Source organism: Porites lutea, chromosome 3 (assembly GCF_958299795.1).
Source record: "Porites lutea chromosome 3, jaPorLute2.1, whole genome shotgun sequence".
In the NCBI taxonomy this organism is placed as follows: domain Eukaryota; kingdom Metazoa; phylum Cnidaria; class Anthozoa; order Scleractinia; family Poritidae; genus Porites; species Porites lutea.
Genome location: NC_133203.1, coordinates 13561557 through 13633645, shown reverse-complemented (window position 1 = coordinate 13633645; position 72089 = coordinate 13561557). Strand labels below are relative to the sequence as shown.

At 38.8% G+C, this 72089-nt stretch overlaps 2 protein-coding genes and 1 long non-coding RNA gene across 3 annotated transcripts; 1 reads left to right on the top strand and 2 right to left on the bottom strand.

Moving 5' to 3' along the window:
- Positions 1 to 23396: 23396 nt before the first annotated feature.
- LOC140930545 (uncharacterized) lies at positions 23397 to 28583 on the bottom strand. Its single transcript, XR_012164861.1, has 3 exons — positions 28244 to 28583; positions 24974 to 25064; positions 23397 to 23546 (listed from the first exon to the last, which is right to left on the bottom strand). It is a non-coding gene; the product is annotated as an uncharacterized lncRNA (long non-coding RNA).
- Positions 28584 to 32045: 3462 nt separating this feature from the next.
- Positions 32046 to 61891, bottom strand: LOC140931592 (proprotein convertase subtilisin/kexin type 6-like). Its single transcript, XM_073381393.1, has 14 exons — positions 61664 to 61891; positions 59293 to 59391; positions 58794 to 58901; positions 57257 to 57388; positions 55482 to 55558; positions 55102 to 55190; positions 54403 to 54578; positions 51893 to 52111; positions 50726 to 50826; positions 41413 to 41522; positions 37046 to 37163; positions 35238 to 35560; positions 33795 to 33929; positions 32046 to 32173 (listed from the first exon to the last, which is right to left on the bottom strand). The coding sequence occupies exons 1-14, from the start codon at positions 61820 to 61822 to the stop codon at positions 32046 to 32048; spliced, it is 1974 nt and encodes a 657-aa protein (XP_073237494.1). The 5' UTR covers positions 61823 to 61891.
- A 3082-nt stretch (positions 61892 to 64973) lies between these two features.
- Positions 64974 to 69616, top strand: LOC140931590 (uncharacterized). The gene is made up of 5 exons (XM_073381392.1): positions 64974 to 65067; positions 65657 to 65728; positions 66091 to 66228; positions 68346 to 68447; positions 69356 to 69616. The coding sequence occupies exons 1-5, from the start codon at positions 65035 to 65037 to the stop codon at positions 69614 to 69616; spliced, it is 606 nt and encodes a 201-aa protein (XP_073237493.1). The 5' UTR covers positions 64974 to 65034.
- The last annotated feature ends 2473 nt before the right edge of the window (positions 69617 to 72089 follow it).

The following is a 72089-nucleotide window of genomic DNA, read 5'->3' as shown; positions in this document are numbered from 1 at the left end:
CGTTAACAGACCCGAAAATAGTTTGGAACAGTTTTATCAATTTTTTACCCTTTAACAAATACAGGGACGATTTACTTTCCCCCATACAAATGGGGGAATGGGCAAAAAACAGGGTCAAATAGGAAAAATGTCGGCGAGCGAAGCAAGCCGAGCGGTTGCCACCGGCACCCTTTTCCCACTCCAGACTACCTCTCGGCTCACTTCGCTCGCCGATTTTTTTCTCCCAAGCTGACTTTTTTTTCTCCTTTTTCCCCCATGCAGAGCCTGGTCCCAGGCTATCGTCGTTGTTGTTTTTATGCTATTGATAGAGCTTAAAATGTGCTTGTTAAAGTGAATCGCTTTTTGATCTCTGAGAACAGGAGCCCATCAAATGGAGCCTCCATCTCCATTAATTTCTTGAGTCAACCCTTTCCCGAGTAGATTTATAAATAGAACGGCTAGTTTCCCGCGAAAAGTGTCATATTTCCGTGAGTCTCGTGTGTCACCGTAAAAAAATAAAATTGGATGAAGTAGAACTCAGAAGCCAGTCCTTCGACCGTTTTCCTTTTTTCCTTTTCGTCCATTTTTACAATTGTACAGCCGCTGGGATCTGGGTGTCATGAAATAAAAGTTAATGAATTACCCGACAGAGACTGAGCATGAAGCGATGGGACAAAGGCAGCGAACTCAGGATCACGGAAAGGTTATCTTTGCGAGTGTTTATATTGCTGTCATAAATCCCACATTTAAGCATGCACCTTGAAAGGAGTCGACGATTAAGTGTTTTGTGGACGATTTGGAACTTTTCGATGATTAGCGCCGAAGAAGTGCCAGGATCATTTGATTTTTGTCATGACCGTGGAGTGGATTTCGCCAGTTAAGAACCGCGTGCAAAAGCGATGACCTAAGTAGCAACTAACGAGGAATGCTTCAGTTCCGAAATTTGAGAAATTGCAGTCTTCCTTTACAACTGACTTGTATCACCATGAGAGTTGCCTGATAAAACTGGCACTTGATGGGCTCCTGCTGAGAAATAATAATCGTTGACATTTTGTTGAATTGCTAATGGTCCCCGGATGACCCACCGCATGTAGATTGTTAGAGTATTATTTTTAATAAAGGTTGAAAATCGCTCCGATTTATTGTAAATTCATTTTTATGAAATTTTTTATTATTTTATCCTCTAACACAGCCGCTGCCAAAACACTTTATAGAGTAGAGAGCACCTACAAAATATTTCGCGGATTTTTTACGATACTCTCTCCTTTTCTTTCCTGTTATCCTTGCTGGCATACAGGAGATTCCGTATTGTTTCAATTTTTTTAGTATGACAATATGTTTATTTTCTTTACTAAACTCTAATAAATGTTCTTGTTATTCAGTGAAATGCAGTGCGTTGATTCAGTCATTCTTATCAAATATGGAAAAATGGATTCCAATCTTAACAGTTTGGTTGAGGTCAAGGAGACCAAAGAGTCGTAACACACACTATCACACAGTAAACGGCTAATTATAACGGTGGCGCACTCGGCCGGAGAAAAGTAAAGCCCTTGAATATACGGCAGAAAATGTAGCAGGCGCAGATGAAAGAGTGTATAACTGAGAGGATTTAAAAGAAGAAGAAAAAAACGCGAGGGAGGGTAGAGGGTCTCAATGGGGTGGTGTCTTTTACGGTTATCGGCTAAAATTTTGGCTCTTTTACGGCTATCGGTTAATTTTTTGCAGTTACGGTTAACAAAAAAGTTAAAAATTAATTTCTTTTGTTTCAAAAAGTTAAATATTAATTAACCTGTATTTTTTGTATCTTTAAAGCAAAATAAAGGCCTTCGGATCATCTCGGGATAAAATAAGCTATTCTATTGAAAAATTTTCACATTTGATAGCTCAATATACTTTTATAAAGTATTCCACTTCTAATATCATTTTACACATAGAAATGCCAATAGTGAGCAGACACGCGAACGCCCAACTCAAGACCGGGGCGCGACATTCCACACTGGAGACGGCTCATTCGTTTGAGACGGGTTATCCGTTTGATGATTCGCGTCAGATAGGTAACACGTCTCAATTTGAAAATGGAATAGTTTTAATTTTGAAATGAACAACCCCCCTGACTTTATCCGTCAATTTTGAAGTACGGAAGATGGATTATCCGTTACAGACTGAGCCTGTGTACAGCCGCAACCTCCCCACAGAAAAAATCGGAGAAGGGGTGTCTAACGCTGTGGAGGGGGGGGCGACTGTAGACAGGCGAGTCTGGATAATCCCTTTCTAGTTGTCCTGTGAAAACGGCCAATAACAAAATTCCCGTGTCCAGTGTTTTTAATCATAGCGAAGGACTGTACAAAACGACTGCCTGTTGTTGCCTTGTCCGTAGACCTCATTATTCCGCGCGGCTAATGCGTTTCGGGTCACGTGGTCAGTGCGAGTTCGCCACCGAAATGCCTTGACCGAGATTGCATGGCAATGTCTACCGTAGCGTCAGAGAAAAACAGGAAAATATTGTTTATCGGCAACGTGTTTTACAAACAGCTCTGCGTGTTGTTTCACTAGTGTTTCGAAGGCACGACATTCTGAAAATCGCATTAATTCCCAGTGAGAAGCCCTCTTTCGCTATAGGAAAAATTAGTTCCCCGAGATACACCTAAAAGGCTTTTCGCCTAACGTGCGTACGGAGTCAAAGTAGCCGGAAAATAAAAAACGCAACCTGTTACCATAAGCGAGTTAAACACCTTCCATAAAATTAACAAATCTAGGGGACAATTTCTTTTACGGTTAACTCTTTTTTACCCAATTTACGGCTAACGGTTAAAATTTTTCAATTTTTACGGCTATCGACTAAATTTTTGGCCGTTTTACGCCTATCGGTTAACCCCATTGAGACCCTCAGGGTAGTATTTAACAATTATTCCTCGAGCCCGAATAATGGAATCTGAGTCAATAGCCCATGAGGCCGAAGGCCGAATGGGCTATTGACTCATATTATCAATGTTGCGTTCTGATTGGCTGAGCTACTACTAAGCTATATGTTACAGGTTATAGACTACTAGTAGCACAAAGCGCGCGCTTTTTGGCGGCAAAAAAGGATTAAAGTCTAGCTTTAACCACCTAAATTTTTTTTATTCTCGATATTTTTGACCAACTAGTTGGATTTTACTAAAAGCGGTTATTAATATTTTCGGGTATATCCCGTTTAGTACCCGGGCGTTCGATCCACGCTTTCCAGTCACTGGGTGTTAAGCGAAGTCAGCATTCATCATTCCTTCGTCGCGACAGAAGAAACGTTTGATGCCCAAAGGTAGCCCAAGCTCGAAATATGAGCATCGGCGAACATCGGCATTGTTGCGTAACATTCGAAATATAAGGATTTGTATGGGAAAAAAACCTGTCGTTGCTGTAACCTACGAAAACGAAAGGATTTCAATAAAAAAACAGCTCACCTTACTTAAAATGTGTGTTACGTCCCTCCTATGGGGTCCACGGGCCGATTTATGGTTTATTTACGCGCGTACGTGCCTACATCATGGAACTACGCCACAGTAACTTGCGGATTAACCTCGTTAGTTCATGAGTGTGTCCGTGTTGCTGAGTGTTTATCTGTAACTGTACATGCTAGCTGATCTTAGAGAAGTAAACAAGGACGAAGGTTGACGTTTAACGTTACTTATTTTAGCTCAGACTACATGCAAAACAGTCCGTATCGATTTCAAGAAAATCTCGCGCCCTTTGATTCACGCCTGAAAATAACTGCGACTGATTTGGCCAGTCGGGTTATTCCGTTTGAAACCCAGCCGAGTTCTAGGTTAAAAGTGAGGTAAGCGAGCCTTCTCAAAGCTTAAGACAACTTTTTGCCGAGATATTACCACAACCTTACAATTACTTTCAAATGCGAAAGAGAAAGAAATGATTTCAATTGAGCGTTGGACTTATTTTTCCGGCGTTTCAGCTGAAGATGTGGCTTGATCAGCAAACTGTCCATTTGTTTTCGTTTACAGGCAGAAAGAACATCACGTATCTGGTTTGGGCAAATAACATCCTCTTTTGCTGATGGAGGAAAGTTCAGTATGGAAGAAAGTCGAGTACTGCGTGATTTTTTTAAGTCAGTGGTTAAGTCGATATGCAATATATTTTATCATTTTCTCTGGGTAAAAAAATGCAGTAACACTTTTTTACCATTAAATAATCATGATTCCGGGTTGTCCAACTTGAAGCAACTGATTTCTTTTCTTTTCTCTCTCAATGAAAGAAACACCCGACAACGACTTCTTCTTTGGGTTGTGACACTGCAGTTGTTACTCTGCTTTGCTGCATTCCAAACACGTTCAGTATTTTGTAATATTTGCCACGTTATGTATAAGGGAACAAAAATTTACTTCTGGCACCGGAACTGAAAGCCACTATCTCTTCCTAGAGCTGGCACAAATACTATATTATAAGTAAAAACTCTTTCGATTTATGGTTCCCATAAACAGTCCGTTGAAGGAACATCTGCCGATAAACGCGAATTTCAAAAATTCACGTTAATTTCCGCGCCATCAATTGCCACCATTTTCGAACCGATTTCTCGATAAACTTTCTTTCACTTTACACTTAAGGAAAAGGAGAAATTTATCAGGGTGGAGATCAGCCATGCAGTAACAGCCTAAAGCCTGAAACTGTAAAGAACACTTGAAGAGCCCAGATTTCTTCGCTTGACCTCCTTCGTATGTTTTTTTGGCACAACCTCGGAGCTGTGTTAGCTTGTATCACGACATTTATCGATACTCTAATTTTTGGAATCGCCACCAAATTTAATTTAGTGAAACATAAAAAAATCACTCAAAACATCATAAGAAGGTCTTAAAAACACCGGAAAGAAGAACGCACAGATGGAAAAACTTTAAGGAAGTTATAGTTTGAAATTGTGTTTTTGAAAACTTGTTAGCCTAACAGTTTTTTTTGACGCTTGATATAATGCATGTGGGGTATATTTGTTGCTGTCATTTTGTTATGGTGTATATGTTTAAATCCCTGGACCCAAAATTAACTCTAAAAAATTTCATGCCGAATTTAGGAGCCTTAAAAATTTCCAGAAAGCAGAAATAATGTAGCACTAAATTATCATGTCATTCCATGCCCCTTCGTTGTCATTCTCATTGCAGATCTTACACTGACTGACACAATCGTCAGATTGTTTTGATAACCCCAAAATATCCCCGCTTAAATCAAACCACCCAAAAAATACTTCCCAAATTTTCCTACCCAAAAAATCCCGCAATCGAAAATTTCAAACCCAAAACAACAATCTTGTGACGTTATTTTTTCACCAAAAACAATTAAAATCGAAAACCAAAAACGTAGGATTTTTTGGAATACAAAGTTCTACCATCGTACTGTGTCGCAAATATATGGACTTTACACTAAAGTGAGTATGGTGACATGACTGCCAAACACATTCCAAAATATCTTACAACTTGATACGAGTGTACCATTCCAGTTCTTTTAGTGTTTAAACTCGTATGATTCAACTCATGTAAAGTAATCCGGATTCCAGCGTCCAAAAATTTCTGCTTGTGGAATCCGGAATGCTGGGCTTTGGAATCCGGAATACAGCTCAAGGATTCCAGAATCCCGCTTGTGATTGGAATCCGGAATCCAGGTTCCACTGACAAAGAATTCGGATTCAACAGCGTAGAGTTGAGAATCCAAGACTGTCTTGGATTACTTTACACTGGGCGATATGATAAGAAGAGATTTCCAGTAATACTACAACCTAGTACAACTTGACTCTCCTCTAACCGAAATGAGTGTCAATAGCACTAACTGGGGACACTATTTTTTACGTCTCCTACTGGAGACGGGACCGCCATTTTACGTGGCCATTCGAGCCACGCGAAGGTCTAGCCATTTCCAGGGCAAAGGAAGTACCTTCATTTCTCAGTTATTTTTTAAGACCCTGAGTATTGGTCCGGCCCCGGGAATAATGAACCGCGACCTCCCGCTCTGTAGTCAAGCGCTCTACCGACTGAGCTAACCTTGCCGCGGTTAACTGGAGTGTTATAGATAGTGCTTCCTGTTTAAAATTTGTTTAATATCTTCTTCATAATTCTTCAGGAGCATTTTGTCTATGGGTAAGGGCAATATCATCGTGACATAGCCCCTTTAACTAAGCATGCCGCTACAGGCGATAATTATTGTATAGTAGTGTTTATCATATTTCACGGAAACTCAACGACAGTTTCGTTAACGGTACAATCAACACGTAATTAATGAACAGTGGATGTACCAAAGGGGTCTTTTTCGGCCAGTTAACTCGTCTCTTATTGTTTTTGCGTTGGGTATGCTGTTACTTGCGATGGACAGTACACCATACAGTGTTCATGGCCGCTAATCTTCGTTAAATTACTACTGTTAAAATTATTAAAGCTCGTAAACGATGAGTGTGGATAGAAAATACGGAAAGCCTCTTTCGCCAGGAGTTGGACATAAACGGGCTCCTTTCTCAGAACTGTTCTGGAAAAAGGATATCTTTTAATCTCTACTGCTGATTGATCTTTCAGGCTGCAAAAATTGATAAAGTACCGTATACAGCAACAGCTTAATTCTGATATCGGTAACTAGTAACCGCTCACCGGTAATCATGACCCGGCGGAGCTCGGCGGGGGCACTCATGAGAAGATTGGGTCCCCGAAGGTCTACCGCCAAGGCCTTCCCTGGTTAAGACAAAACAACTCATTTTATTCATTTCGTTCTGAAATTAGAGTTTTTTTGCAAAAAATGATGGTGCCACAAACTGCCAACCTCCGGCCCAAAAAGACACTCTGTTCAAGACGCTAAATATGATTGATTGTATACCCTGTTTAAGACTCAAGACCTTGAAAACCATACTTGTTCAGTGGCACGCAGTTCTGAAGCCAAATAAGGGAGTACCCCCGGACCGGTAACCAACTTTTAATTAGTCTCAGTTTCACTTGCTCGTAAGAGAGATTGTCGCTCAATCTGAAATGGCAAAAAAGAACAAACATAATGCAATAGCTGAAACCGAGAGCACGCACGTGTGTGCCCTTGAAATGGATTAGTTCCATAAGTGCTTTAAAAAGATCAGCTGTCAGTGAATAAAGACATTGATATCCAAGTGAGGAGCAACACGGAAGCACAAAAGACACAGAAGAGAAAGCCTTCATGAGTAGAGGAACTGATTTCGAGAGATAGTTGACTGCAACTCCGCTGCCTCAGCTTAGGCTTTGGACTAAACTGACTAATTGACATAAAAAGTCTACCGCAAACGTACCGCATCAGGTTGACAGTGATATGTCACGATGGCATTCTTTTGTCCTTTTCTTTTTGACACACGACTATAACAGAATATCAAAGATAAGGAAACACTCGTATATGAGTACATGGCTTCCTTTTAAAAAAAACGCTCCCAAATCGTTTTGTTCAAACATTTTGAATATAAACCGATATAACACCGGCCAAAGATATGATTAGCTAGGAACCATTTGCGTATTGTTTCCTCCAATATTGTAAACACCAAATCACGTAATTGAAATAGCATATCAGCGGAATAACGCTAGAATACTGGGGTTTGTCCCATACTTTTGTTGCATGAACAAGGCTTGCCAACCGTCTTCTTCATGTATGCATATAAAAATAAATCCTTCCTTAAATCAATTCTTGTCTCCTTTTTATCTCTTTTCAAGGCTTATGCTTAATAAGCCTTGATAGGGTTAACTATCTCAGCCTTTTTAATCTGCTCAGAGATCCATTATTGTATCATTACTAACAGTCCAAAACTGACAGCTTAGATAAAAGTAAACCCAATGTAGGGTTGATTCATGTGTACCTATTATAGGTCAGCGCTAAGAGGATCTGCAGGTTCCTTACGTATCTATTTGCAGTTTTTTGGAAAAGGTCACTGGACATGGAAAAAGGAAACTACAGGGGCACCCAACGACTGTTTTCTGTAAAATATCTGCCGTTCGGAGAAGCAAATATTGCCTAGAATTTTCTATTTCTTGAGGACGGCAAAAAGTTTCTAGATGACCGTTCCACCCGTGCACAATTTTCGAAGCTTATCTGATAAATTCCCTAACGATTTTTTTTAAGTCTAATTTTTCACATTCCACTCACCAGGTTAGGCAAAAAAGGAAAAAAGGAAACTAAAAACTTTCAGATTCTCAAAGTGTGATAGAGAGGATATCAGAAAAATTCTTTTTTTATACATTAATACGTTATAAATTGCATCTAAAATTTTCAGAAAAATAGCATTGAAGCCCTTGTAATTTCGAAACGACTCAAGTTCCCCTAGAATTTCTAAATAGATACAAATTTTATAGCGCCGCTTAGAATGCATTTCTAGAGATCTAAAAGTACTCTGGATAGCCTAAAAAGGGTTTTCAATATATTTAGGAGGAAACCGTCGTTGGGTGTCCCTTTAAGGGTGCCCCTGAAACTAAAAAGGCGAGAATTAATAGAAACCTGTGTAATGAGACACGCGGAAATGATCGAGGACCTCGTACATGTCGTTCCAAAAGTTTAACGTGCTCAACAAACATAAAGCATAGAGTGAGCTAAAGATATTATATTTATTTTAAGACATTTGAAGAGGTTTTGCATGACTTGATCACGTGATCAATTTTCGGTAAACACGTAAGAGATGAGTTCACTATTGAAAAATTTCGTTAGCGCATTAAAATTAAGTAACCTGAGAATTTTCAACTGTGTATCTCAAAAGTTGCGATTGTAACGGCCGCCGAAAGTTAGAAGCATTTGTATGAGAAAAACATTTTTTGCCATCCAGTTACGCTTGCACTGTTTTCCATATACAAATCCTTGTAAATTCTAAAATTTTTCATCTGTCGTTCAATATTTTTCTTACGCATTTAAGGGCCCAGATTGCCTGTTATGAGCTAAAAGGAGATTTGAGCCCTGTAATGCTGAAGGAAATATTTCATGAAAGTTTTAAAAATTTCGAAACTACAAGGATTTTTGTGGAAAACCATACACGAGCGTGACTGGATGGCAAAAGTTGTTTTTCTCATCATGTACAAAATGCTTCTAACTTTCGCCGGCCTTTGCAATCGCTACTTTTGAGACATACGGCTGAAAATGGTCAGGTTACCTAATTTTAATATGCTCTTTCAGCTTGTGCTAAGAAAATTTTTCAAAAGTGAACTATCTTCGTATTTACCGAAAGTTGATCACGTGATCAAGTCATGCAAAGAGCCTAGTTGTTAAGGAATTGAACAGAACATGACATCACTGTGTGCTTTAGAATAAGCCATTCTGTGAAGCTTGTTTATAACCTTCTTCTAGTCAGGCCCAGTGAACCGACCCTAGCGAAGCTATTAAAAAAACAGTGAGGTATCAAAAACTTCCTGCTGATTGTCAGTGAGAAAACAGCGATGGTAGTGGCTAGATAACAGTTCTTTATTGGCTTTGAAGCAGTTACGAAAAAGAAGAATGACCAGAATAAATTAAAATGACAATGATAAGAAATAGAAGTAGTACTAAAGGAAGCGGTAAACGCTCTAAACATAACAAGTTAGTTTCCTTATGAGCTAAAACACGTTCAGTTACGTGATCAGCTGAAGTATCATCGAGCACTCATCCGGTTACCTTCTCTATAAAAGCAGCAGTGCATCCTCAAATTCATCAGTTGTGCGTTGAAAGCTTCACAGCTAAGTTCAGAGATGTCAGGATTTTTCGCTTTTCGAATTTCCGCCGTGGCTTGCCTGCTTGTTTTCCTTTACAGCAGGCAGAGCTCGGCATGGCACGTTTTTTACAGACCAACAGCGCCAAATTTGCCCGATAACCCGAACGACCCTTATTATAACAGTAAGTAATTTTTTCCAGCCGTTAATTATAAATGTTTGTGACTGTTGTACAAATATGCTGAAAGCAGTATCTTTCTACTACACTATTTGACTTAAAATTGAACCACGAGCCATTTTCTGTCAGTAACTCGATAGGCAGTTCTTCTGTGAAGTGATTTCTCTGCACATTAATTACTCCATATGAAACTCATGACCATTTATATAAAGCCTTCTTTTATTATTGTTGCACTATAAGAGCTAGTTTTGTTTATTCACCGTCCACGGTGTAACCAACCGATGACGACAATAGCCAGTGAGCAGGCACACCATGTGCGAGTTTGGGGAATTTTTGGCGGTGGAGCCCCTAGGGCGCGAGGAATGAGCCTTATCACAGGCTATGACGACAAGTACACTACTAATACTAGGCTATCACAGTAAAGACTGGACAAAATTCCGTAATCTTCCAGTTATTGGCTGATCTACCTGTAAAACAAGAAAATACGTACGTCCTTTTGTAAGCCCCGCTTCAAATGAATTCGTTTTTTAATGACGTTTTCCTCCTCAAGTCCCTTTCGAAGATACATAAGCCCAGGGCTTTTAAGCAGTAATTTTACGGTATTGCCTTATTTAGATGCGATTTATATTTATAGCACGGCTAAAGTATTAAATAACTCGGAATTACTGAGTTTTAACCTCAGTGGACGTAGCTCAGATCGATTGGGACTCGTATGCAAAACTCCATTGCGTGTCTGACGAGCCAAGGGACAGACCATGCCTTTAGAATTTAAAGGCCTCTTTGTATGCAGGAATTGTTCAATGCGGTCACTCTGTCTTCGAGATAATTCGTGATAATTTAGGCTTTTCAAATTCATTTAAAATACAAGAGCTGCAACTAAATGCAGCTACGGCGGATGGAGTGGCTCTGATTTTTAATTACATTTGCAGGATTTCAGACAGTCCCCACCCCGGAAGTCACTGCAACTCAGTTAATGACTAAATTTTTGGGCATTAATCCGACGAATACACGCGGCAAGAGATCAGCGTCTGTTTTTGATGTTGTGATCGTCATGGATGGCTCCGGATCGATTGGTAGATGCGAATTTGAAAGAGGAAAAGCAGCAATGAAGAACTTGATACTGTCAGCATCTGAAGACACGGGGGCTGACGAAAAGTTTGCTGCAGTTACCTTCTCAAACTCAGCCAGCGTCAACTTTAAGTTTCTACCACACTCTGCAGCGCAGCAACGGTTAATGATGATTTCTTATCCAGGTGGCGGGACCAATACTCAAGCAGGACTGGAAATGGCCAAGACACTGTTCCAGGATTCTTCAGCAGGTGAGATGAAACAACATAAAGCAAGCAATAATTAAACTGGAAGGAAATAATCGGAGATCAAATCACACACTCAAAAACATTTATGAAACTAACTGTCCAATTGGAAGTACTTAAGCGTTATTACTATTATTCTAATAATTATTATTATTATCATTATTATTATAATAATTATTATTATTATTGGCTGGTCTAAGGGAAATATAAAGGTTTAATTTTGACATAAACAATTTCAGTATCAGAGAGAACAGATAAAAGGTCGAAATTGCTCTTTCGGGAGAAATGCCAACCTAGCTACATTTTTTACTTTTGACGCCAATTGGCACATTACCTGACTGTAAAGCTGGACATTGTCACATATTACAAACTCCCGGTCCCGCAATTACCCAGGTATGCTATTTGTCTGAGTAGAGGAACTGCTTAATTCTTCCATCCTGTGTCCCCACCCCTTTTCTCCACTCTCGAGAGAGAAGTGGCCAAATTTAATACAGTCTCTCTTTTGGTTTTGTGAGTTGTTATGCAGGCGGATAACGGTATCATTCAAATTCGTTGACTGGAAGTAACGTCGTTGATCAAACAGAGAATTTTCTCACTTTCATGGTCGCAGAAACAAAGCGGCTCTGTCAGATCGCACTACTTTTTTAGCATTGGAGGGAATCTAAAAAACGTTCCCTCCGCGCGCTGCCAGTTAAAGATAATATATGATTAGCGAAGGGTCTATTTATAAACTTTTAATTACTTAAAACCAAAAAATTAAAACGAATAAACTTCAACCTAACTATGCAAAGAAATCCAGAAATTGATACTTAACTGACTTAAAAAACAAAAAGAGAAAATTATAAATTAAATTCGATCACAGCAGGAGCTATAATTGGGGAAGGAGACTGTAACTGGATCCCTCGTCCAGTAATGGGGTTGGTTCCATCGAAATAGCCAAATGTGCTATTTTTAGCACAAATTGTGCCATCTCGTGTTCTCGCGAGGTTTTTGAAATAAACGAATTTCTAGAAATGTTTGTTGAACAATTTTGCTGACTTTTCAAGTGTGCATGCATTGCCTGTCGAGATATGAAGCACTTGGAAAGTTCAGAGCGCACTCAAACAAAGTCGCAAAACGATCGCCCATCTCCTGAAATTCCACACAGGAGCCTCACAAATTAGCGGGTCCCCGCGCGAGTTTGTGACGTTGAAGGTTGCCCAGTTTATTCTAAAAATAGCACATTTGGCTATTTCGATGGAACCGCGTGGACCTAGCCTCCCACGCAGGCGTTTTTAGGGGAGCTCGTATTTCGTCCCTCCCCACCCAGATTTTAGAATTCTCCGTGCACTGCATAACCTTAGCGAAGGAAAGAAAAGAAGGAAAAAGGTAACTCTAGGGTCACGTTCTGGGTCACGTTTTTTCACTATCACGAGCTTATGAGTCATGTTTAGCCTGTCAACACTTTATTTAAAAACCGTTGATTGGTCACTTACCACGGGAATGTAACAGTGGGAAAGGAATGTTGTGCTCTTTTGAGTAGGCGTTTGTGGGAAGGGAAGAAATACGAGCTCCCCTAAAAAGCCTGCGTGGGAGGCTAGCGTGGACCCCGCGCTTCCGGTCTCCAACCCCGATTATGGCTTCTGGTCACAGTAATGATAGTCTTGGAAAAGAATTCTTACCCAAACGTATCACTGAGTCGAGAAGTCAATAGCCCAGGAAATTTAATGTTTAGCAAAGGCTAGTTGTCAGTCTCCAAACTCCTTGGCTGCGACCAGTTTACAAGACAGCAAGTAGAGTGACTGAAATGTTTCCGAAAACCTTGTGTTTGTTTGTCTGTTTGTTTTTTTTTTTAGCCGGCGAGGCATAAATAGATGAACGAGCCTTGAAGCAAGATTGCTCTTTCATTTACTATTCTTGCTTTTTACCAGCAATCACTAGAACTGGATAGTCTCTAAAAAATCTTTCTCTCTCCACTTGCAACCAGAAAATTAATTTAAGCTTCGGTTAAACGCGAGGCCATTGGCATCGTAAAAATTACTCTGGCTCACCTTGGATGCAGCTCCTGAAAGCGAGTAAGTGAAGTCAGAAAATTTTCCTGCACTGTAAAAGCGTGGCCTGCATGTTCAACTTTCACTTTCGTTGAATCCCATGGCGACGATTTCCTCAACCCAAACATGAACCAGCTTCGAAATAACAGAGGAATCTTGATAGCAACTGTATTTCATTTTCTGGCGGCAGTGCAAGAACACGAATAGTTAAAAATTTGAATTTTTCCTGTAGACCGCCGTAGAGCCTGGCATGAACTGTTACATACGCATCCATCGATGAATCCCGTTGCGACACTTTCCGCGACCAAAAACCAAGTAAACAATTCGGTTTTGAAAAACAGAAAAAGAGTCTTGGTAGCGGTTGTATTTCTTTGTGTGGACGGAAGTACAGGAACACGATAATTTCAAAACTTAGGTGAAATGAAGAAAAGGCTTTAGTTGTCAGCAAGTAGTCTGTTGGCAAACAAATTGCTAGATCATGCGTACGTTTTCAAGCATGAATTCACCTGTCAAAATCTTGACCAAGCGGCGGGAGTGAGGCCGGAGGGGCAGTAGGTTGTTCCTGGAGTGTGACCAAAAGCGTGATCAACCAAAAATTAAAGCCTTAGAAATATATTTCCGAAAATGTTGTTGTAAGCCAAACACAAGAAACTTCAATCTAGATTTCTACTCGAGCAACTCCGTTGGTCGCCCCTGAAATGGTTAACTTTGAGCCAAATCGAAACGGAATGTCTGGGACTCCCTTCCCTACCCTTCTGAATTTTTACCCCTAACCCCAGACAGTGTACGGACGGACGGACGGGCGTACGCTGACGCTAAAACCAAATTTTCTAGCGTCGATAGGTTTCCATTTTCTTTTAGCTATGGGGCTTCGCTGATAGTCCGTAATCTTTTTATAGGCCACGTCTACACGAATCCGGATGGGCAACCTCTTTCGCAGCGGAGCCTCCATTGCTACAGAAATTGGAAAACCTATCGATGCAAGAAAATTTGGTTATGATGTCAGCATGCGTGCGCCCGTCCGTACAGACTTTGGGAGTAAGGGTGGGGAATAATTGTCATGGCGTGGAATTAACAGTTTAGAGGCAGCAAATGGACTTACTCCAGTAAAAATCTAGATTGAAGTTTCTTGTGTTTGACGTACGTTAAAAACTATTAAAAATAAATCTTTTTAAGGATTTTCTTTTGGTTTTCACGCTTTTGTTTACGCTCCAGGACCTATCTAATCTGGGATTGCTAAAAAAGTTTTTCTAAATCGTAGTTAATTGATCAGAGCTTGCTCAGCAAAACAGGTGAAGCAGCAATGTGTTTACAAACTCTCATGCAAACACACTTTTCGTCCAATCAGAGTGCGCGTATTATTGCTAACGAGCCATCAGACAGTGATCAGAGCGAAGACGCTCGGTTGGCGAGGTGGCAGCAGAATAGAGCCGCGCAAGACTGGGTTGCAATAGGCAGAAAAATTCTCGATCAAGCTGAAAAAAGTGTAACCCGTAATTCGTAACCCGTAACCTAATGTAATGTAGATTCCTCTGAGACCAAGTGGTCAGTTGTTAACCAATCAAAAGGCAGTACCTGGCGCACGCCTTCTGAGCGAAATCCCTGCGGGGGCAATAAAAAAAATACAGTCGCATCTGTTGGAAAATCTGGTGTTGGGGAAAAAATCTAACCAGCAAACAACAAAATGAGAATGAAAAAGAATTACAAGCCTAAAGCGATCGACAAAGGAAAAGAAAACAACGCCATTTGTTTTGAAACCTGGCCGAGTTTATAACAAAATGAAATAAAATATCGACGTGCCGTACATCACATGTCCTAGGAAACATTTCAGATAGCGCAGCGAATCATTCTAAGTTTCAATCGGGTAACAAGCCTCGGGGAAGCCAGTTTGAAAGGAAGTTTAAATGATTAAACTGTGCAAATATTTATCTACACTATGAAACCGAACCGATAGTAGATTTGTTGCTGGACTCAATAATATTACCGATCGCTTTCTTTGCAAAGCTGATTTTACTGTTTCAAAAAAGATCCCTCATCACACTTCACACGTTTACATAGCAGATTCGTGAAGCCACCAGACTGAATTTGAGAACTGACTCTTCTCCGGAACCTCGTTAAGTGTTACATGCATAACACCTTTTCAGAAAATAATCCTTGCAACAGCCTGAAGGGACCAAGAAACGGTCAAATGGGGAAAAAAAGAATTTTATTCCTATGCAAAATAAGCTCAATTTGCTCGTTGGCACTCTATCGATAGGTATACCTAGTCTTAGATTGGGAAACGCTGACGTTTACGTATACGTTGGAAGCTAAGCGATGTTTAATCCGAAACATGTACGGCATTTAAGCATTTGTGTATATAGTATTGTGATGTTTCTTAGACGTTCTGGTTACCTAGTACCTGCTTGAAGAAAATTTGAAACCTTTCTTTTTTGCTTTATCGAAAGCATCCGTTTCTCTCCAAGATTGATGACTTTTTTGTCACTGATGGCCAAATCAATGTGGATCGTCCCTATCTGATCTTAGCTAATGCTGTAGGTTAAATAGTTTTGGCGGGGACATAAAAACCAGTAAATGCAGAACGTATCTTGATCAGCACTGCTATAGCTTTGTTTCCTAGCGCTTTTTCTAAGTCCATTTAAAAGCCCCTCGGATATAAGCCCTCCCCCTCGTTTATATGCCCTCTTAAAATCCCTTATGAAGATCTATATAGCACAGCACTCATAAGCAGTAGTTTACGGTACTCCAAGGACTGGTTCTCTAATAAATGGCATATTTTACTTGTTCTAGGTGGCCGTGTTTCCTCGACGAAAAGGGTTCTACTTGTCACTGATGGCCAACCAACTATCCAGAAGCAACTGACCAAACCCAAAGCCAACAACCTGAAAAATATGGGAGTCGAGATTTACGTGATTGCTGTGGGATCATACATTACAGGCATAGGCGAGATGGTAAAGGTTGCCGGTTCTAGTAATCCTTTTAAGCTGCCAGAAGACTACCTTTTCAGAGTCCACAACTACAAAGGATTTTGGGAAGTCACTAATCTGATTGTAAAGAAAATGGTCAACACTGGGAGATACACCAGTTTAAGCCCGTATCCCTCTCCCTGTTAGACAAAAATCTTGTTACCTTATGGTAAAAATTTGTTTCTATGAGTTAGCAATGTTTTTGTATAATCACGCAGGTTAGACTTTAATTGGCGCTAAACAAAATCATGCTAGCCACTCATGTTGTCAAATTCATAAGTCTGTCAAGGGTAACTTGCCTTGAGTTTATCTTTTACGTAATCTATTTACGTAAATGTCTTTGAAACATAATACCTTCTACGACTTCTACAATCTTGGACAAAATAAATGAAAAACCTAGGTCCCCCCTCCCCCCAAATCAAGGATGGGAAGATGGTGCGCTTTTATTGCTCTTCGCGCGGCTTCATCCTTGATTTGGGAGGGATGGGGGTTTTCTGTTCCATTTTATTTTGTCCAAGATTGTAGCTTCTACCACTGTTTTTAACTTTAATTGGTCCGTTTAAATTTTTTAAAATTAATGTTCGCTTCGGAGTTTTTCCTATATTGAATGATCCTATAGTAAAACGTCATAAAGGGCTCAGAAAGCCTGTGTTTCATGTATGTTAAGCGAAGAAAAAGAAAACTCACAGTCAGGATACTTTTTTTAATTTATAGTTTGTTAAATTAAAGAAGCTCGCGGAAATAGAGGAGAGAAAAGCTAGCTCAAGCCCAGGCCAGTGTTTCTTACACTTGTGTAGTGTTTTTAACTTCTCCTTGACGCTTAGCTTTGTACGCTGACTAAATTATGATGAAACCTTTTGTTTTATTTTCCCTTTCTTTTGGCATTACGGCCGTAACGTCCAAAACTTAATGGCCACTTGAGATCGTAATTCGCCTGGCATCCGGATTTTGCGTAAAATTTAGAGATCGTAAAGGGAATTAAGGCAAGCAATGTTTTTAATGTTTACCTTTAGTCTTGTGTAAGGAATAAATTGAGCGTCGCTTTTAACTATAAATCTACAGTGCATAAAAAGTTTTTTTGGTACTAAGCACATCTTACATAACGAAATAAAGTATGTCAACCATGCTCTTATTTTCGTGTTCTCTATCTCAGTAATCTCTTTCCAACGAGAACTTGGTAGGCGAAAAACTGACAGGGGTACCTTTTTCAGGCTTCAGGTATATGAAAGGGGTAACGGTTTCACCAGTTTAAGTATATAAAAGGCTAGGGAAATCTGTCATTGCAGTTTGTAAGGGACCGGTCATTATTTATCACCTCGGGGGGGGGGGGGGGGGAAGAATTTCAGGGGGGATCACTTGGTTTTTAGGAGAATAAAAGGGGGGATCAGTCGTAACTGAGAACCCAAAATGGGGGGGGGGGTCAATGAGAACTTTGGAAGGATTCAGAGGGGAGACCGCTCAAATTTTCTTGGAAAATAAAGACATGGGAGGTGGGGGGGGAGGGGGGGTCGCGAAAGTCATCAAAAATTATTAGGGGGGATCACTTCAGTGAAGAAACACTCAAAGGGGGGATCGGCTAAATTTCACCTTGTTTAGCCCCAAATCCTCTGCCCCCACCCTCCTCCCAGGCGATAAATAATGATCGGTCCCAAGAGAGAACAAGAAAACCTCCTGGTTTAGTCATTTATTTAAGATCGATGGGGTATTTACAGACTTAAAGGGATGCAGCGCTTTAAACCAGTATGTGAGAGGGGTACCATTTGTCAACAAAATGTAACGAAAGGGATACCTTTTGTCAAAAATAGAAGGGTGAGAGGTTAGACCTCGGAGCGGAGCCTCCCCGTATATAAGTTTGTTTCGTACCCCTAGGGACTTAACCTAACAAACCCGAGGCTCATCTGTGCTCCGTTTTACGCGTATTTAAAGCTACTTAAAGCTACATGGAAAGGAACGAAGTTACACTTGGGAATCGATATCTTTGAATCTTTCGTTCCCGTCTATACGTATCCGGACATTTTTAAATCCGCAAATTATAATGGGCTACAATCGCATCTTCCGTAAGTGGACCTTGGAAATCATAAAAAGCGGGGTTTCCGCAACTGGGGCTGGCTGCAAACGGAAACACCGCCTCGTAGCGCGCAAACAATGTACTGCCGTGGACTCTCTGGTTTTGGTTTTTTTTTTGTCTTATATAGCACGTATATGTGACCACTAATCTCAGAGTTACAAATTACACTAGTGTTGCTGCGTACCGATTACATATTATACTATAATTAGAGAAGAACACCCTGCGAGTATAGTTTCACAAAGTCGCATAATTTTACAGATGTTTCCGTGGCAGGGGGTAAGAACTTGCAGCCCACCATGCAAAGGACTGTAAAATTTCATGATTTTGCGGAGTTAAGTTTGCAACACTGATTTTAAAGCGTTCTTTCTAGCGGTGTTGAAGGATTTTCGCTGACTTCCCAGTAAAAATAAGAAAAAAAAAAGCCGAATGTTCTGTATTTCGGGGGAGTTTATAGTACGATTGCGGAAGCCCCACATGCTCTTTCACGCTAAGTGCATAATTTACGTCACTCTTCATCATTTCCTTAATTATTTTTAACTATATTTTTAAACTTTTTTGCAGTGTTTGACATTAAATAAATATATTTTGTCCACATTATAGGCCTTAAAAACGGCTCTTAGAAGACTTGGGAGGGGTGTTCACCTCGGCGGTCAGGTGGAAGGGATCTCAATCGAAAATACAAAAACTGAAAGAACCTGGGAAGACTAGGACCAATTGTTTGTTGGCTAGTTTAAAAAAACGAGTACAGATAGCAGTGGGCTAAACCTCTAAGTAAAGACAGACTGTAAAGAACATGTAAGTGACAACAGGTCAAACACTATGATCCTCAGGATTTTCTTTTGCACTGTAGGATGGTCGATAAAATTGGGCAAAAATTGGGCTACAGAAAATTAAAGCCATCTGAAAAGTTTATTGATTGAGATGTCAAAGCGTCGCGTATCACTTTAAACTCTTGTTGCGTGACACTAGGTTAGCTAACACGACTCGCCTACTGAGCACTGTTTTCCGAACACAACGCACCCGGAATTAGTGAGATGAAAAGATCAACGTTTCACTGTTCAACTTCTGGTATATTTTTCAAAAATGGTGACAAAAAAAGTGAATGCAACGCTGTAAACAGCTTTCAAAAGCGAAAAGATGTAAATACAGTGTGAAGAACAAATTAATAACTTGATATCTACAAATCCGATTATCTTAGAAAGGAGTTTTTCCTATATGGAAAAAACTTATTGAAAATTGCGAGAAAAACGATAAACAAACCTGAACTAAACAGAAAATGGCCAACGCTTCATCTGCGAAGATTTAACAAATAGTTTTCATGCTGCCGTGCGTCTGTAATGTTCCGTAATGGAGAGTTTAAGCTTCACGTATGCGGCAAATTACAAACGTCAGATTCAAGCTGAGAAGTTCTCAAAATAGAAAATGAGCAGGTAAAAACAGCTCAAAACAATTCTTATGGATAAAGAATTGCGTGAAACTACTAATTTATGTGTAGAAATAATGAAGAGTAACCGATAAGTAAAGGGGAAACTAGGACCCGTGGTACAAATTCACGTTTGCTGTTTGACGTAAACGTGATGCTTAACCTCTCATATGTATTACTAAACAGATGACGTCAAATGTGGTATAATGTACAAATACCTATTATAAATTTACTGTTAAGTAGCTTTGCCAATGATTTCACTTGTCTACTTCTGTTAACATTTCGATAAAATAATTAACTGAGGGACCTTATTACTTTTAAGCCCAGTAGTTTCCCTCGGACGTCCTCACCATTAGCTATTTATATCTAAGTACTTCATGTTTTGTACCGAGGCAAAACAATAAACTTGAAACTTGAAATATAACCGAAGCTGAAAAACAATAAAAAATTCCACGGCAAAATGCAACAGCTATAAGCGTATGCTGCAAATTAAACCACCTCTTAGATCAAAGTAAAATCATCACACGTAATAAAATAGCGATAAAATGTTATTTATAATAAAACATATTAAAATACTCTCAATACACCTATTTTCCTTCATATTATTAAACTAGGGTATCTAAAAGATAGTAATGCTGCGGCACATTCTGTTGATACTGGTATTAGTTAGGCAGTGGGACTTAAAAGAACCGAAAATGATATTGAATGTTCTATTTACATGTTGGAAAGTACTAGAATAATTACTATCAGTCTACAGAAAGAACTCGTGGGAACGTTGTTTAGAAAATAATCAAGTGGTTATCAACTCTGGTTTTCCCACTGTAAATTGTAGGAAATGATAGAAATTCAGATTGTTTATATTTATCCATATATTTAATATATGGTGTACTATCGTTTCTATGGAAACACAATACTGTTCTTGCTGTTTATTGCACTTTATTAAGTAACAGCTAATTACCTATATATTTATAGAAAACAACAACACAAAAAAACGGAAAGAAAAAAGAAAAAAGGAAAAAAAAGAGTTTGGTAGGATTCGAACCCGGCACCGTCGGCTCGACGCGACTACACCTCACCACTACACCACAGAAACTGACTACGTAAGTTTGGGAAAACTCTTTAATTTAATGCCTTTTTCATTAAACGTCCGCCGGCAAGATGATCGCCAGCCGCATTAATCGAGCTATTAACGGTAAAAAAAAAACAATTTAAACGCATATTCCATGGCAATGAATGAACGAACATAATTATGCTTTTCAAAACGCCGATACACGTCCTCGTCTGCAACGTAGGACACAAAACATATGTTTTGTTGTCTCGATTTCCGCTGTTATTTTGAAGCGAACGGTCAAAATCACATCCATTTTCGGCTCATACAGTTTCTTAAGAATAGCATGGCATGACATTTTCTCACTTACACATAACCTTCTAGCAAGCTGGAATTTGTATATCCCCCGTGTTGTGGAGTCGAAGAGCAAATGCTCATCTTCTCGTCAGGTTTTAAGACCTGGACGAGTCAATGGCTCTTGAATTGAAATCCAATCTCCAAGTTAACCATCGTACTCATCTGAAAGACTCCTGCGTGTCTTAAATTTGGTAAGACCTCTAACCATGCTGTAGAAAATTTGCTACAGAGAAAACTCTGAGTCTGGGCAGCGAACGATGCGAACTTCCCCGTGTTTTTACATGAGTTGTTCGTGGCGCAATGCACTCTGGTTAAATACAATGCATTGTGGTAAAAAGTGTGGTTAAATGCAATGCATTGTGGTAAAAAGTGATGAATTCGAGAATTCGTCGCCCCTTATATATTTCCCTTAAATCCTGATTATGTTGCTGCTCGCTCCCTGCGGTCGCTCCGCAGCAATAAGGCTCTGAACCCTTTTTTTTCTCAAATATAAAACAAGAATTCTAGTAAATAACTCAGACTTTTTGATCATACGTGTGAAAAAGCACAACGGGCCGAAAACAAGCACGGCAGACACAACAATTGAAAGCGTTTGATGCTACACCCAACATTTTAAGGACCCTGTTTTGGTTATTGATAAATATTCAATTATTATTGAATAGGCTGAGTATAATATGAAGGATTATGCAGATCAGTTGAGTAAAGTCTTAATAACAGCCTCTGAGATCTGCACAATACTTTATATCATACGAAAGCCAAATTCAAATAATTCCAAGTTCTTAACTTCTTTTCCTCCACGTATACGTTCTTCAAAACATTTGCCTGTTTCGAGGCATAGTTTAAGATTGTGAAATGATGTATTTTTCATTGCATATACTCCTCAAAAAGCAGATGACATCTATCGAACGTTACTTGTTCGTGTGTTCTTGGATTGGATTTGGATTCATTTTCAGTCATTAATTCGGCTTTTTCGTCTTTTCATAGCCATTTTCTTGAGTTCGATAGTCACGCCAACATAGCTAAGTTGCCGCGGCGTTGTCTTTTTGTTTGAATGATCGTATATTGACAATATACCTTCATTGACGTCAGAGTAACTTGCACGTCAGTGATTGTATAATACACGCGTCTTCTAAACTTGGTCCGTGCCACGTGGTACTGAAGAATTAGGCGGAGGATTAAGGCAAATCAAAAAAACGGCGAGATATTTTGAATAAATAATAATAAGCATTATTTTAAAATGGATATTTTTAACGAGCCATCATGACGTTGCACTCAACCCAAATGCCCATTCGCTTCCGCTTGACACGAAAATATTAGAAAACGTTGATTTCCTCGGTCCCGCCTACTTCTCTAGCTATATTTCACAGTGAAACCTGTACTAAGTTGACACACTAACACGAGGCCTTACCTAGAGTCCACTTGATAGACGTGTCCGCTGAATATAGGTTCGTTCTGCCGAAAATATGGTTAATAGAGGGCTTCCGCTTAATATTGGGTCCCCTTAATACAGTTTTCACTGAATAAGAAGTATTTTTTCCGCGCCCGACTCCTATCCTCAACTGCTCGCGAAACGCGCGTATGTTCGCTTTTTTTCGCAGTGTGCCTCAATTAGGGTTGATTTCCAGTGTGGCGTAATTTTTACGTGCGCCGTTGCGTAAAATTTACGTTCGCAAATAAAATAGAGGCAATGCGTGAAGGGTCGCTTGTAAGCGTAAAAGTTGAACCTCGTTCAACTTCTCGTTTACGCTCAGCACTTTTTATCTTGCCTGTATTTTATTTACGTTATTACAATTTACGTGCGTTAACATGCGTAGCCAAAAACGCGTCAGTGGAAATCAACCTTTAGAGAGGCTGAGAAGAGTGTAAAAGTATAATATCTACATCTAGCCGATTATTTGAAAACGAACCCGGCAAACTTTGCACCTATCTGAGAGGAAAAGGGACAAAAGACCAGCTTTTTATTTTCGCCCGATAAGCTCGAAAAGCACACTAGCGAAAGAAAAGGCAAGGAGAAATACAAAGAGCGAGGAAGAAGAAAGGAGGAGAAGAAAAAAAATGGCTGCACTCTTAGTTTTTATATTGGCTACTTTGGAGAGTTTTTGGCCGTAAAAACAAACTGCTTAACGGAAGAGGTCAATTTGGCGGTAACGTGTTCAAAAATCCGGCTAGAGGTATTTATTTTCCCTTCAACGGTCTTCCATAATAATCATAATAAATAACATGTTTGCCTCACAGATTGGCTGACTCATTTTCACCAAATATTTGTTAATCTGCAGACTAAAACTTTTCACAAACTGCTGAATGAACTTTTTAACGTAAACCTTACCTGGATTTACCTTGTTGAGGTAAGTATCTTTGTAAGTATCCTTGTTGAGTATCTTTACTCAATAGACCATTTTACTTTATTTTTCGCACCGCATTCTTTTTTGTCTTTATGCCATACCTAGATTAGCAGATGCAAGCTACTTGAAATAACCAGGTGAAGAGGATTTCATCCCTTAAGTTCTAAGCTTTCTTCGTCTGCTGTTCTCAGACTCTGAAAACTGCGACTTAAAGCAAAGTAAAATAATTAATTATAGGGCGACAAAACATGGGTGGGGACGCTGTTCACGACGTGTGGTATTACAAATGAAGGATCAATCTTCCTAACGTACACGTTAGGACAACAATAATCCTTTGAAATGGGAATGAGAGATTTTGGCAAGTGCTAGTTTGCATAAAGCACTGTTTTACAGAGTGAGCATTCTTTACAGCGACTTCGTTGTATCGCGCTGTGCGTTTTGCAGAATTTGAAAGAATTTTGGGTTTTTCTGTTCCGTCAATCATCTAAGCGGGCCTCTTAGGAAACACATGTGTACTTGCACGAGTTCAAAAGGTCCTGGTTTGTGATTCGTGATTGGTGGATTTCAATCCGTTTCGTTTGTTTCGTTTTTCAAGGTTCGTTGATTTGTGATCGACCTGTATCGGGTAATAATCGACTAGTTTTGAAAGTCTGCTTCGCAGATTTTTCTGATCTTTCTTATTCTTGTCACTTGCAAGAATAAAGCAACGTCTGCCTCCTTATCCACTCACCATCGCCATCACCTTCGCTATTCTTGAGCAGTCTAGTGTCATCCTCAGCCAAGCTGGGTGAGCACGTTACATTGTGATTTGCATTAACCCCGCCTTCACTCAAATCATTGACGGAACAGAAAAACCCAAAATCTCTTCGAAGTTTGCCTGAATACGCGCAGCGTAATACAACGAATTTCGCTGTAAATTCATTTCTTCTGGGTATAATTCTGAAGTGAGAACATTTAAGTATTTGCTAAAAGTACTTTAAGTATTTCCTATGACAGGCACTGGTTATGTTTTGGAAGGAAGCAATAAATTTTCTGGATGGGAAACCTTCGTGACCCGGCCGGATTAATTTATACAGGGTATAGACGAGCCCTTTATGGCTTTGATTCTCATAAAGTATTCTCTACGAACTGAATTTACTCGCACAGAAAGCGTCGGGTAATCGTATTACCAGTGCGTTAAGGCAAGAAAGTAACGCTTGTCAGCCGAAGGACAATGATTCCAAAGAGCGACTGCTGGCAACCGCCAATGGGTCGTGGTTTACTGAATTTTCAGCCCTTGTACACCCTGGATGACGTACTGTGATACCTCCAATGGCAAGGTCTTAGAAGCCAAAAAGTTCTAAATCCTATTCGCCAGAATTTAAACGCTGTCTCCAGTTGCCTGTATAATCTGCTCAAGAAAGTGGTATAGCCTACATAACAGGCGTTACCTAACCGAGTAAGATAACAGTCGATCGTAAAGCGCAAGACAAGGTAAAGAGAAAAAAATAGCCATTTATAGCCAATTTTTTCCTACTGACGCGTATATGGATATCCATTTTTGATGCATATTTCACGCAGTGTAAGCAGTCCAGGCTAAAAAAGGTACTAACACCAAAATTAGATTTTTTAGTAATTAACTCAATGATAATCACCTCTTCCTCCAACACTTCATATACACTATACAGGAAGTAACGAGCGCCAATACCACGCATGCGCAGACAACTCCAACTATCAATGCAGTATCTGAAAGGAAACAAGATCGTAAAACACAGTTGCATTATCATTTTTACCATGATATGAATCTATTGTTTCTTACACCATGGTGGAAACACAATTAGGTCTCTAATAATGAGACTTTATTTATGCGATAGCAGAAACTCATAAGGGGTTGAAACGTGTAACTCTCATATGTTTGCTTTGTCCGATGTTGGCGATTATTCATTTTCGAAAGTACCATATTTGGAATGAGAAGAAGAGATAACTGACCAATCAAACTTCGTAAGCAACGTGACGTAATTTTACTTCAGGTTCCCGCGCCCGCTTGAAAAAAATGGCCGACAAACGGGGGAAAAACTGCCGAAAGCCGAGAAAGTTTTCAAAGGTTGAAACCAGGAATCTTACCGAAACACTGAGCATGATATTATTACCTTACCACCCGGGCCAAACATAACATTATGAAACCCATTGACGTCCTCGCAACTTCTTAAAGTTGTCACCTCAAAAAACGATGCCTCGTTGACCCTCTGCACGGTAAACTTTTTCTGCAAATAGGCTTTTAAAATTCGTATATTAAAGGTCTAGAATAAACAGTAAAAAATATTTTCAAATAAAATTCACTAGCTGCGTATCAAAAAGTGTCCAAAACCTGAACCTGACATCTCCGCAAAAAGTGATGAATGTGAGAAGCATTTAAGCTTAAATTCAGCTTGGATGTTGTAGTCACGATCGTGTTTTGAGCTAATTTTATGTATGAACAAACTCAAAACAATAGCAAGAGAAGCCGTTTATGGAATTTTATTCAAAATCCAAAAAGCAATTCGGAAAACACTATCTGGATCGTGGATCCGTTCACGCAAGTGAAATCGGCTGAGCACATGGCAAAATTCAACACAAAATCCATTTCAAATCAGGGCACATTTTGTAATTTTTCTTTAGCGCCGAAGAAAAAAATTTATAAAACGTCTATGAAACATTTAAAAACACGTAAATTCCCTTTCAAAAACGTAATTATCTTGGCCATAGAGTGCAAAGTGTACCTGAATATTCAGCAAAAACTTCACTACCTTGGTTGCATTTCAAAACAGACCATGCGCTCCGTCGAGAAGAAAACAAGGTTGAATTCCTCGAAGGACGATTTCTTGATGAAAAGCTTCCCTTCCTCCACAAAATGAAAGCTGAGCATTCTTTTGAACCTTCTCTTTCCATTTTTTGTCTTTTAACGGTGTATTTTTTTTTTGAAATGCAGAACTCTTGTCTTAAAACATCTGCATGGTGATCGCGCGGCAGCCATTTGTTTAAAATGGATATCTGTCACTAAGGTTTCCAAATATGGTAAAAGTGAATATTCACGAGCATTGAACGCGAGCTTTACGTTTCAACCCCTTATGAGTTTCTGGCGATAGTCAATAACCTTTCCTCCAGTTCTCAAATTTGTTACGAACTTACTAAAGGTTAAAGTCAACAACGCACGGCGCCAAATGAAACAAGAACCGTATCCTGCCAAGTCACTAAAAATAACTTTCGTCAAATTTTGTTTTCAAAGTCATTAATAATTCATAATAAAAGTAAATACAAAATAAATAAATGTATCTTGAGTGCCTGGAAATCAGATGAAAAACTATTCATTTTGCATCCTTAAATTCCCCTTCTAGGATCATTTTGTTTGAGATGTAATATCAAACATTCGATACTGCAATTTATCAAAATATCACACACCTCAACTCTCTTGTCGGTATTCGATTTTGTAATGAATCACTGTCTCTTATGTTTGATATATTACACCCCGTCCAGGCGGCAATATTTATTAACACTCATTTAAATAACTGTTAACACTCAACGATGCAACAAGTCCTTGCTTCGCTCACTGTTTTTCTCGAGCGGACGCGAAATGTTAAAAATAATAATAATAAAAGAGATGAGTTTCTTGAGGATAAAACCACGCACTACTTTGTACACTCAGCTTTATAATTTATATAACACATTCACGCTTAGAAGAACAACAGACGCGGCTGTTGTATTAGCACCTTTTCACGAGTTCGCACACTCATACAAACTTAACTAGTAAACGATGTGAAGGGTCTCCCGAGCCAGCGTGGATAAGTTCCTTAACTAAAAAATATCGTTCTCATGAAGACGGAAATCGGACGCGCAAAATATATATTTGTATTCAATAACAAAATTCAAAAGACTATTGTGGACACGGCCTTAGTAAGAGAGAAAAACAACAACAACAAAAAACAAAAACAAACAAAAAAACAACGATGACTGTTACACAATGTTATTTTTTTGGAGGGATATCATTGGAGGTAAATAGTGAAGATTCAGTTTCCCTCATGGTTAGCATGTAATAAAAAAAAGAAGCGAACAGAAAATAGTTCCAGCGAACTAACGGTTGGTCTTAACATGATTCTATGAACCGCAGCCTACACTACTCTATGAGGGAAAGCCACTGCATATTGACGGCAGAATGTAATAAATAAGTCAAGCCAGCCTTAGGATAGAATCGACGGAACAAGAATAACAACCAGTGATGTCCTTGCTTTGTTTTTCGAAGCCGTAACTAACAAAATTTTACTCTTTCCTTGATACTTCAGGTCTAAACAGGTGCCGTAGTTCTGCCGTGGTTTAAGTCTTCATTTAGTTCCTAAAGCTAAATGATGTTCACCGAGACAACATTTGTTTTTGGCAGGAAGGGGATGACTTTATCTCGCCGTTTTGAGTCTTGACCATCTCAGTTAATAGAAGTCGTTTAGTCATTTTAAATCAAACTTTTACAGGAACCATACTTGCGAATGAAAATGAGACTCCTCTTTTGAGTCGCAGAGTGTCTTAAGCTTTGGATGCGATCTACTAATTTGCGGGGCGTAAATCACAAAACACGACAGTGTACGTGATTTTAAAAAAATATTAAATAAAAAATTGCACTATATTTGAGTGTCAATGTATTTAGCACGTAAGTACTAATTGGGGACACTATTTTTACGTCTCCTACTGGAGAAGGGACCGCCATTTTACGTGGTCATTGGAGCCTCGCGAAGGTCTAGCCGCTTGCAGTGCAAAGGTAGCACCTTCATTTCTCAGTTATTTTAAGACCCTGAGTATTGGTCCGGCCCCGGGAATCGAACCCGCGACCTCCCGCTCTGCAGTCACACGCTCTACCGACTGAGCCAACACTGCCGCGGTTAAAAAAAGTGAAATCTCACCTGACTTTCTAGTTGGTACTCCCGTTGTAGAAGGGACAACTTTAGTAGAAGATACTTCAGTGACAGGCACAGTCCGGACCGAAGAAATTCCTTATACCCCAAAAATATAACAACAAAAGAAAATTATCGACTGACTTGTGAGAAGTTACCATTTCTGGGCAGGTATGCAATATGGGACAGAGATGAAAGATGATTAAACCAGAGAAAAAAGAAAGTGTAAACGTGGACCCGCTGTAGGTATGGGATAGTGACGGAAATCTCAAACGCTGGTGGCCATTTAACAGGCAATTATCAAAGGCGTATTACAAACAGAATCCTGAAACGCTGAGAATTAAACGCGCCCGATCTTATTATTAAGATATGTTTTGAGTAAGGATTTCAACTGTTGCCCTGCTTTGGATTTTCTTGGCGAGATGTGTAATGCATTTTACTAACAGAGTTTGAGCAATGACAGAAAAATGATTTGGCCTGTTTTTAGAAAAAAAAAAAACATGATGGCCAATGCGATTAAGTATGCAGAAAGGTTTACATCTCACCCGACTTTGTAGTTGATATCTCCCTTGTGGTCGAAGGGAAGTCTTTATGAGAAAATACTCATTTTAGCTATTTAGCCAGTATAAAAAGAAGTCCGCACAAAAGTAACTCCCACACCCCTCCACCAAAAACAAACAACAACAAAAATCAAAAACGGAAACGAAAGAAAATCAAAAACGTAGGAAAAGTTAGCCTGCGAACCGCAGACGTACTTCCGGTCGTCGCTTCTCTCCCTCCGAAAAATAACGTCTGGTAACCCGAGCGGCAGAACGATTTCCGTGACGTAAAAACGTAGTTCTGCCGCGGTTTCAGTCTTCATTTAGTTCCTAAAGCCAAATGATGTTCACCGAGACAAGATTTGTTTTTGGCAGGAGGGGGATGACTTTATCTCGCCGTTTTGAGTCTTGACCATCTCATTTAATAGAAGTCGTTTAGTCATTTTAAATCAAACTTTTACAGGAACTATACTTGCGAATGAAAATGAGACTACTCTTTTGAGTCGCAGAGTGTCTTAAGCTTTGGATGCGATTTACTAATTTGCGGGGCGTAAATCACAAAGCACGACAGTGTACGTGATTTAAAAAAAAATAATAAAAAAATTGCACTATATTTGAGTGTCAATGTATTTAGCACGTAAGTACTAATTGGGACACTATTTTTACATCTCCTACTTGAGAAGGGACCGCCATTTTACGTGGTCGTCGGAGCCACGCGAAGGTCTAGCCGCTTGCAGTGCAAAGGCAGCACCTTCATTTCTCAGTTATTTTAAGACCCTGAGTATTGATCCGGCCCCGGGAATCGAACCCGCGACCTCCCGCTCTGCAGTCACACGCTCTACCGATTGAGCCAACACTGCCGCGGTTAAAAAAAGTGAAATCTCACCTGACTTTCTAGTTGGTACTCCCGTTGTAGAAGGGACAACTTTAGTCGAAGATACTTCAGTGACAGGCACAGTCCGGACCGAAGAAATTCCTTATACCCCAAAAATATAACAACAAAAGAAAATTATCGACTGATTTGTGAGAAGTTACCATTTCAACTGTTGCCCTGCTTTGGATTTTCTTAGCGAGATGTGTAATACATTTTACTAACAGAGTTTAGCAATGACAGAAAAATGATTTATATCTCCCTTGTGGTCGAAGGGAAGCCTTTATGAGAAAATACTCATTTTAGCTATTTAGCCAGTATAAAAAGAAGTCCGCACAAAAGTAACTCCCACACCCCTCCACCAAAAACAAACAACGACAAAAAACAAAAACGGAAACGAAAGACAATCAAGTGATATATAAGGAAAACGTAGGAAAAGTTAGCCTGCGAACCGCAGACGTACTTCCGGTCGTCGCTTCTCTCCCTCCGAAAAATAACGTCTGATAACCCGAGCGGCAGAACGATTTCCGTGACGTAAAGCCTTCTTAGCCAATCACAGTTTAGCTCTTAAATCAAGGAACTAACTCGCGAGACTTCTCACAAGATCGTGCGCGGTGGATATGTTTACAATTCGCAATTGAAAAGGGCGACGTAGGCTGTGCGCAGCCGCCCATTTTTCTCGGAACGACGCGTTTAAGAAAGTTAATTTTCCTTGACTGTGGTACTGATTGATGAACTAAGCACCAAGAGGATTCATATTGAAGAAAGATTATTAGAAAACTATTTGCCTAACGGAGTCAATGATTTACCACACCTTGTTGTTTTGATCATATTCGAAACGATGAATGTCCTAATGAAAGTAGACGCATCATGCTGCTTATTGCTTCTGTTTTATCTGGTTCCTCGCAGAAAAGTATGCTTTGGAGAACTCTTCAGTAGTTTATCGTGTGCCGCTTGGATAATTTTAGTATCCTTTATCTTTGAAAGCTAGGACATGTGGTAATTGATTTCCTATGCGATGCGTATATTTGTTCTTATACTTCTTTTTATACATGTTCTTTTAAAGGTTTTAATTTCCATGGTTTTTTATAAGATGAGTCGAAGCGTCGTAGCTGAAATGTCATCTTGACTATCATCAATTTACTTCTGTAAATACTTATTTCACGCTGGGTCCGGCCCAGGGTTTATAATATTTCGGATCATTGTTTTGTGGCCATACTTGTAGGATTTTGAATTATTAACGAGCGATTGTCAGAGATTTCTGAATCAGTCGAGATGTTTCTGTCCAATCGATTCGCCACCCTTTGTTAGCGCTGGTTAAATTGAAATAAATCGCGGGTATGAGCGCGATGTCATTGAGCTATATTATTTTCCTTTCGCTGTAGCGATTGGGCCCACGTCACATACATAGCTTAAGAAGCCGTTGCTTCACAAGGAAGTCAGCATTCAACGTCGCAGGAAACCTTGTTAGGAGGTGTTAACATGAGAAAACCCGCACCGGCACGAGTTTTATACAGGGATGACGTTTTGATTTCGTATCGCTTTCACATGATGACTGCGTCATTTTGTATCTCGTTGTTTGAAGGTACACTTTATGTTGATAAAATGCGCGTGTGATTTAAAATAACAAATATTACGCATGCGCTAGCCGTTCCAGTCTACTCGCAAACCGATTTCACACCGAAACGGTTGGTCATTTGACGTTTACATGATACCGCTGTGAGATTTCGTACCGGAGTGAAATTCTCGCCCCGGTACAACAAACGCGGTGAACTCACCCCCGGGTGATTCGCCCAGGCATGATATTTTGTGGTGGTATCATGTAAACAAATATAGAGCCATGAGAGGGAAGCGGAGTGAACTCGCGCCGGGGCAAAAGTCGCCCCGGTATCATGTAAACACTCCCTTATAGTCGTGAAATTCAAAGCGTATTTCGTAACTCTCGCCAAAATCCAATAGCGAGGTCCCGAGGAGTCACTCGAGCTGCATTCTATCCGTTGATCTGATTAGCCAACATGAAAACAAAACGTTTTACATCACAGAAATCGTTTTGCCGCTCGGGTTCGCAGACGTTATTTTTCGGAGGGAGAGAAGCGACGACCGGAAACACGTCTGCGGTTCGCAGGCTAAGGAAAAGTAGGAAGGAGGAACAAACACTAACAGAAAGATTATTTAATTATAACCAGAAACATAACCCACTGATTCGTAACTTAGCAATTGTTATATGCAGGCCAGTCAGTTAAAAGCGTTTTTTCAGTAAAAACAATTAACGAGTAGATATATAGATAAATCTAAAAAGTTGAAGTTGAAGTAAATAAGTAGAAAAGCTGCGGAGTGCCCCTGAGTCTCAAAATTGTGTCATGATAGTGCTGCCTAAATTCTCTAAAATCGCCAATTGCCCTTAAATTATCGGTGAGGCAGTTCCAATATTTTTCAGCTGAGTGAGTAAACGAGAGTACGCCATATGTTGTGGTTTAGGGTTCAAGATGTAAAAGAGCAATACCTCCTCAAAAGAGATAAGTAGAGGACCTAATTGTAAAAAATAAAAAATAAAAACCAAAGGCAAAAAATGCCACTGTCCAGGGCAAATAAATAAAGAAATAACCAATACCAACAAATAAATTATTAACTACCAAAGAAGCGGCGTACCAAATCAGTGTGTTGCCGTAGCTATTAACGTTTAGAGTTGCCAAAGTACCATAATTCAAAATGGTTCTATTGTTATTATTTTTTGTTTTCTCTGTTAATTAGCGCTGTTCGCTTGATTGCAACTGCGAAAGGGCCATTTCCGAGTTCCAAAAACTCTCTCTTTCAAAACGAGGCTGAGTGCAAAACATTTGTTACTGAAAACGAGTTTCAAATGCATGAGAATGAAAAATAATTTTCATATGAATGGCTTCGCACTTCGCCTCGCTTTGAAACAGAGGCTTGAGGCAACTCGAAAATCGTCAATTCGAAATAAATTTTACTTTGAAATGAGGCAGTGATGGCCAATTGTAATTGCAATTCTTCTGTCCAAGGGGTAATAGTAACATCGGAGACACCAGCTCGGTTTAATGGTGCGTGACAAGTACATTAAAACTACGAATTGTCAGCCAACTTACGCTTGTCGTCTTTGAAATTAAATACAAATCCGCCGTCAAGACAACCTTGTCGCGGACGGAGGCGTATACCGAATACTACTAAAGGCGAAAAATATTAACCTTGAGATGCTTCAGCAGAAAAAATTAGCAACCGAATGATCTGGATTCACAGTACGTGTGTGCAACTAGCACAAGAATGTCAAATTCTTGCTTTGAACCAGGTTATTCATGAAGTTATTTTTGTTTTTGTTGTTGTTGCTTTTTTCCTTTAGTGCAAATTAGTATACAGGAAGAATACACAGGAGCGTAATTCTCAAAATCAAAATCTCTTATTGCACGGTTAAATTTGCAGTGTCATGGTGGGATCTTTAGCCGCACTGTATTCATTCTTGGCGAGCCAGTAGGGGGAGCTTTTCAGGAGAGTCGAGTGATATCGGACGATACTACGGACTAAACCGGCTTCAATAAGAGAATAATTATCCAATTATTCAATTTCGATGAGTAAATAGAATGAAGTGTGCATGTTCAAGATAACGAGCACGATGCAAACTAACGTGGCTCATGTGCAAGTTCAGTTTTAGCGCGTTTCAGTGATGCATCGTTGTTGTTGATCGGTCAGAAATGAAAACTTGTCAAACTGGTTCACTGAGTAAATCGAGTTGTTCGGATTTTTCGCCAGCTCTTTGAGGCTCTATCTCTTGTTATCTTTCAAATATTTGCCAGGAAAACAGATATGGAATAAGGAATTGCCAATTCAGGTGAAGTTTAAGGAAGCTTATGATGGCCTTCCGAATTTCATGTAAACCTCCCAATAGAATTAAACCAAACTGAAAAAAATTGCATTAGAAGGAAAATTCTCTCGCAAGGTCAAGGAGTTCGAAAGAGCAACTTTTCAACAACGGTTCAAAAACGGACTTCGTAATTCACCCACAGTTCGTCGGGATTCAATAACAACACGTCCTTAGAGTCTCCTATTCCCAGTTATATGGTTTATATTAACGAGTTTCTATTATATAAACAACAGAGTTGGACATAATGCTAGACCAGAATGCCCTAAAGAGTCTTACTTGTAGACTTTGGTGTCAAGTCTGTTAGAGGTTGGGCTGTTGGTTGTGGAAAGACTGGAACAGGAACATGAGGATTTTGAGCTAGCGGATCCTCCTTTGTACCATGTAAATACAGCGTCCAGTTGAAAAGCGTTCCTTAACATGAAACGAAAAGAGGTTGAAAATGTTTAGACATACAGAAATAAATGACACTGTTATTTGTCATTCACAATTATTCAATTCCACTTCGGTGAATAATTGAATCAATCAGCGAAGTGGTGGTGGCAAGAATACGCAAACATTTTGCTCGATGGATTTTATCTACTTTTTAAGGAGACTCTGCAAGAAAAAAAATCTGTTTTTTTAACCTAGCTGAAACCGTGCCGATAAATAGGCCAAGGCTTGAAGAAAAAGTGCAAGGAAGTAAGTTTGTTAAATTGAACTTAATTATTAACTTAATTATTGAACAATTATAATAATAATAATAAAATAATAATAATAAATAATAACAATTTATTGGCATTCCATAAAAAATGGCTCTTCTATGCTACAGTACTAACTATTAACACTAACTACAAAATATGGGAAAAGGTAGAACTCTAAAAGAAAATATGTATCTATTTACATGAAAGGGTGGTCACACGCTAGACTTGTTAAGGGCTAGGTAATGTTCTTTGCATTTGCGTACAAAGGTGGCTCTCTCCGTGCAAGTTTTGATGGTCTCTTTGAGAGGTTGTTGAAACATCGCGCGGTACTGTTTTCGAAAGTGCCTGAGTGTTTTGAATGACGCTAAGTATCATCTGAAGAATTATGGAGATCGGGGAGGGTGTTATCCGCCGAGGCCGATTAGGCCGTGACGGATAATACCCTCTGAGAGTTTTATCATTCATGCAAAATAATTCTCAGTTTAAAAACAAGCTAAAACATACTTACCTCCATCGATGTTAAGTTCATTTTCAAATGCCTGTTTATCGGCAAGTTTAGGAGATAAAGGGTTGTTCAGTACTGCAAATATTCTTCAAATAGCAGATGTCGTCCGTCAAGTTGTCTTCTTGCTGTTTTTAGCCAATAGTTCGCCTATTTCTTCCTCGTGAAACGAGTGAAATGTTCCACCATTTTGTTCTCATTACAAAAACAATTCAACCGCGTCCCCAGGTCTTCTCGGTTAACTGTTCAGTTTTCTGACAATTATGCTGCACAACTGACGTCATTTCTCACATGCTACGAAATTTTTCAAAATTTGGTCGTCAGTACCTGGTTATGTTGAATTGTGCGTGGGATTTTAGCCAATCAGAAACGGAGAAATATTTTGAATGAATAATAATACACAATTATTGAATTCGGCTTTCGTGTGATGTGAAGAATTATGCAGATCTTAGAGGCTGTTATCGGCCTCAGTGGATTCTTCACATCATACGAAAGCCGAATTCAATAATTGTTGATTGTTACAAATTAATAACCAACCTGTACTATTACGATGTGGTCGCGAGTTTTCCAGCGTTAATTTCCATTTTCCAACCGCATTTTCCCCCCAGTGGTGCAACGTCATAAAGACAAAATCAAAGTCCGTGTTTTTAAAGTGACTGTCGGTGGTCCTATAATGCGTGAGACTAGAAACCGTCCCTTGAGGTGATGTGAGTTTTATTAACAGGTCCCCACGCCGTGTATAAGTCAAATTTACATAGACCTCAACATGTTCCAAGTAGTTGATTTTCTCGCCAAAGCATGTACTGTTCCAGGTACTTAGATCGATGGTGTCTTCAAGTGATTCGTTAAACATTATCGGACTGAAAGGCGAATAAATAGAGGAAGAAAGAAAGAGAGAACGGTAAATTAAAGATAAAATTATGACGATACTAACAATTCTGAAAGTAAATGTATCAGAATTTGATACATTAGAATTGCGAAAGAAAGATTTAGCAGAAAGGTTAAATGAAAAGAAAGAAGGGAAAAAGATCATCACAGTTAAGTACGAAACTTAAGTGGTTGCGAAAAAGAAACTTGAAAAAAGTTCAGGCTTAAGAACAGAATCCGATCCAATGACCTCTGTGATAATCTCAGTAGCGACTGAGGTATGAAACCAAACCAAATGGGAGCTGGTCACTTTGTGAGTTCGTATAATATACGTACCCGTAGAAGACTAAGATATGAAGGTGAATATATGAATTTCAAGAGAAAGAGTACTTCCCGTAATTGTGCATTCAGCAGTTTTTGTAGACCTCAAAAGGAGCACATGCATTTATGTTCAGACAGAAAATGGAAAATCAATCACTTTGTTTGGTTTTCAATACAGCATATTAAACGTTTGATTACTGAACACAAGGTAGAAATCGGTTTGCACTTTCGCTTCCGGCACAGAGTTCTATAAGTTTACCTCTTTCTGGGCCAGTGAAAAACATGCACCTATGTGAGTGTCAATGTATTTAGCACAAAGGTACTAATTGAGGACACTATTTTTATTTCCCCTTCTGGGAAGGGGACCGCCATTTTACGTGGTCATCCGAGCCACGTGAAGGTCTAGCCGTTTGCAGGGCAAAGGCAGTACCTTCATTTCTCAATTATTTTAAGGTGGCGCGATACAGTTTTTCAGGGTCAATAAATCCCAAGTTTGAACATAAACTACGTCACCATAAACAAAGATTTGGAAAAATTGCCACCACAGTTGCATTAAATAAAGATGAAAATTTGTTATGATCAGGGTTGCAACGACATCGTAGTTGACCTAGCGACGAAATGACGCTATTACCTATTTTCTGTCATTGCAACCCTGATCATAAGAAATTCTCATCTTTATCTAATACAACTGTGGTGGCAATTTTTCCAAATCTTTGTTTATGGTGACGTAGTTTATGCTCAAACTTGGGGGGTATTGACTTTGAAAAACTGTATCGAGCCACCTTATGACTCTGAGTAATGGTTCGGCCCCGGGAATCCAAACCTCCTCCCGCTCAACAGTCAAGCGCTCTAACGACTGAGCTAGTCCCGCTGCGGTTAAAATAATAAAAAAAATACGCAATGTAACTCAGGATCCGAACACAAACATATTATGCAGGTACAATTACTCTACTCTTATGAGTAATAGGTCTCAATAAATATGGGCGAGTATACACTAAGTTGTTGAAAAAACGCTTTTAATAAGAACCCACACTGTGTTATGGTCAATTTTAAATAGGTCAAAATGCTGGCATAAATGATAATCGTAATTGCACCCACTTCTAGGGAGAGTGGATAATTACGAGGCATGAAAAAGAGTCAGGTTCTAGGTACGCTACCTATTTCCACGGGGATCTGGAATGGTGCAGTTAACCTTTGTAGGAACAGTTGTCCAGTTCAGTGCTGCATCGACCATCTTAGTGGCATCCATAAAGCCAAATCCAACATAATCATTAACTGAGGAAAGATACAACAACAAATGTAACGAAAGAAAAAAGGGAAGTATTATTGTTTAGGATCAAATAACAGCATAATTCTAAACTTCCCAACATAAAAGTCTTTTACTTCGCTGGATAACCGATCATTCTCTGTGGCTGCCCCTAAATTATAATGGAATAATCTTCCCTTTACATTAGAAATACTATTGTCGGCTAATACCTGTACGTTTTACAGATTCTCTTCATACACATTTGTTCCAGAAGGCGTTTCCTAGCCTATTTTCATTAATCATTAATAATAATTGATTAATATTTAGGGGTTTCAAAATGTCATTACAGTGAAACCCCGCCTTACGACCACCTCGGTAATACGGTCACCTCGTTATTACAGTGTGTAGCAAATTTTTTGGCCTGGCAAAACGGTCACACATTTTCCTATAAAAAAGAACCCCTCGTTTTTGCGTTAACCAGTTAATAGCGGAGCTCCTTGCGCGCGCGAAGCGCGCGCGAGCGGAGCACCATAACTAAGATAAACTACCCATCCGAGAAATTTTGGTTATGACGTCAGCGTACGTCCGTCCGTACGGACTTTCCGGGTAGTGGAAAGTAGTCCGCATGGACTCTTGGGGTAGGGGAAAGTAGAGATTTTTTGGCGGGAAATCGCATGGCGCAACGTCGCGCAACTGGTTTTGAAAAAAGAAATTTCAAAGCAACTTAGCAAAAAGATTTTTCGACAGAGCCTTTATAACTTTTTATTACAACTTACGAAAGCTATTATGTCAACAAACAACAGCAGAGAGATTTTAGCGTGTAGATGACAGGTTTTAAGGAGAGAGCAAAGAGAAGGTGAACGGCAGAGAGCAAGAGTCAACACGCGTAGAACAAGCGAAGACGATCGCCAAAGAGAGCGCGTTAGAAGTAGAAGAAGAAGACAAAGTGCGAAGCGAAGCGAAGAAAGTCGGCAAGTAGAAAGAGTCAGAGCGAGAAGAAGGAGAGAAAATTATAGTGAAAAACGCCGGCAGGCAGAACGAGACAGGGCTAGAATGAACAGACAAAGGCAACGCGAAAGAGAAATACAAAGGCAAAGAGAACGGTAGCAACATAATGACATGATGATAGAAAGTGTTGTGTTAATGTCACTATGGCCCCGCGTTATTAACATTTTGATTTCAAACTGATCTCGGACGCGAAAATTCAGCCAATCATTTAAAAATACATGCAGGGAAGGCAGAGGCTTTTCACTTTTCTCACCATAGTCAAGCGTTGATCACGCTCTACGACCGTCCAATTTTTATGCTCTGATTGGTCAAAATTTGACAGGTGAGTTCATGTAGAAAATTTATACAGCATCTTGAACCTTGTTTACTTTGACAGCTGAAGCTGACAGAGTATTTTGTCAACTTGTGATGTTTTTTACTGTCTTTTCCCACTGGGTGCTTAAAATGAAATACAGCTGCTATCAACAGTCTTCTTTGATTCATGGCTGGTTTGTTTATTAAATTTTTGGTAGGGAAATGCGCCGGTTGTCAAAGTTGGAAATCCGATTTCGGATGCATCGTTTTCGTTTTTCACCTTGCTCGGATGCGGGGTTGAAAAGTCCCTCAAGCAATTCTGGCCTTACTTGATAGCTTTCAAGAGCTGCATCTCGAATGGTAAGCCTGAGTAATTACTGTATACAGTCTATGTTTGTTTTTTTTATATCTAATTTCATGAAGTCGAGCGCAGTTTATGAGGCTAATTTATGCACGTTTGTATTAAGATCTGAGGCAATGATCTGATCTAGTATATATAAGCTTACAGAGCTTTAAAAAGCCTTTAGTCGATATTTTCTCTCCGCATATAGAATGAAAAAACGTTCCGAAGAGTATTTAGTTATAATTTTGGCTGTAGAAAGAAAGCTTTGAGTGATTTTCTTGCCTCGAGTTCACCTCTGAAAACAGTAAACACCAGGAAGCCGGCTAGAAGCTTTAGGCTTAAGCGTAAAGACTCAGGATTTTTAGAGACGCTTTAATACTTGTCTTCGTGAATGAAAATTGTTGTCTCTGTAAACATTTCACCGAATTACATTTCTTTTATTGATTGTTAGTAGTCTCTTGCAATTGCTTTGCTGTTTGTTTTCAGTCGTTCACAGACAACGCTTGCAGGAGTACTCAAAATGCCGCGCGTTTGCACATCGTTATAAAACCATTAAATAAAAAAAAAAATAAACAATAAATTCTTTATTATGTTGAAGCGTAACTCTTTTAATGTTCACTGAAAACTTGGCGCTTGTCAAAAGTGACAACCGGCTGGCCGTATAGGTGATTTTGGAAATTTTTTGAACGGTTTTGCTAAAAGCCCACGCGTGCTTCGTACGGTTCTGAATATTGAATGAATGCAATTTGTCTTGAAAAATTGTGAAATACTGCATTTTGTCTGAGGTCTGTATGATAAAAACAGCGCCTCATATTACTGTTTCACCTCAGATGTGATGCATAAAAAGTATGAAATGTTGGTTTACACGCTCCCAGAGTTGTTGGCAAGATTTTTTTAAGTAGACTTGTCGAACGCAAAAAATTCGGCCTGATTTGTTTTTCCATGAATTCGTTTTCCAGGCCTAATCTACTGTGAGCTATTATGGCTATTATGGCTCTTAAATGTGATCGACGATGATTGCTATTTTTTGGGTGTATATATACCGGCTATCAATTCGATGAAAGATTTTTTTTCACTCTAAAATCACTTAGCCTTTAATAGCTTGCCCTAAAAAGTCACATATGCGCCATTAAGTTAACTGATTTGTGGATTACAAGTTTATTGTTTGATTTAAATCATAAATTTATTAATGGGAGCTTCGCTTTTAGCCCTGGCTAAATCTATATATTACGACCAACGTCCACATTTTTAAATCCCAAACGGTAGAATCCCTTCTAATTTCAACCCGTTGATACGGCCATGCCATCAAAATATAGAAAATTAAAATACCTGTGATATGTCAATTTCACTGACCTAGCTGAGCATGTTCTTGTATTGTTTTAGACCACAGTACACTCAAAATCCATTTGTTGCTAGCTGATTTTTTTAATTTTATGTACTAAAGAAAAGTTTCAAGTACGGTTGACTCCCGATAACTCAAACCCTCGCTAATTCGAACCAACCCCTGGATTTCCGTCATGCGTTTACTGTAATTTTACCCTCAGTAACTCGAACCCTTGATAACTCGAACCTTCCGCTAACTCGACGTAGTTTTTGTTTCCCCGTCAGATCATTTCTATATAATTTTACCCTCGATAACTCGAACCGTGTTTTGAACCCTTAAAAGTCGGGAAAAAACAGTCTACTGGCGTCGAAACATTGAATTTTGGATTTCCCATTGATGTCTTGTAGGTATATAGTTTACTAGTGGAGGCTGTGTTGTTTGTCGCAAATCTAACTTACTTCTCAAAACAGTAAAATGCATGCTCTAGTAAGCAAGGTTTTGTTATGTTACGTTCTGATTTATAATCTAGAAGTATCTTTTAATTTTCACTTGACGTTTCTACAATTAAATATGATTAAAATGTTCATTATTCAGTAAAAACTGTTTCTTTCCTTACTCCCGGCTATTTTTTTCGAGCTCCCGATAACTCGAACCTTTTTCCATTTCCCTTGACGGTTCGAGTTATCGGGAGTTGACTGTAGTTTTTGCAATTACAGTACGCGATATCTCCATTCCGGTAGTTCATTAAAGTGAACAGTTGTTCAAGAAGTGCGAATGCGATGTATGGTGCATGTGCTATTCCGCCCGGCGTAAGTCATTAAATTTGACCCTGTCCCGGGTAATAGGGCCACCCAGTTAGTACGGCCAAATTTTTATGACCCATTGGTGACCGTATTAAAGGGATTCCACTGTACTGATTTCTATCTAGAATTTGCACTAGGAAGGAAGTTTAGGTTTTCGAATTAAAACTAGAGCTTAAAGTTTTCATTATTTGTTAAACATTATAACGCACAGTTAAAATGGTCTTTAGTTGAATATAAGTTAATGTATATATTATCGTCATTATTATATTAATATTATAATTATATACTCCTTCTGCTGTCATCACCGCTGTTATCAGTTTCATTACCGTACAGATACTTTTATTTTACTGAATCGACATTCGTTTTTGTATTTTCAAAAACATTAAACAAGTCATAAAGCATTTTTGAATAAAAACAGAAGCAGTAGCAATTCGATGAAAATGCATTTTGTAGTACTAATATAAAAACATTCACGCTGTTATAAAGATCAGGAGGGATAAACTAACCACTCAAATTAGCCTTATTAACGATCCATGAGCTTTTACTGATTGCAACAGGATCTTGCCTTGCAGTCCACGCAATGATGTGCTGTACGTCTCGCCAGGAAAGGGCTGAGCTAACAAAAGGAAAGAAAAGAAGCACTTTTAACATAAACGAATCAATCTATCAATAAATCTTTTTACAGACAGACAGACAGACATACAGCGACCGGTTTCAAACAACTTCAAGAAAAAGCTTTACACGAGCTTCTTGCATTACCCCGTCTTTAGTAGAGATATTTTGTGGGCGTTTTTAATAAACTAATTTTTCCACTCGCGCTTGTGACATGATTATAACCAACTCGACGCTTCGCGCCTAATTGGCTGTCTATCATCTCATTTCCAACGTGCGCGCTCGTGGGATAACTGCTAATTATTCATTTAAAATATTTCTCCGTTTCTGATTGGCTAAAATCATACGCATAATTCACCATAACCAGCTACTGTTGACCAAATTTGAAAGGATTTTGCCATATTGAACTGATGACGTCAAAAGTGCAGCAAAGTTGGAAATTATTGAACCGTTAACCCGGAAGACCTGGGGACGAGGTTGTGTTACTTTGGCAGCCATATCAAACTGGCAGAACGTTTTACTCGTATTACCAGGAAGACATAGGCCAACTATTGGCTAAAAACCTAGCAGAACTGCAAGAAGACAACTCGAAGGACGACGTCTGCTATTTGGAGAATATTTGCGGAGCTGAACAACCCTTTATCTCCTAAACTTGCCGTTTAACGTGCACTATCGAAGACGAACTTAACATCGATGGAGGTAAGCATGTTTTAGCATGTTTTTTAACTAGGAATTATTTTGAATGAATAATAAAACAATTATTGAATTCGGCTTTCGTATCATCTGAAGAATTATGGAGATCGAGGAAGGTGCTATCCACCGGGGCCGTATCAGCCTCATTCAACAACTGTAATAATTATTCGCTCAGAGTATTTTGCCTTTTTTGATTGGCTCCAATCCTCCGGTTAATTCTTCATAACAAGCTGGTACTGACGATATTTGGAAAATGTAGACAATAACCAACCGACTCGATGGGTTATTGCACCGACATAAAATAGGTTTGTGCATGAGTGAACGCAAACAAATACGGTAGTACCCCGGAAACTTGAACGCTGAAGGGAAACGAAAAACAGTTCGAGTTAGCGGAGATTCTAGTGTATTCGGGGTCCATTGCAAAATTCAATTTTCCAATTTAATAACTGATACTTAATGATTTTCAGCACTTCAGTTTACGGTGCAGTGCAAATGATAAGGCATTTATTTATGATAAAACGTGATTTGTTCGTTTCACCAATTAAAATTAAATTGCTTTAGTGTTGATCCGTGTTAGTTTTAGTCGCTTTTTAATGGGACGACATTCGAGTGGATTTGAAAGAACCAGAAAACGAGTTATCGGGGAAATTTTCAGTGACTTTTTGTTCAAGGGAAGGAAATGTAGTTCGAGTTAGCGGGGAATTCGAGTTATGCGTGTTCGAGTTAACCGAGTAAAAATGACTGGAAAGTGGGTTGATATTCAACGGAAGTTGGACTTAGTTGGAGTTAGCGAGGGGTTCGAGTTATCGGGGATTTACTGAATTAAAAGACTACACGGCTTTCTGGAGACGAAATAGCCGAATTTCAGACTAAAACTCATCCTCGGAGACTCAGGGGCAGTCAGTCGGGCCGGGAGAAAAGACGCGACGAAAGTTTTCAAGCACAGGCGGAAAAGCCCCTGGGTACCGACTCTCACCGGACCATTTCCAAACGGTCAAGCGAATGCTGGCTCCTGATTGGGCACAAAAAATGCTTTGTATTATTGTGCCCAATCGGCGAACAGCATCTCCTGAGTTCTTTTCGTGAATTCGTACACGACGGCTATTGACTCGATTACGGCTTGTCGGGCTCATACACCAAAGAAATGCACGCAGTCAGGAAACTTTCAGTTTGATAAAAACTCTCCGGAATCATTTCAAAATACTTCCTACCCGAAAACTAAAGACACTTTTCCAAAAATACAAGCTTGAGATTACAACAGGTATTCACGCTTGCATCGATCACGCCTTCGTGAATATTAGACATATTAGGGAGTTTAAGATGTCGCGACAGCTTAAAGCCACGGATGAAAAGTTAATTCACATTTTTTAAGTCTCTATCGTGATTATTCCAACTCGCTTGCTTTGTCAAATGCAAGCGAACTCTTCTGGAGCTAAATTTCTATCAACCATATCCAACTTCATAAAGAGAAATATAATTTTGTCATTGCTTGCTTACGTCCTTCACAAAACGTGAAATTAGGCATTTTCACGTGGTAGTCGTGCAGTGACTGCAAAGAAATGTACAAAAAAGCGTTATGCACGTGCAAAGTTGTTTTTTTGCCTTGTCAAGCTATTGCTTTTTTACTTTCTCGTCACCGCCACATCTTAAACTTGATATTATTTACGATATGTTGTGATCCGTCAGAAACAGAATTTTCTCAGTGCAAATTGAATTGTTCCTGCCAAGACCCATTATGGCTCTTGCTCCTGCTGATAGCATCCGAAACGGTTTACGACTCATCAGTAGTTCCTTCGTTTCAGGTTAGGAAAGCTTTTGAACGAACAAGGCAACTGTGGCGAGATAAGCACTCGTGTACGAATTCACGAAAAGAACTCTGGAGATGCTGTTCGCCGATTCGGCACCATAATACAAAGCATTTTTTTTGTGCCCAATCAGCCAGCCAGCCAGCATTCGCTTGACCGTTTGGAAATGGTCCGGTGAGAATCGGTACCCAGGGGCTTTTCCGCCTGTGCTTGAGAACTTTCGTCGCGCCTTTTCTCCCGGCCCGACTGACTGCGCCTGGGTCTCCGAGGATGACTAAAACTGAAAGGAGAAAGGCAAGACTACGTCAAAAAACATTGCTGGATGAATGTCATCTACTTTTTGAAGAGTATCTGCAATAATCGTTCTGACAAACAGGGCAAATGTTTGGTAAGAAAGTCTGCGAGGAGGAAAGGATACCTGTAAGAACTTTTTTTTTGTATGAATAGTAATTAAGAATTATTGATTTAAGCTTTCGCTTGGTCTAAAAATTTATGCAGCTCCCCATCCAGTACTCGATCTGCATAATTCTTTCTCATTCAATAATTGTTAACCACTTTTCATTCAAAATATTCCTCCGTTTTTGATTGGCTTAAATTATCACGCTAAATCTACAAAACCAGCAAGCATTGACCAAATTTGGAAGATTTTTTTCGATATTTGTGAAGTTTTGACGCCAATTGTACTGATTTCAACAGAAAGAGGGAGAGGCGGCGCAATTGCTTAACTGTTTTGGTAGTACAGAGCGGGAGAAAATCGCGGAATATCTTGTATATTGGGCGAAAATGAAATAGCCAAACTATTACGAATGTTTTGAAGAAGAAAGTTTTACTCAGAGTCAAGCATGTTTTCGTAATAGAGAAACAAGTAAATAATATCTCGGATAAAATCGATCGACCTTTTTTAGCTTGAAAGTGAACCCGAAACGTCGATCGATTTTATCCTCATTACTTGTTTCTGTCATACGATACCTTTTCTTATTAAGCATGTTTTGAGGTTGAAAATATTTCGAATGAATAATGAAACAATTATTGGATTCGGATTTGGTATAGTGCGTTTTCACTCACGTGGCCAGCATCTATGCTAATCTATTGGAACAAAAGAAAGTCTTTGCATAAGAAACAAGACGCTGTGTGAGCGTATATTTGGGCGTGGTCGTACTATGGGTATGATACTTTGAACATGCCTTATTGCAGCTAAAGAACTGTCATCATATCTTACCAGAGAAGACAAATCCCTTACTCCACTTGTTTGCTGAACCACACAGCTTATACAGTATGTTCCAATCCACAACAAAAATAGTGTCATTTCACGACAATGTTTGAAAATATGCACATCTTCAATGCAGACATGCTTGGAGCCAAATTGCAACATAGCACATAAGTGGTTACAGCGCGGAGAGTAAGGTTTATCTCAGTTCCACTGATACTGACAAATGTGTTTTCACACCCACAACTTTGTACAGTGTATTCCGGTTACTAACAGGGGCAAATAAAGTTCCTTAAGTCCAGTATCCACAAGGATTAATAAGAGAGTAACACATTGCATAAACTGCTATAGGGCAGCACTGTTTACAGGAACATTGGTAACTATTAACATTTGATATACTACAATTTTCAACATTGCTTGAGAAAAGATGAGGTTCAAAGGTGGCAATATGTACACCTTTAAGTTCATATATATCCTCATTCCTATCCAGAGTCTGAAAATATTGTACTAATTTATGCATGGATGGTATTTCCAACAATACACATGTCCCTTCACTATGACTGTTATGATACATATCTCTAGCATGAGAATCAAATACATAATATACCCCAGCCTCAGTGCTGTAGATACCAACACCAATAATTGCCACCGTTAAAATGAATGAGTTGTAATTCAGTGCCAAGAGTGTTTGAACTACTGTAACCTGTGAGTGGCATATACAGTAGTGATGGATGTTACAAGTATAACTGTCACTGTATTCAAGGTGGAAAAATTGCTCAAACACTGTAACCATTCCTGGCAATTCTGTTAACATTGACATAGATTGTCTTGCAAGCAGTGACAGACAAGAATATAATTGAATACCAACAATCATTATTTGAGTCATATCATCAACTGAAGTCATCTTTGTTATCTTACTGTAAATTAAAGCGCACAGACTCATTGCGACACATCGTTGTCCACCATATTTTTCCCCAAATCCTGTAACATTTCCTTGACAGTATGGAGTATTAATTGTTTTTGTAGCATCTACATAAATTGAAGGTCCGGGATTCTTCTCTATATCAGTACAAAGCTTAAATTGGCCAAAATTAACCCGGTGATTCAAACTGTTTTAAGCAGTATAAAATGGATAATTACATGTACAGAGGAGCAAATTCTTACTTAGAAGCCTATTTGGATATCTCATTCCACCTAAATCGCCTGTGCTCTGCTGCTTGGACGACAGATACACCTTCCCTCGTTTACGAACTAGTTTTGTAGTTGTCCCTTAAGTAAAAAACTCACACTGTTACTGTTACTTCTGTACCTGTTTAAGTGTAAACCTTTTCTACTTTTAACGTAACAATGAATTTCAGACGACAATGGTGTATTTTTCCAAATACTCTTCCATACAAAAAGTGTCACTTTCCGTGTTTTCTGTAACAAAGATTTTAATTTCTTCATTGGTAGTCTGCTAGGGGCATGACGGTAACCGGTCATTTTGTTCCATGGTCAGATCGTCGACATCGTTCCAAGTCAGATCACAGGTAGCCCAAGCTCGAAATATGAGCATCGGCATTGTTGCGTAACATTCAAAATAGAAGGATTTGTATGGGAAAACCGAAAACCTATCGTTTCTGTAACCTACGAAAATGAAAGGATTTCAATAAAGAACAGCTTACCTTACTTAAAATGTGTGTTACGTCTCTCCTTTGTGGTAAACCTTTATATAGAGAGAAAACAGTTTACATAAAAACCCATAAATCGGCCCGTGAACCACAAAGGAGAGACGTAACACATATTTTAAGTAAGGTAAACTGTTCTTTATTGAAATCCTTTCATTTTCGTAGGTTACAGAAACGATAGGTTTTCGGTTTTCCCATACAAATCCTTCTATTTTGAATGTTACGCAACAATGCCGATGCTCATATTTCGAGCTTGGGCTACCTGTGGTTCGATCCATAAACAAACAAGAGACGATTTCAACCAGCCACGGGCTTTAACATTTAAACCGCTGGTTTGAGAGTTTTGAGCTAGAATCGATTGATAGTTTTGAAAGATATAGCACAGCAAGTAAAAGCTATGCCGCTCTGAAGGTATAGTATTTTGAAGCGCTTGTAACCTAAATATTTCTTTGCAGCGGCCGATTTATGCAAATTTTGAAAACAACGCGAGTTTCGAATTATGTATCGGTCAAATCGAAGTTTCAACATGCCCCCCCGGGGCAACCCCCAGGGCATTTGACTTTTTTGAAAATTATCGTTCAAATTCCCCCCTACCCGGGCCAAAATACCGTTCAAATGCCCCACACTAGGGTCCATTCAGGTGATCAAATGCCCCCACCCTGGGGACATTTCACAGGCACAAAAATGACAGAAGGACGGCGGAAACACCTTCAGTTGTCGAACAAAATATTTATCAATATAACAAAAACTGAGAAACACTGTTAGCGTATTTACTACGAACAAAAGTCTCGCGCAAAACGGCGGAAATCGCTGCTACAAGGTCACTGAATGCTCAGCTTTTCTTCGTCATGCAACATACAAAGCGTTCTATAAAAAAGATCCTACCTACTGAGATTACTACGTACATCATGACCATTTCACTGGCATGTATCATCGTTCACCTTATTAATTAACATACTTGCAGTAGGTCAAAGTAGATGACCTGAGCTTTTTATCTTATTTTATTTATGTTGTTGCTGATTGAATCGCCGTTATAGGTATTGTATTTCATTGTAAACACAACAAAAAAATACATTCATACATTCAAAGCCTGAATCCATTATAAAAAATTTTAAAATTTAAATACTTCAAATACGGCACAAAGCTTGTTTAAGCCCTTTCCTCGCAACCAATTGGCCACAAAGGCACAATTTTTTCCACGAAAATCCTCTAACACCGCGTCCCCCATGATAGCTCGCCACGCCAAAGATTTTACATGAAATCGAGGGTGCAGTTCAAATTCCCCACCCCTAAAGCATGGGGATCAAATTCCCCACCCCCTGGAAGACTCTGATAATCAAATTCCCTCCTCCCCGGGACGGCAAAGGTGTCAAATGCCCGGGGTATGCCCGGGGAAGGGGGGGCATGTTGAAGCTTCGATTTGACCGATACATTACAATCTCGATTTTATGGTAATTTGTCATGCCGAAAATATAATGGACTAACCTGGTTTAAACCAATGAAATTGTAAGTTCTGTTATAAATAAATTTCCCACGACGAGATCTCAATTCAACTTCTTTTATTTCCTCCACAACACAATTTTCCTTCTGTACAACTAGCTCATTACCTTCTCTTGTCGTCACCTCGCTGCCATCGAAACACTAACACAAAACTTACTGATAATGCAAAATCTCGACGCACAGCATCGTATGAAAAAACACAACACGCAATACAAAAACAAGTACATTAACCGTCACCCTGCTAAACAAAATTGAAATAATAAAAAGAATTGTTGCAGTTATCACAGTAGTTCCAAAAGAAGCCTCAGTCCCTTTTGGTTTCAATTGTTGACAATCGTCTCTTCCTTCATCGGAACAGATTTTTATCACGGGCAAATCGTTGTGCTCCCTAATGCATAAATCAAAATCACTGTTGTCACAGTGATAACCAGTTACACAAACCCTGCAACTCTCAAACTTGTTAAACATTCCTCTGTTAAAACTCTTATCCATTTTACACGTACACTCCTGACATTCCGATTTGTTATTACGTCTATGGGGTCCATGAGTCTTTCATGTCATTGAATGTCTTGATAATTTCCTTTGTTTTTCTTTGAGTTCGCGGACCAGCCCATTCCGAAAACACTCAGTGTTATTTTTTTAGTGTGGGCCTACCGCGAATAGTGTGTGCATTTGTAAGTTTAACCAGCGATAACATGACTGAACAATACCCGGTATATTAACACGTCCCCCGGAACGCCGCCGCCAAATGTTATCCAAACTGCTTCTCACTGCTGCTTCGAAAAATTTCGGATCAAACGATATCCAAATCTTCGCTCATTGGATCATCCACTCGACCTAAAAAAATCGACCAATCACAAAAAATGGGCATAAAATAAAGAAAACAGCAAATTCAGATGACCTCTTAGGAAACATGCAATTAAAACTGTCTTTCTATGATTGGTGCATTTCGATCCTCTCGTCAAAAAAATGTCAAACGTCAATCATCTTAGCTGACCTCTTAGGAAACGAAAGTTTTCTTCAACGGGTTTCAAAAGGTCATTGTTCATGATTTGTGATTGGTGGATTTCGATCCGTTTTTTGTGTTTCTGTGTTTCAAGGTTCGATGCTTGCGATCTTATTGTGACCAAAACCCGACGTTAATATTCCAAATATTTTTGATAGATTTCATCCCTGGACTTCAGACTTCCAAATTTCGATGAGGCAAAAATACTGAAGATTCAGATTAACTTTAGAGCTCGTAAAAGTGCGATTTAGTGCCGTGTGCAAGCAGAGCTTTCTTTCCCACATGCCTCTTACCTTGTACAAGACGTTCGCATGGCAGACATTCGCCTCGCTTCGCTTGTTTACTTGCCTTGTTTACGTTAGCACGTATTGCGTGCCTATTGCACATTTGCGTCAAAACAAGCCGTTTCCATTACTCTATTTGGGCCACGCCCACAGGAATTCCCACAGGATTGTCTTGGAACAACAACAAGTCATGTGACGTCATGTGACGTCATGTGAAAACGCTTCATTTAAATGAAGAATAGAGGGTTTTCACATGACGTCACGGCGGCCATATTGGTGCTCCAAAACAATGAAACGGCGGCCATGTTGGTGTACCGAGAAAATCCTCTGGGAGTTGAACTCTTTTCTCATGTAAAATGCTTTCTTTTGTTCCAATAAATTAGCATAGATGCTGGTCAAATTAGTGAAAACACTTTATAGGCCACTTTACAACGGTTATGGAAGGAAGCCAGGCTGACGGTGACCTTGTTTTGAGACAAACCTTCCTGCTTTATTATAAAAATCAAAATATTCATATGCTAAGCAGTATTTTTCAAGGACAATTTCCATAACAAAGCAAAGGAGGTTTGTATCAAAACATGGTCACCGTCAGCCTAGCATTCACTCGAAGCTAGGGTACAACTGTAAAAGGGTCTGTTATGCAGATCGAGGAGGGTGTTACCTGATAACATCTTCCTTAATCTGCAAAATTCTTTATCATACTCAGCCTCATCCAGTAATTTCTAATTATATTCAAGAATTTTGTAGGTAGTGGAAAGATGTTGGCTTAAGCTGGCTAAGCGAGAGCGAAGAGGGTGCTGTTGATCACGCTGTATTTATAGACAACGTCTGACTATCTAAACCCGTAAAAACATAGAAGAACAATAAATAATTGTAATATAATTATGTAATTTTCAAATAACGGCCTTAGAGCTGAAATAAAACTTAAATGCAACGCGGGGCCAATATGGATAGGGTATAAATATTCGATATCTTAACGCGGTATCTTCGTGGTCCTAATAAAACTGCACAGAATCCAATCAGCAATTTTTAAAGCACTACTCACTTTGCACTCAGCATCAAAGCAATAAGTCCTGAGGCCATGGCTGCCGCAGCTGAACTAGCACCAAATGAATTTGTACAACCCATGTTAGCATCAGCAGTGACCTGAGTGTAATAAATAAATTGTGATAAGTAATACATTTTAATATGTTTTATGGTAATACAGTAAAACAAGTAAAAACCCACGTGTAAGGACCTGCAGTATTTTGAGTCTGGCAAAAAACGTTCTTGTATTTTGGGCTAGTCATTGGCAATTTAGGCGAAGTATGTTCTTAATTAGGTTCTTCAGTTCTATGAAGGAGATGTAACTGTAGAAAAATAATACCAGAAAAATAATATACTTGAGTTTGGTCCTTATTCACAACTGTACATTGCAAATGGAAACCTCTTTTGTGCAAGGTCCAGGACGGAACGAAGGAATCATGGATGAGAGAACAACAGACCTGCTCTCTTTACAAGATATATTAACATGTGAAGAGTACACTCAGACATCAGCATACAAAGGCGGCAGCTGCCCTCAGTCCATTTATGAGCTTACTGTCCCCACCTAACCCATGATGTGACTGATGTGTAAAGGTTGACCACATCACCGGGGTCTACTTCCCCTACTCTTTTGGCACAGTTGTGTAGGTTCTTTTACGTACCACAAGAGCCAGATAAGTGTAAGTGCTGTGAGACGGGACCTACGGTTTTCCGTCCTTATCCAAGATGCAGATGCAGATGTCATTACAAAGGCAGCACTTTCTCCTCAGTTATTTAAAGACCCTGAGTGTTGTTCTGGCCGGGGTTCAAACCCGCGACCTCCAACTCTGCAGACGGTGCTCTCCCAACTGAGCTAACCAGGCGGCGGTTGAAGACAATTTATAAAATCTGTACTTTATATAAACCTGCTTTTGTTGTAGGAATTACAATTACACCTTTTATTCTAATTGCAGTTTGGTACAGTAATTTCTTGTAATACCAATTTACAATCTCAAAGTCAAACTCCTTGAATAAAATGTTTATCGTAACTTTAGTGTGACCAACATATAAGGACCTGCTTGATTTTTCTTGGCTAAACATGTTCTTATATATATTTTGGGGTATTAAAACGGCATATTTCTGCCAGCAGGTTCTTAAACGACTAGATTCTTACACACGGGTTTTACTGTACTACATGTCTCGGACATACCACTTTGCTGCCACGGTCAAAGACGTCTTTGCTGTAAGTTACGGCCATGATTCCTGCACAGCGCTCACCATAACTAGGAATTGACCCATCCTTGTTAATCCCAGTGATGGCAATAGTATATATGCTGTTGACATAGCCATTGAAAGCACAGCTATCTTTGACAAGGATTCCTCCATTGCCTGCAGCAAACACATATATAGAACCACGACCGCTGCGACCCTAGCAGATTAAGAGCAGAGTGGTTTATTTACTTTACGCCTGGAATGACACAATTTAAAACAAGTGCATCGTTTGAATCCTGTCTTGTGCTTATTAAGACTTCACTTCAATGGAACATCCACAGGCACGCCCACTTTTGATCAAAAGATCTGTTATTACAAACGCCACGGGAGTTGGCCTTTATCTTACACGACGTCAAAGAACAGCCTGGTATTTGAAGTGACCTGTTTAACGCTGCCGTTATTGAGCTCATTCCAAAACGCAAAGGCGTAACGTGTCTGATCATCCGTGGACTGACACCGAGCTCGTCATACTCTTTGCCAAGATAAATAGAAAAAGGAAGAAAGCATAAAAGACGACAGCCCCCAAGGATTTAGAGAAATTCAAATCGAGCTTCTGTCCAAACTGACAATTATTACTTCCTCCAAAGAGAACTAGACTGTCTACACAAATGGAGCCAGGACTGGTCAATGCAATTTAACGGAGGCAAATGCTTAGTGTTACATATCTCCAGAAAGGATACTTCATGCGGAAGTGAGAGGACCTACACTGTTGATGGACAACAGCTTGAATATGCACCATCTATCACTGACTACGACATTACTGCATGCAATGACATGTCCTGGTCTAGACAAAAATAACCGTCACTAACTTATAACTGTTGTGAAAGCGAATACGACTATTGGACGTCGTAACCGAGTCTGCAGGGACATGCGTGATTCAAATATGAGAAAAATGCTTTATTGTGCCCTAATTCGACCCAGCCTTGAATACAGCAGAAGCCTGTGGTCCCCTTACACGTAGAATGTCCAGCGAAGAGCAACGAAATTTATCCTGAAAGATCCTAAGAATGAGTCTTATAAAGATAGGCTAATTCAAACTTGACTTACTACCTTTAGAATAACATAGGTTAAATTACGGAAATTTCTGATTTATTACTCATTTTCAGGCCTAGAAACGGCCTTATATCCATTAACATTAGTAAGTGAGCCACGATACCGAACACGAAAATAAGACAACACCAACTATAAACTAATTTACGGCGGACACATTCAGAATTATTTCAGAAAGTCATACTTCATTAGGACTGCCGAGTTCTGGGAAAAAGATAATATTTTTTTTATGCCACTGCAACATCATATCACTGTCATTTTACATTTATATATATGTTGTGGTTTGTTTTTATCCTAAAAATAAATTTTATTTTATCCTAAGTTTAAATTTTATTTCCCTTTGTGTTTATTAAAAAACTCATTATCATACATTACCCTGCCCCAACAGAAAAGGAAATAAAATTTAAACCAAGTATAAAATTGAACAACAACATTATATATATATTTTCAAAACTGAATCATTGGATAATGCAATGCTAGAGCTCTGATTGGCCAAGCCATCATGGTATATGAGCCATTATACCATGCTCTCCAAATATAGTAACTGTACGCCTCTACTCAAAATTAAAAACAAGCTGAAAATAGGATGTTTTTACAAATAAGGTCGGGAAGATTTCTCGATATTTTGTGGGCGTTTTTAATAAAACAGTTATTCCACTCGTGCTTGTTGGATATGTGATGATTATAACCAACCCATATCAAACGCGCACTCGTGGAATAATTGTTAAATAATATTTAGTTGACTAACTCGAACCTTCAAGGGAAAATAGAAAAAAGTTCGAGTTAGGCTGTATCGGGAGTTCCCAACAAATAACCGAAACAGTTTTCACTCATTTTTCTCTGAACATTTTATTCACATTTTAATTGTACAAATGTCAAGTGAAAATTGAACAGTACTTGGATGCGAACGTGACGTAACAAAACAGTGCCTTTAGTAGGGCATGCATTTTACTTTTACGAGAAGTAGTAGTTCCTGATGCTTCTCGGCAGCCAGGTCTATTCATAGCTATTAGTAATTATTATTGGAAAGTTTTCCACGTTATATTTGAAAGAATCAACATCAGCTTCCACATGTGTACAACACTTTAATGTTTCGGGTTGCAGGACACTTTTTTTTTTTACTCGTGACGCCCTTAAACATGGTTCGAGTTATCAAGGGTAAAAATCATACAGAAATGATCCGGAAGGGAAACAAAAATTACTTCGAGTTAGAGGGAGGTTCAACTTATCAAGGACTCAAGTTACCGAAGGTCAAATTACAGTAAATGTATGAATAAGAAATCCAGGGGAAATGCATTATGGTTCGAGTAAGCGAGGGTTCGAGTCATCGAGAGTCAACTGTGTAAGATATCTTTGGTATTGTAACATTCCACAGAATACTGCACTGCATTATATTACCTCCTCTGCACCCTTTTTTAAAGCATCTCTTGTCAAGGGGCCTGGGCCTGCCACCGCAAATCCCCTATCATCTGGTCCCCAGCTATTTGAGTAGATGTCAATTAAATTCTTTTCATGACTGAGGGCTTTGCATTCAAGGTCATCTGTTGCCATCTCGTCAAAAAACAGGCGAATCCCTTAACAGAAAAACAAACATGAAGCAATTTTAATAATGAAATATGAAAGAATGCTGTTTGAGAGTCATAAAAAGAAAGAGATTTGTAAGAGCATAGAGAATGCGTGAAGTGCTAGCACAAGTGTCGCAAAACTCATTTTTAGCCATTTCGCCATCAATTGCCAAAAACTGAACAAATCCAAAAAGGAAGGGGTAGTAAAAAATGCGGTTTACGCCACTAATTCCCTATTCCAAGGGTTAACATCGGAAGACGCTTAACCACTGGCATGAACAAATGATAGGAAAAAGGAGCACACTCTAAATGCGATGATATGTGTGACTTTTCAGACAACGCAATCAACTCCTTGCCCGAATTTCTTTTAATATACATTGTATGGCGTCATAAGATGAGTCAGTCATAATTTCTCGATTTTAAGAAATAAAAATCTTGTCAAGACGAAGCATTTTACAGTAGTCACTCATCGACTGTACATTTAGATCATGAAATAATTATGTTATAAAAAAGGTAATATCTATTACTCTACCTCCTAGTTTCGCTTCGTAGGCCAATCCTACTCCACATTTCGAGTTATTAAGCGCGCCAGCAATCACACCTGCAACCTTTTCACCATGCCTGAAGTGAATAAATTCAAAGTAATTTTGGCATGATGTATTCATTTGTCAGTAATAAAGAAGAACGCATTGACACACATCAGTTGCAATGCTTTGAGTGACAGGGAGGTTAACAATGCTAATTGTATAAATGAATAAATAAATAAATAAATAAATAAATATGAAACTTATATTGCGCATATACGATAGAAATGTTTCCATATGCGCATTACAGACGATAAGATAAAAATAAGTCAAATTGTAGGTCGTTTGCAACGGTTATGCCCCCAATAACAAAATAACAGTATATTACCCATATTGTGGAATAGAACGATTTGATGGTACAGGATCAGTGTCATTGTCAATCACATCCAAACTCGCTCTTGGATCCTGTGTGTAGGTATTAAAAATAAATACGAATTACAGTCAAACCCTGCTTTACAAACACATGCTTAATACAGACACCTCATTATTACGGACAGTTTGCTTTGTCCCAGAGGAAGGAAAACCCTTACATTCACTCTAAATTTGACCCACTTAAAGGGGCTATGTCACCCCTGACGAAAAAAAACTTGAAAGACTGCGACAGGTTTGAACCCAGGAGTCATTTCAAAAGTAGGTTGAGTTTGATCGTCCGGGTGAACGTAGTCCTGAACAGGACGAAAAAAGGACTGTTGTTGTTGACAGTGACTGACGTTTCGACAACCTGGGCGGTAGTCATCTTCAGAGTCAAAGTGAGTTGTATCACGTCAGTTGATGGTATTATACTCTGGTTATTGATCTGATTGGTCAATTGCGTCGCGAAGTTATTGGTCGTCTGTCAGTTAAGCCGTGATGTTATTGGCTATGAAGACTCGTAATCAGTAATTGGTGCGTTTCGATCCGTCTATTGCCACAGTTAAACAGTCGTCTATTGTTAGTCAAATTGTCAGTTCTCCAGTCGTTCTCTCGTAGTTAGTTTTGCTTGATCTCGTCAATTGCTGGTTTTCAGTGTCACGCCATTCAAAATAGATCAAAATAAAAATAAAAACTATTCGATAGATAAGGTCCAGAATCTGGGAAATGAAAGGAGGTAAATATACAAAGACCCTCGCCAAGATTTGGATCGAAGAAATAATTTTTACACGAGATATCCTAGGAAATATTTTACCCAAATTTATAGAGCTTTGTATGGAGACGTCATGCTGGAGCTCATCCGGATGAGCTCCAACATGGCAGACTTAAACCAACAGACACATCTGTTACCGAGTTTTGCTACAAATGCGTGAATTTACCCCTAGAGGAACTCATAAATATAAAAGTAATACTTTTTCTAATACTTGAACTGTTTAGATAGCAAAATTCCTCGAAAAAAGTCACTTTTTTAACCTAAATGACAGCTCTCTCGGCCGTCATGTAAATGCTGCGTCACCCAAAAGCTTAGAAATTCAAGTGTACTCTACTACAAAACCAAGAACCCTAGCCTTTTGAAGCGAAAATTTGTTTGAAAATTAGTTTTCAGCTGCTCTAATACACCATGAAAGAATAAGTCTCAGTAGGATGGATAGTTTTGTAGTTTGAATTTTAGTGACGTCATGTGAAAACCAACAATAAGTCGTTTGTACGTTTGGGTCTAGAATAGGGTATCATTTTTCAGGAAACTGATCAGTTGGTTGAGGATTTAATCTAGACTAGGGATTGTGGTATAAGGTTTTGTTTTGGCTAGACTACTGTGCTAGTGACCTCAGTAGTTTCTGGAAAACAGCTACTCTAGGATAGGGGTGATTTGTGGAGTATACTCTAGTATAGGGTAGCAAAATTCAGCTGAAATAGCTCTGGTCCACCCAGAAATTCCTAAAGTACCCCCCCCCCCCCCCCTCGGCACCATATGTGGGTTGAGTTTGTCATTGATTCTCTCCTGCTCCAAGGGGTTTTTCGCGGAGTTTTCCAGTTTTCCTGTGTCCTCAAAAACCAACATTTCCAAATTCCAATTCGACCAGGAATCAGGTAGATTAAACCACTTAATGGATGTTCCCCCTTCAAATGATTATTTATTTATTTTTATTCGTATGTAAATTTTTTTAATGAATTTAGCAAAATTAAACGTACATAATTGGGTTCAATCTCAGGATGTTTGGGATTAAATCCTTCATCAACTACAGCAACAACAACTCCAGCACCAGTAATTTTTCTTCTCCAAACATCAATTACATTGTATGTTGGTTGACCATCATCTCTGTGCTGAAGAGAAAATTAATGATAATAGGACCGAGTGGAGTCCAACTCAGTCCCAGTACACTGTAATCATACGAGTGGTTAACACAATTTGTTTTGTCACAAGTATGATAACAGACCGAATTAGACAAAGTTCTGATAATAGACCTTTTAGCATGTATTTTTTTCCCTGATTGTTGTCCAGGGAATTTGCATTTAGTGATCATAAATTATGGATAATGCACGTGGATGCACATACTTGAGACAACATTTGAAAGGAACAGTTCTCTGGGGTACTATCCACGTGGTTTAAAAATGTGAAAACATACAAGCTAAAAAGGTCTATTAATCATAATAAAATTTGTAATATCACACAATTTTTTTTAAAAACTAAAATAAGATAATATTATATTCTGAGAGTATTTTGCTACAGTGTCGGAGTAAAAGAAAAAATGCTCAAATGCAAGTGTGCGATGGCGTATTGTTCAATTACACTGTATCAACAAGGAGCCCTAGCGTTATTTCCCCTTTCTATGGGGGTCTGGGAGCATCTTCACCCAGAAAATTTTGAAATTGAAAAGCCCTAAAATGCAATTTCCAGCCTTCCAAGGACTAAACTGAGTACATTCAAGAAAATGTAGCCTTCATTACAAGTTTCGATTTATCAGTCACAGTCAATCAACTTCTACAACTAACAAACAAATGACAATAAGAAAGATGCATGTGAAAACTTGACTGAACTACAGCGTTCACAAAATATGCCTTGTGAAAACAGCTTATGATGTTTCCATCAGATTTTATGATAATTATTCATTTACCACATTTTTGAGTAGTTACTTCTTCTTTTGGGAATAAAAAATTAGCCAACTTCTTTGTGCTTTTTGAAACCCTGACAGTCAAACCTCCTTTTATAGACACTTAATATGGACACCTTATTATTAGATGGACACCTCAGTATTATGGACAGTTCGGTTTGTCCCAGAGAAAAGAAAGCCCTTACATTTTCTTTAAATTCAACCCACTTAAAACGGGCAACCCGTTAATACAGAGGCTTTCTATGGCTCCCTCAGTGTCCCTATTAATGGGGTATGACTGTAGTAATGATTAATGCTTTAACAGCAATTAATAAGTAATTATAAACCGATACCTTTTAATGCAATAATATTTATTTATTTATTCATGTATTCTATTCACTTATTTTTGTGTCATGACAAGTTTATTCACAATTTCCAAGGTCACATCTCACAAAACTGTGTCTACCCACTTCAAATGGACACTGTTAAATCATACGGACATTTTCTATGTGTCCCTCAGTGTCCTTTTTAACAGCGTTTGACTGCACATGTAGAATTGTATGTAGGCTCTACCTCCGTAAGTAAGAAGTCTAAGTCACTACAAAACAAAACAAAGAAACTGCTTTCATTACACTTACAATGTACCACATATCCTTATATCCTGGATCATTAGGTTTGCGAAATTGCATAGAGTTAGATGACAGCAGTTTGTAAGACTTTATTTCCTGTTGTGTAACCATCTGAACCTGCAAAAAAGGTGCAAAACAACAATAATCAACCTTCAATCATTGACACTTCAAGACACTGTCAATAGTATTAAAATACATGCATTTTTCTCTTCTAGCTACTATTCTACACTCAGTCTGGAGCATTTAACCTTGCATGCAATAATGCTATGATACATTTATGATGACAAAAAGCTTGCTTTCCTAATTTTCATGCAAATTAAGACAGCATTTCTATTACATTGTAGAGGCATGGACATAAAGAAAGAAAAAAAGAAAAATTTTTTCTATGGACATGAACATTCAATTTACTTTTCTTTCTTTTATTTCTTTAACTTCAACTCTGTTCATGGAATCTTCATAAAGGATAAAAAAAATTAAAGAGTAGACAAAAGGGGTGTGGTCAACTTACACTTGATTCTGACAAAAGTCCTTCATGTAGGTGGGTTCTTGAGACATTGGATATTTTTTCCACCTTTTCATGCACAAAACTGTAGTGATTATAAATGACCTGCAACGAGCAAAATAAACAATAATAATTTATGCCCCCATCAAATTTTCAAGAATGCGCATTCATTTCCGAACATTTGTCAAGTTGCCCTTTCCCACTGAGGCTTTATTGCCAAGGTTGGACTTACTTTATTTCCAGGCCTCAAATTTAAGAGGACAAAATAGCCAACTTCTCTGAGCAAAATAGCCAACATGTTTTGTCAGTCATCGGTGCTTATTGAAACCCCTGAAGTCACTAATAAAAGTGACACCGTGATCAAACCATTGTTTCCGAAAGACACTAATATTCCCTTCTATCATTATTTTTCCATAATTCCAAAGGATGAGAGATCTCATTGTTTTTGTCATCTTCTGAGACTTTAGTTATTTGTTGAAAATAATCTAGTAACTCATGGTTAAAATGAAAATATTAAATGAAATATTAAAGAGGAAATGACCTTCTCCTCTTCCCTAAATAGTCCAAAGATCAGCCCCATGGCAGTGGAATGGGACATGCAATGCCTTCTGGGAGATCTGTCTACTATTGTGTCTTTTTACAGCCCCAATAATTTTTATAGGCAGCCCACTAATAATAAATGTATATCCTGAATTTGCTGAGGAACAGACAAACAAACTTAACACTGGTCATATTTAGTAAGTTTGTTTGTCTCAAATAGTTTTGCGAGGAAAAATGGATTTTAGGACCCATGCATAACTTTAATTTCCACTGCTTTCTTCTGCCTCAGACAAGCTTAGACACATTGTCTGTTTGCTTACTGGGTCTAAAATTGAAAGTAATACTCCATTTATTAATTACGTTGACTGTCTTTCATCAGCTTTTAATGATCTACCTATTTTTGCCATGTCTATTCCAAGAGTGCAAAGAAAGCCAGTTTTACAGCCTGCCATTCGGGCAAGCTGTAGCTAGCATGTACTAGCCCACAAGTCATTTCAACTAGCCCCAAAACCCTTTTTGATTAGCAGGATTGATTACCATCCTTCTGTAATTTGAATTTCCCCAAAAAATTCACTTGCCCGTCAGACAAGTTAAGAACAGAATTCACTAGCCCAAAAGCAATATCCACTAGCCCCGAGCCATCGGACACGACTTTCTTTGCACGCTGATTCCCCTTAATTTATTGGGCATGGTGGGTGGTTTAATTCAATAACCGTTCTGCAAAAAGATACTTTGACCATATAAGTTCTCACAAGTTAGACTAGACACAGGTGACTGGTTGGTGGTGTGAAAATTTTAGCTGTAGTTAAAGACTATGTTGAATGCAACTTCACAGTGATGATGGGTGATTGTTTTAACTGTGTTGGAGAAATTAAAACTAGGGAACCCAAGGAAAGGCATTCAGGAAATGGTGAATAGGTGCAACTTGGCCCTATACAAAAAGTTCAAAGGTGAACACAACAAAAATCAAAGGAATGAAACATCTCATTAATACTGTTGCCGCTCATCTAGTTTGCCTTGCAAAAGGGCTCCTATAGATTTTTGGATCCAAAATTCAAGACTTTTCCCATGCTTTTTCCTAAACAATAATCCCTTTTTCCAGACTCAAGGTTATCAAATAGGTGATTAATAGAGACCTTAAAAAATCCAGGAACAAAGCCTTTTTTCATACTCTGCAAACGTATGCATGAGATTTCACTTGAGAAGCACTTGTTGCAGCTTTGAAAAAAAAAAAACTCAAGACTTCATCCCCATTTTCCAGACTATTTCCAGGTCTGGAAAATTGCGAGGCAAATAGCAAGACTTTTTTATTTCAAGGATTCAAGACTCTGTACAAACCCTGCTCACAGGTAACACTAAATCACATTCATTACGACAATTCAGTCGATTCCCCAAATCAATCGATTTTAATCGAACGATCAAATTCCATTGCAGCTGATTGTGTTCCATCAATTTCTTTTTGCGGTTTGGTTAGATTAGATGCTGTATGCAGGGAATTCTTCAGATCATACTCAACCACATACAATAATTGCTACATATTAGTGTCGCTGAATATTGACTAGAACAGGGTAGGGAAAACTTCCACTCGCATTTTGAAAAAAACATATCTACGCCATGTCAGTATTTCAAATTGTTTGGACGACGAATTCCCAAAAAAACGAAGTTCCTACTTTCAACAATTTCAATTGCCCTCTTGATGAGAGCAAGATAACATAGCTAGATGTATCTAAAGAAGACAGGTATTCTGAAACTCAGCCGACTGATTATCAGAATTAAAATATTCTTAACAGAGCACGGCCAGGCTGAGATAGCGAAGAACAACGTTTGAGCTAATTACCTTCCCGTGGTTGACAAAGCCATGTTTTCGCGCGAGCCTCTCAGCCTCTTCAAAATCGCCGTCAATTTGCACCGTCCATCGGTTGGAATATTTAAGAGAACTCAACTGGAAAATGAACGAGAAGAAAACACTCCAAAATAACGGAGCTACCAACGACATTCGCGTTTTAAAGGCAATTCAAGCCACAAATTCATATTTTGAGAAGAATCTCTCCAAAATATAAAAACACAACGTGCTGATTATTTACACCTGGAGAGGTTACAAAGCCTTCGCGTGAATCCCTTGCGCTTCCTTTAGGAACATGCGTTATAATCTAATATTCATAAACATGAAGGTATTTATTCTTAACAGAACGTAAAAACACTAATAATCCTTTGAAATTTTCAGTTTCATTGGGTTCTTTATTTTGGAAACAAACGCTTTACATTGTCAAGGTTTTCTGTAATAACGGCTGCCGGAGTTCGTGACTTCCGTGTTCGCTGACTGACTTTGAATAACTAATTAATCGCCCTCAGAAAAAAAAAAAACTGCCACGCAGTTACACATGTTTCTGTTTTCAGTTCAGTGATCGTGTTTCATGAAACCGGAAACTGAAATAGTTAATAAGTAACAAAGCATAGTAAATAACAATGGATGTAGGTCTTTGGCAATGGATAAAGAAAGGAACATGAATAATGAAGATAAATGGATTCCGGTATATGAAAGTCTACCGGCCCTCTTTCTTGCCGTTACACTATACAGTGACTATAAAAGCTCTATAAACTATAGCCAAAACATTTCTCTGAATACTGACGTTACAGTAGTGTATCTCTCGACCTGGTTTCTGTCCAACGAGGATGGGTAATTTTACTCTGGGACTCACATAACATAAAAAGGTTAGCTAAGTCGTGCCCCAGGTTAATTAGGATTGGAACAAACCATAGTTCACAATCTACCCGATAGCTTTCTTGCTGATACGAAAATTTATCCGGCAAGTATTCAAGTTAAGGTACACTGAAACAGGTAACGAAAACGTGTGACTTGTTTTGCCACATTATTGCTGCAAAACGAGTTGAATGGCGATGTTGCGAGTTTGACCACTCACGAATCAAACCCCTCAGTTGTCTTCCAACAAACCACAAGGTTGTTGGAGGTTATCATCACTGATCAGAAATCATTATTCACGCAACTTACAACAACCTGCTTTGTGAAGACTTGAACGTACGTAGGTAGTGAAAAGCGCAACATAGCTTTTAAAGCCGTTTCGCAGCAATGCTGCAAAACAAGTTGCAAGTCACTGTACACATAACCTGGGTGCCAGAGACTTTTCTAGCGCGGTTGCCGCTCGTGGCTTTGGCCTAAAGCCGAAGTTGTGTCGGGCTTCGGCTTCGTTGTGTCGGGCTTCGGCCTACAGCCGAAGTTGTGTCGGGCTTCGGGCTTCGGCTTCACTTCGGTGAGTGAAAAAAACCTCTGGTACCCAGGGTAAAACCCAGGGTACCGTACAAAGTTCTCCCAAATGAATCCAAGAATCTTTGCACCGCAACCTCGAACCCATTCTCCCTGTCGAGGTTTTGCAGTGGCGAAAATGAATGGATTCCTTTAAGTTTGCTGATTTTACTTCCATTCTTATGAATAAATCAATTAATACTCTTTATTCCACGGTTAAAGGCGTAGTGAAGTGCAGCAAAATAAAACACACTGTGTACGAAAATGGGCAACATATTTTGTTTTAGACTATTACCGGGGGTTAGTAGTGCATTCCAACAGTTAAGGAAGATGTCAAATGTGTCTTGAAAAATATTTAAATAGGTTAAAAGGAGACTTTAATTACGTATTGATTAACATCGAAATAGAAGGTATGATGCGAGAAAAGAAACTTGAATTCGAATTTGCCTTTGTTTGGAATACGAAAATAAAGCTTAATTCACTAGGATTGGAATGGCATTTGATGCAAACTGGATCTGATGCAGCGCCACCAACAGCATGATTATGATTGTCTGATCTGAAGTAGCCCCTATTCGAATACAACCCCTCCATACTTCAAGTTTCGTACGTATGGCAATCTTGAAGATGATTTACTGTTTGGAGTGATTGGCTAGAACGCAGGATTTTTCATACTTTTGACTTCTTCCTCCCTAAAAGACCGTTACTATTAATGTTATAAGCTTGGGAGTGATACTTGAACGTAGATTTTCTTTAATTCCTGGTGGTCTGTTTACTTCGCTATATTCTTGACATTATTAGTTATATAATGAAATCGTAACTTTAACCATCGGGTTTCCATCACGAGGTGAATACGATGTTTTGGTTGTTTGTTGCATCTATCGCTAACCTTCTGCCTGCAACGATTCACTAACCGACACCAACATTTTCTCTTGTTTTTTCAAACAAGTGAAAAAAAAATACAGTCCAATTATTAACTCCTGTAAACGAGAAGAAAGAGGTGTCTTTCGGCGATAGCGAATAACTCGAATAACACGAATCGGTGAGTAGGAACATTTTCTGGTCTGCTGAAGATTTGTTTTTCAAGTATTCTGATTGGCTCATCAACCACAAAACCGCTTTTTTTTTCTGTCGAGCACGTTCAAACTTCAGTACGTGCTCAACACAGTATAGTAGAATTCAGATGTTATAATTTATTTATATATACTGTAGTATCAGCCAACTGGAATAAAGGCCAAGGTTTATAGCACTGATTAATGAATGATGAAACAAATGAAACAAAACACACGACACATCGTGCTTGCCTCACGATAAAAATAACTGAATCAAGGACTGACCCAACGATTATTTTTTTCTGTGAAATAACTGTTGCCTAGAAATTTCTGAACCTCGAGATCGAAAGGTCTTCTGAATACATGTTTTAAATCCCAATTATAGTTAAAACCACAGCATGATCACAGCGGTAATATTAAACACGTCCGAGCTTCAGAACGTGTTCAGCAAAATGGAAGTCAGAGGGTTTTAACTTGACTCAGCGAAACTTCTCTAGGTGGACGTTTTAAGACATCGCTGACATCATTAATTTTTACCAATAGTTACCTTTTATTGAATTAAAAATATGAATTGGTTCTTCTTTTTTCGTTTGTGTGTGTTTTATAGCTGTTGTTTTTGCCTGACAAGTTGAGCAACATTCTTAGCTCCAGCCATGAGAGACTACTAAACAATTTCGCCTCAACTAAGAGGTATCCCAATGTCCATCGAAATGTCCATGACTCACCACTGAGCCTATACTGACTTCGACAAATGGGAGAACATCCAACTGGATCAGGTTTCATCTATACGGACAGCTACAAATATAACTGGACACGTTTGCGACGGCAAATAACATTTGTATCTCTCACAAAAAGCTCCTCAGTCAGTACATCAGGATCACAGCGAGTTCACGATCGATGAATGTGCCCCCTCAGTTGTTTAACATGAAGGTTAGCTAAACAGCGGATATTATTTTATTGACGTACAGTGGAACTGACCAACACTTCCAAATTCCAATTAGATCTAGAACGCACGGACACGTTTCAACGAGTTAGTTCTTAAAGGAGCTGTGTCACAGACAAATTAGGACAAATTCAGACAAATTAGGTAGTTACAAAATGCCCGTTAAATTAAGAGAAACATAAAAATAACCGCTTAAAACATTAAATAAGTAAACACAACAGAAACAACAGACTGATGCCACGGATGGGCAAAACTGAAGAAGATTAAAACGGATTGAAATAAGGGTTTTTGAATACAGTTCAGCCTAAGAGTTTTTCGGAGATGATCCCTGCTGCTTGCAACTTCAAAAATAATGCTCAGGAGACTTGTTTGTTTCGGATCTCTGATTTTGTCATTTACATGTAATTTCTTTGCTTATTTTACTTTAAGTTGCATAGTGATTGAGGGCGAGTAATTGGCAAAATTAAACAAAATGAACTGGACTGCCGTGACACAGCCCCTTTAAGAACTCCTAAGAGCCCCGTGGGCTAACAAAGTGAATACACAAATTGTGCAAATTACAATTTATTTTTCTAGGCTAACAGCGCAATGAAGACTTTGGGATTTTTATTACTTCTTATCTACATTCATGCCGCTATCTCATCTCAGGTATGTGTAGAAAATCATTTCTTCCAATAGCTTGTACGTTTCAGTTATTTCTAAAAGTTGTTCATTGTCTTTGCCGGGCCGGGGTTTTTCTTTTCAGAACAATTATAGGTGTCATACAATATGCTGTCTTGTTAACGATTACCTCTAATACCTTAACTTTATTATACGTTATTGAGTGAACAGAGAGTAGGTAATAGGTACAAAAGAACTTTGGACTGGTAGACCAAATAATCATATCAACAAACCTAGTGTTATTTAACAATGATGGAATGAGGCTGAGTATGATGTTAAGAATTATCAAGAGCCACACATCTTCTATTGATCGATTGATTGTGTGATTCATTCATTTATAATTTCTGTAGCACATACTACAAATCGAAGAGAAGGGAACAAAATTTGCAGAGGGAATCGAAATTGATGAAGAGAGAAACATTGCAGTTTTCCGAGTTCCTGCTCACAATGGCGTCCTCGGCGCTGACTTCTACAATGATTTTAACATGGTAAGTTGGTCTGAAATTTGGTATTGAAAATTGCTGCTCCGACGGGCGCTACATTAGGTTCCCCGCCCCTACCACCCCTCAGAAAAAAACCTTTTGCATTGACACTTTAGAAGTTCATACCGATCATTCATTCGTTATATATATATTTTTTCCTTCATGAGAACTTTTATAGGCTTTGGAAAGCTAAAGTGATCCTTGAAAACTTCCATAAAGGAATGATCGTTTTTTGGCGAGTTTACTAAGTACAGAGTAAACACTATAATACTGATAATACAGCAAACTGATCCTCACGTCAAAGCGATGAACAAGAAATTTACAAAAATTGTATTTTATTTTAACAGTTTAACCTTCGCACGTACAAGGGGGAGGGGGAGGGAAGGTGTTGCCACCCCCCCCCCCCCCTCTGAGGTTTTTTTGATTTTTTTTCCTGGACGATAAAACATCAGCACCTGACGTTTTCAGTAGCTGTTCGTTTATCCCTCGCGCGCATTTTAAGAACAGTTTAGTGATGGTCAGTTACCATGGTTACGAGATATGACATTACAATTACAAAAAGATACAAAAAAACAGGAAGAAAGAAATGGCGAGGAGGCCTAAAGGAAACTATTACAAATTTTCAAAGATGGAATAAAAATTACGGCGACGAATAGAAAATATTATCAGATGGGAAATTAAATTAACAAACAATATTAAGGAAGTTTACAAATGTCGAATATTAAACAGCTTTTTCTCAAGATGTTTGTTGGAGTATACTAATAATTATTACAAATAAATGCCTTCAGTGCTCTTTTAAAGGAAAAGGGGGAGGAAGCGTTGATGATGTGGGCGTTTAAGGTGTTATAAAATTTAGGTCCTTGATAATTAATACCGAGAATTGTTTGATTCGAGTACGGCAGAAAGGCAGACGAAATTTACGAGAGTTTTTTGTATTATACCAATGAAAGGTAGAGTATGTCTTTGATAGGAGTACATGAATAAGCCTAGTTGGTACCACACGAGCTTTTTCATTTGATCTGGTACAACGCCATGAGCGATTGACAAATTCTTGTTCCGAAATGATTTGAATGGATTCCTTAATTATAGACATTGAATATTATCGTATCCAGCGGCTTTCCCGGAAGCAAAAGATTGAGCAACGGTAATAATTTCATCCTCTGTTGTTGGGCTAAAAAAGACTGATTCTCGAAATGATCCAGATAGAAAACCTTTATGTGAAGAAGGAGGAGGCTTCATTTTCTTTGCCAGGTTCGGACCAATACTAGAGAAGTAGCGGTAAACCTATTTGCTACTTCCACTGGACGTCCGCGGGTCAATCTATCTTATTTTAACTATTTTTCTTTACTTGTCCATCGCATTGCCGTTAGGATCAGTTTGCCGTTTATATGGTATTGCATACAAGCTGTTTTTACCGTTCCAGGAACCTACAACTGAGGCCCCGTCTACATGTATCCGTTTTTGTTTGAAAACGGAGTTTTTTCCCCTCTGGTTTCGCCTATCGTTTACATGTAACCAGTGAAGACGTCCACCGAAAACGCGTCTTTTCAAAACCGCTCTCCAGAGAGGAGATTTTTGAAAGAGCCGTTGTGTTGCACTAGTGTGAATGGAATGAAAACGAAGAGGTTTCTGAGAAGGATACCGTCACGATGTTGGATACCATGGCCATTTAATGTGCATTCTCCCAACAAAGAGTCACTGTATTTCGTTTTCGTTTGGACATTTAGAAACGATTGAAAAAAGGCAACGTATATACGGGGATTTTTTAAATACGGAGAAAAAAATCTCCATTTTCGAACTAAAACAAATCCGTGTGGACAGGGCCTGAGAGAGATCCGGCACCACTCGGTTTGTTGCTGTGGTGTTGCTGCTTTATCATATTTAACAATTATTCTTTGAAATCGATGTGAACAGTGACTAAATATTTAGAGAGCCGCAAAGCCGTTTCTTTCGACTGACTGCCCCTTGGTCGCCAAGGATGCTTTTAATCAAGAGCTTCAAGCCGACTGGGACCTAGAGAGCCTCCAACTCCACGTCTAGTTATTAACAAATATTCTCCTCCCTAAACCCGGTTGTGCTTTAACTTTACTGTGAGTATGATTTCAAAACTTATTTTTCTGCAGCGTGTAACCGTTACAAGGATTCTGTCGCGAAAAGTTTGTTATATTTCTGAAAAGGACTTGTCGCTTTCTGCGCCGGGGAAAGTGAAAGCGGATCTTGCAAGGGTAGGTAGTTTCCAATTCATTCTAGGACGATCACTGCATAGCAGATAAAATAATAGTTATAATAATACTGATAATGAATTCTAAATAAATTTGAATGCTTTAATTTTTTTATATAGTTTTCAGCACATTCGGAGAAACATGTCGTGTAATTCACAGATTGTTATCCCTTAAGGGGCTGTTTACATATATGGAGGGCAGAAGAATAATGGCAGCAGGAAGATCCTAGAAGGCAGAACAACTTTTCGTTGGGTTTACATGCAGAATTATATGAAAATTTGGTCTGTGTGGTTACCAAGGAGAGAAGGAAATAAAGAAGGCGGTCGACAGTGACAAAAATGCAATCAAGGCCCTTCTGCTCTCTTTACTGGTGTTAATAACTTCCTTTTAAGCAGAATTATCACAATCAGTGAGCTCGTGGTCACCCCAAACGAAATGGTCTGCCTTTATTACCGTGATTAGCCACTGAAAACGATCTGCCGCCATGTTTTCTGGTTTGTCCCTAGTATATCGATATTCCGAGCACGGGCAATTTACATCATGCTAGGTAAAAATATCATAGTACCAGGAATATCCTCTTAGCTAGGAGCACCAGGGACTTTAGTACAACCCTTTGCCGGCATGTTATATGAATGTAGAAAACATCTGGCGCTATATGATCCACCCTCTAGGATCTTCCTGCAGGTGTTAGCATTCCCCCCCCCCCCCCCCCCTCTTCATGTAAACAGCCCCAAAGATACATGCATAGCATGAAGAAGAAAACTACAACACCTGCTCAAAGAGCTTTAACCGTTGCGACGATATAAAGTAAGAGAGGTGAATAGTGGACTTTACAAAGATACGTAAGAATCATCATACAGGTTTTGGAGTCTTTCAATCTTTAATGGATTAATTTGTGTTTTATCTCACAGGCCACTCCTAAGGTATCCAAGCCAAAAAAGCTTCCTGTAGTGGAAAAATCTTACGTGGTGATGATTACTGGCAAAGCCGACAGAACCCTGCTAACAAAGGAGATCTTGGATTTCTGTGGAGTCTTGCCCATTTATAACACAAAACGGTATCCGGACACCAGCACCAAGAGTGGAGTTGCGGGTAATGAAGAAAATAACTACCATAATTACGCTCTGTATTCTAAAATAGATGAAGATTTATCCACTCATTATAGGAATTAAGGGATATATAGTGCAGAGAAGAAAGCACTCGGCGTCCCACATGTTCAGTTGATAGAAGTTCTCTTTTCTGCTCTGAGACATACGCAGATTAGGGGTGGGCAGAAGGGGATTCGTGTTTCATTATTATTATTATTATTATGTCGCAGTATGAAACTTTGGAATGCTGTCCACATTATGAGTAGTATAGGGCGCATAGCGTAACCTACACCACTTGAGAAGCTATACTTAGAAGTAAAAAAAGGTCGATACGAAACCTTATACGATCCTAAAATACAATGATATGAATCTCTCTACTTAAAAAGCCAATTTAGAATATTATTAAATTCTGATATTATTATTATTATTATTATTATTATTATTATTATTATTATTATTATCATCATCATTATAAGTGATAATGGTAAAAGTAAATTTATAATTATTTACACTACATAAAGCTTCATGTTTGAACCTTAAAATAATTTGATTAAAAAGGGTTAGCTTTTCCGTCTTTCTGCGGTGCCGCGTATTTATACGACGAAGTAACGGTTCCAGGTTGTCCGCTATAGTGAGAAGTGATTCTATTTGCTTTAATGAAATGGATGGATGAAAATCGATTGCTCTTTTTGATATACAAATCTTGTCCAGTGACATACAAACATAGGGCGCCCACAAAATCTGCTCGTGTCATGATCGATTGACTTTTTCGCTCATGATCATTGTCCCCTTAAATTTCAAATACCAGACGTCAACTGGTTATTTTAAAATGTCCCACACAACCAAAACCTCAAATATGCTATTTGTTTTTAATTCGACAATAACATCTCTTCACAGCCACAAAAAAGCTAATTTGGCAATAGTCACGTGACCGATGACGTCATTACCCTGAATGTGATATGGGAAGATATTTTATGGCAAACGATATCTTGTTGTAGGCTGTCATTCTTCTAAATATAAAATTGCAAAACTTATAAAGCTTTTTGAGAAAAATTGCCTTACGGGATTCTGGGATAATTTTTATGCTAATTCAGGTACCGATTAAGTAATCGGCTCCTGGCTAATTGTAATTTACTGTTATAATTATTGTTGTTGCTGTTGTTATTGTTATTATTATTATTATTATTATTATTATTATTGTTTGTTTACCTAAAACAAGTAGAGAAGACCGTACAATAAGAAAAATCCCATAAAATCTTTGAAGCTCTATTCGCCAGCAGACGGAGCAAACGGCATTTTGATTGGCCGATGGAGTTTCATCCAACTCTAAGAGGATTTCAAACATTCTCACTGCATACATGAGCATTTCCTGTCGACAAGGTTTGAAAAATAATAGTGTTCATCACGTTTCTTTCAATAAATTGTTTTGCAGTTATTAAAGGTAGACATCTGTTCAAGCGACAGGTACTGCGGACAGAAACCACTCCGGTGTATTATTTTAATCGTACCTGCAAAAGCATGAAAGGAAAAAATGGAGAAGTCAATTGGGGTGACTTGGAACATTGCAAAGATGACAGTAACAAATGGGATGTGGCTTGTACCTTTCGGGATGCGACATGTGTTTACTTTGTCACATGCAATTATCTGGGATCCCCAAGAAAGCAGTGGTCGTGTAATCAAACACACGATAGGTCTGCAATTCCTGTCTGCTGTGATCTCGTTTGTCGGCAGTAAAACAGGAATTTTGAAGTGTTTTCTTTACTTAAAGTAAGAAAGGTCATTCTAATTTGTTACTAGTTTATAACTGTTCGCGGTAAAGTTTTTGTTTTATAAATGTTTAAGTAATGACATGCATATAAAGCTGATTATGATCTTAATTTTAATTATAATTTTTTTTTTTTTTGCGATATATGCACTGGGTATTGTGTGTTCTCTCGTGACGTCATGGAGCCATATTTGTGTCCCAACACAATGATACGGCGGCCATGTTTGTGTCCTAAACCAGTCCTTTGGCAGTTGAACTCTTTTCTTATGTAAACGCTTTCTTTAGTTCCAATAAATTTGCTTAGATGCTGGCCACGTGAGTGAAAACACTCTACATGCATTTGCTGTGTACCACTAAACTGAGTAATAAAGTGCTCTTTATATATATGTGTCTGCTCTTCAATTTAAGGGAAAGGTATAAGCAAAAGGGGATGTTATCAAAGTGGAGAATGGGCAAGGTGGTGGAATAGGAAATCGTGGTCAGCGTTATTTTAGCAAAATTAAAAATCGGTTGTTATCGGAGCCTTTAGCAAGGACTACGGAAACAATATAATTTGTTGAAGATACTGATCATAGATATAGTACCTTATCATTTATCAGTTAGTGGAAGTGAAAGCCAAACAAATTAAATCCATCTATTTAAAAGAAGTAGGGGAGTATGCAGCAACTTAACTTTTTAGTATTCTAACTTGCCTGGTTGCAAATCAATGTACTGAGTTTCGGAGTCAGGTTTACAATGTAACTATGTGGGTCTAGATTTTAGAATTTCGTGTGAGAAGAGGAAAACGGGAAG

What these genes read in the sequence shown, in the direction of transcription:
- LOC140931592 (XM_073381393.1), bottom strand. Translation starts at nt 61,822, where the DNA reads ATGTCGTTGGTAGCTCCGTTATTTTGGAGTGTTTTCTTCTCGTTCATT. An exon ending in GCTTTGTCAACCACGGGAAG is followed by an intron (nt 59,392 to 61,663) that starts GTAATTAGCTCA and finishes TGCTCGTTGCAG; the next exon opens with GTCATTTATAATCACTACAG. An exon ending in ATAAGGATATGTGGTACATT is followed by an intron (nt 57,389 to 58,793) that starts GTAAGTGTAATG and finishes TTTTCTCTTCAG; the next exon opens with CACAGAGATGATGGTCAACC.
- LOC140931590 (XM_073381392.1), top strand. Translation starts at nt 65,035, where the DNA reads ATGAATGTGCCCCCTCAGTTGTTTAACATGAAG. An exon ending in ATGCCGCTATCTCATCTCAG is followed by an intron (nt 65,729 to 66,090) that starts GTATGTGTAGAA and finishes TAATTTCTGTAG; the next exon opens with CACATACTACAAATCGAAGA. An exon ending in TGAAAGCGGATCTTGCAAGG is followed by an intron (nt 68,448 to 69,355) that starts GTAGGTAGTTTC and finishes TTTATCTCACAG; the next exon opens with GCCACTCCTAAGGTATCCAA.